The sequence below is a fragment of the Gymnogyps californianus genome, chromosome 3 (assembly GCF_018139145.2).
Source record: "Gymnogyps californianus isolate 813 chromosome 3, ASM1813914v2, whole genome shotgun sequence".
NCBI classification, from domain to species: Eukaryota; Metazoa; Chordata; class Aves; order Accipitriformes; family Cathartidae; genus Gymnogyps; species Gymnogyps californianus.
The window spans coordinates 27,522,692-27,594,780 of record NC_059473.1 but is presented as its reverse complement, the minus strand read 5'-3'; the positions used below and the strand labels follow the sequence as shown (position 1 = coordinate 27,594,780).

The window sequence follows — 72,089 nt, the reverse complement described above, 5'->3', positions numbered from 1 at the left end:
AACGCTAAAGCAGTTGAACCTCAACTGAACAACTAGGATGTAGGAAAATATCATAATGAAAGACAAACTAAAAATGAATGTGTTGGAAAAGGTGCAGAATCGGAGTTGAATGTTTAGTGCAACAATAAATACAATAGAGTCTCATTAAGGCAAACCAGAAACTGAAAAGGTAAAGAATAGTGGTTTAAAGCTTTGGCTAATGCAAAGAAAACAGTTGTGGAAAGCAAGGACTTTGAAGTGCTGACACTTCAAACATACAAGTACTGACGAGGAAAGAGGGAAAGAATCACTAATCCAACTTTGACTGACAAGTGAAAATTATGCTACCTGACAAGGAGGGTGAATGAAAAGATCTAGAGTCTGCATCTTTTTGATCCAGACATTTTCTGATGGCAAGATTACCAGAAGAAAAGTCGTTCAGCAATATTTGGAAACCATTGGGGCAGTTTGTGTTTAACACGCTAGCCTCTTAAGAATAAAATGAGCTCCTTTTCTGGGAAAAGGCATTTAAAAAAAGACGACAATGTTACAGATTCTGATCTTTAGGGAATTAAATTGTTGAAGTGTACTGTAACATAAGGGACTTACAGGAAAGGTAATTCTCATTCCAGTTAGCAGAGCAAAGACATGGAAGAAGGAGAATACCAAGGGTGGGAAGGACAAGCCAGGGCTTAGGTAAATGGTTAGAAACCAAATGCAGTGCCTTAGTATGTTAATGCTATGCCCATATGTTAATGACTTGAACCAGTAAAAGACCTAAAAGCTTCAAAGCTAAACTGTATTGAGTAGTGCCTCAAAGTGAAATCTAAGTCCCTACCTGGGCACCTAGCATTCCTGTATAAGACAACAGAAACCAGAACTCTCCAAAAGATAGGGATATAAGAAAGCCACTGAGCAGGAAACTCACTGAAGCTAGCCAACAGCCAATATAATGAAACACAGGACTCCATATGAGCTTCTCCCCTCTCCAGAGGTCTCATATCCAACCAAGCACTCCTTTCCCTAGTTGGGAGCAAGAACTTCCAGCAAGGCTTCTAATGAGGGAAAATCCTAGGAGAGCTCTTTAGGAAAAGTGATCATCATGCCTGTTCAAACACAGCTGAGACAGGAACATCATTCATTTTTTTATGGCCTTTAACAAAGCAGAGCCAAATGAGACTAAGCCAAACCCCAAAGGACTGCTTTAACCTCTGCCTACAGAAACAAATTCCATCTTGCTTATCTTTAAGTCTTGAATTTTATGTTCTTGCCCACATGGTGACAGTTTCAAGAATAAATGCTATGTCAAGAACGAAAATCAGCAAGAGCAAAACTTAGCCTGGCGTTAGGGTATTTCTGTAGGAAGATAAAGCTGAGAGACTGATGGAAGTGAACTCAATTCTCCCATATGCACAGGCAAGTGTTCTTAGTAGCCACTGGGCTACCATGAAAGATTAAAACTGTAGTCCACAACTGCTCCAGCTCAAACCTTGAGCAGAAAATGTGCAACTTCTCTTTGTGAGAATCCAAATATCTATTCCTATACAGCTAAACAGAGCAGCTCCAAAACCTTTTTCTTGCCCGAAGGTCAAGCGCACAACTTGTTTTGTATCCACTAAATTCTCACCAGTGCAAAACTAGGAGCCTCCAAGCTGCTTATTAGAGAAGTTTCTGACACATGCTATCCCCCATACCCTTTCTGTGTCTTCTGTGAGAAGCAGCAGACTATCAGAGGCCAAAACTGAGACAGGGAAAATGCTAACAGTTAAGCAGGATGGATGATCCTGGACCTGAAAATCCCTTTGGGAAGTCAGGGATGCCACTCCGTTTAGCTTACAGAGCCTAGCTTTTCAGGCGGAGGCCACTAGGGTTATTTGCACAGCCTACAGCATTTCTGGAATTGCAGACAGAACACGGAGGCCTCCAGTGAATTTAGGTGGTGTCAGGACCAGGCTGCTGCTGGGAGGGAACAGGCAAAAGATTTGGATCATGCCTCTGGACTTGAGTGCATTAATCCCTCTTTGAATCTGGCTGCTCAGTTCTCTGCTGGTTAAATGAGGCTATTATTTCTTGCCCACTTCCCAAGGCTGTTGCGAGACTAACTGCAGGACTGCAAGGCAATCAGATACTTTGGTAAGTTGCTATCGGCACCCCTGGGGACCTTCTGCCTCTCGTAAGCAGAAATCCTGCAGGAGCTGCCAACACGCAGAGCTCTTCCTCAGACTTCCTATAACAGGCTGTTGCTTAGCCACAATGCAGCCCTGGGAGGCTATATAACTCCAGATGTCAACGTGCGGTTAATCCTTGTGCGGGCAAGGGGCCAGAGGTACAAATGTCCGTATGTAATTACCGTTCTCTCATGACTAAACACCAGCCCGTGCTCAGTGCCCAGCTATATGAGAAATTCTTTACAGTTTGGAGTCCTCCCCACTTCCTGCTCGATCATGAACTAGTTGATCTTGTGACAGTATTTTAAAGATTATTTTTGTATGAAGTGAAGCATGCAGTTACTGTGCTAACGCCACATTTTAAATGATATTTACTTGCAAGCAGAGTATGCCCTGTGAACCAGGGCAGTATGCCCAATATTCTTGTTACGGGAATATAAATTTGTTTTTTCCCCTGCAGTTTTCACAGTTCCTACTAATATATTTCTTCAAGTGAAGAACAGGAGAGCCCTCCTGTGGCTAATGTAACACCTGTGATATCGCACAGATGCTATGTACGGCAGTAAAAAAATATGTTGTATGTAAGTTTTCTTTTGTCCTTACCTCTGGTCTCACCCTCTTTAAATATGGTTGATTTAATGAACCTCAGATTTGTTTTCCAGGCAGTTATATCTCAATTTTTTTTTCCTTCCACTTAAAATGAACAAGCCATTCCTCATACCATATCTGTGCTTCATTTCCCAGTTTTGACAATAGGAATGTAAATTATAAAGTAACCCTCTCTGAAATGTTTCTCTTGTGGGCTGTAGGGCAGAAGAGAAGCATATGGGGGATTTATTATGCACAATGACCTCATTCTTTCCAAGTTTCCTCACTCTCAGAAGACATATTAGCAATTCACACACACAGTTCAAAACTAGTAGGCTACACGTCTGCTGTATGTACTCACACAGCTTCTTACATCCCCAGAAGACAACAGGCGACAAACCGGTGGGAGTGTTCACATTATTTTTGCGTTAGGGCTCTCTCTGGAGCTAAATGAAGCCAAAAAGCATCTTAAGTAACCCCTAGTTTCTGTATGAGCTTCTCAAAGGCACTGCAAAGATAAGACAGTCAGCCCATCTGGGGTCCATGTTTAAGAAAAAAAATTACTCATGCCTTATATGCTTTTGGTGTCAAATGGATAAGTTCGAGGTCAAAAAAGGGAATCAACTGAGCTCTGATGTTCCTTTATTTCTACTTACTATCCAATTCAGGGATAAATTAATCTAAGTCTTGTACTGACATCAAAAGAACTTGAGTTTTTCTTATGTGTTTTCTTGACCCTGTGTTTAACCCTTATGAGGCACTCATTACTACGCATGTAATGACACAGATTAAATTGCACCTCAAAGGCAAAAATCCTCAAGGCTCTCAAAGGCACCTCTTTTCTGCTCTGTCTGTAATGCATACATCACACTCACCTCCTCTTCTTCCATGTCTATTCAGTGGGGTTTTTTGTTCCCTTCCTCATTACTCCTTGTTAAACTAGCATGAACAAATGCTGCAGGGCAGATGCTGCTGGCCCGGTAGGTGAAGGATACTGGATCTTGAGAAAAATTAAGGTGGAAAACAATTGCAGACAATTTTATGACTGAAGGCTGAATACTTTGGGAAATTCCCAATCAAGGTACAATCTAGTAGCAATCAATAACAATCTAGAAGCACAATCCACCGGTTATGTGTGTCTGACACAGTTAACACAAATTTACTTTAAACAGAACAAAAAAAAACCTTGAAACAACAGCTCTAGAGGCTCCATGTGCAGAAACTGTCCAAATCAGCTCATAAAGCATCACGAAAGCTTGACCAAACTGAGATGATAAAAACATATGAAGACATAACCTGTGTTTTCAGAAGACAGGACTTTTCCCAAAGCTAGGAGGACTGAGATTAAGGATACTAGATTGCCTTCTAAAGGGGGGACGTAGGCCAATTGTGTTTAACAATATTGGATTTTAGGATTTGCCTAGAAGTAAAATAACTGATTTAGGTACCTATCTTTCAGTCCTAACCTTGCGTTCTTTTCTTCACAATGACCTGAATTCAATAGCATAAGTGGAGACTGTTCTCAACCCAGACAAGATGATAATACGCAAATAGAAAGTTTAATAAGTGGTTTGAGCCTACTTAGGCTCAGAGGCATCTCTGGGCAACAAATAAGAGCCTCTCTAGAAAAACCAGCACCAGCCTGACAACCTTTAGCCCTGTCTTAATAATAAAGGAACACATGGACCAAACTGGTGCCTTCTAAAGAGGTGGCACCACTCCATATAGTGCAGCCTCCTAATGACCTGCCTGTTAAATCAATAGCTTGGGCTATTAAACCAGTTTTCTTTTTGAAAATAAGTGATATTTACTTCTTAGTTTCTCTAGACAAAGACACATTCTTTAGGTAGATGCCAATGGCATTTGAAGCCAGACTATCTTCCCATTTTTTTGTTCTATCTCTTCATCAGTTCACTTGGGCAGAGGTGACAGACAGGTATAAAATTTGCAAGACACAAGTCAAACCTATTTGAGAAAGATCAGCAGTTCATCTGAGTGCCTGGAGACCTAAGGGCTGGGCCATTTTAGTAAATCTGCTTTTAAAAAAAGAACATAGAGAAGTGCCTTCACCTTACACAACCAACCTGCTCGATAGGCAGAAAGTTGCCATTTAACTCAAATACTGCACTATGACATTCTTTTAAAGTGTTTTTTTCTATGACAGACTTTTTCCATAGTGAAGAGCCAGACTTATTTATAAATATTACATTCTTTTTCTAGTCTCCAGTTAGATGACATGTACAAGTTCTCATTGTGTTCTGGCTACAGAACTCAGGCACAGTCTCATATATATGTGTATAAACACATATTGTATATTTAGGAACATGTGAATAATTTGCCTTAGAAGAATAGCAACAATGATTTTAATAGGCCATCCCTAAGTGTAAAGTTGTATTCAAAATAAGACCGAAGGTTACGTCTCTATTTTGTTTGCTGAACAAACACTTGCAAGTCTAGAGCCATGAAGTCTAGAGCTGAAAAAATTAGACTGAAAGTGTTCTTTGACATAAAATACAATTCATCTCAGGGACATAGGATTTGAAGGAATTTCCCATTGGTTTACAGGGATCCCTGTTAGAAATGGAAAGTTATTTTGCTTCCTCAGGTTACAAGAGCAAGACCTGAAAATTCAGGAACCTTCTTCTGTTTCATGTATTTTATGCCACACAGCATAATCACAAAAGGTTTGACACTAAGGTATTTTGAAATACCAATAGTTCTTGCCAGTTGCTTAAAAAAATCCGTACCTCTTCACTTCAATTCATCCATTTAATCTTTAAAATCAATTTAACTTTGATGCTTTTATTATTTTGCTGTCATTTTAGTAATTCAGATCTTCAAATGTAAGAACACATTAGCCAGTCAAAGCCAAAAATCAAATAAAGCTACACTCCCTGCTCTCTAATCAGAGCTTTCATCTGCACATTTCTGATCCCAGGAAGAAGCCAAATTAGTCCTAATTGCCTCTAATTTAACTTGGCCACTCAAATAGGATATGAGATCACATTTTATCATACCGTAGATATTTTAATCGCTAGTGTACACAGACTGGAGAGTTTGCTGTACACTGAAAAAAGCTAATCTTATCACATAGAAGTTCAGATGTAGAAACAGACCTAGTTTCATTTTCTTTTAAAACCACAGACTTTAGACAAAATGTGTTCTCTGTTTGATGTGCATTTGAGGGTTTAAGTTGACTTACAATTGTGTGCTTGAAATAATTCTTTAACATTTAGGTTTTTTTAAGCCTCAAGTGGCCTAAAGTAATTTAAATTACTTCAATATTATGCAGCGTTATGTGAGGAGAAGACCTTTTGCTTAAAGACTTTAAGGAAAGGCAGGTGCTGGAAGAAGAGACACCTCAGAGCTGCTCAGACAGACCTGTGCTCCCAGCTGGAGAGAGGCTGCAGCCTACACAGCAGCAGTCATCCAGGTCTGGCTGCAAGGCAGGGCAGTTCTGCCTTTAGCTCCCACTTCAGTAGCTGCTGCAGTTTTGTAGGAGAACTTGGAAATACTTGAGGGCAGTCAGAGGGCTGAAGCAAGGGTGTTTGCATCAATGTGCTGGATCAGCATGAATCAGAAATTCTCTAATTTTGCTTAGCATATGTTAATTTTGATTTTCTACTCCAAGTGAAATACCTAATTATCACTCAGCATTCTTTTCCTCTTGCTTAATTATCTACCAGCTTGCATCTGCTAATAGTATCTTTCATTTGAAGTGAGATGATCAAATGCAGTTAAATACTTTTTAAGAATAATTTATCAGAATGTTTAAAGCTTTTTGCTTGGCAATGTTGATACTCCTTAGAGATCCCACTAAAGCTGTGGCAAATCGGGAATGTTCCTGACTACAAACTAGAGAGGGAGCAAATGTTACACATTTACTTTCAAGCAGAAGAGCTGGGCAAGACAAATTTTGTAATCGGAAACCCTTGAACTGGCAGCCTCTTTCTAAAAGTTGTGTAACTGGAGAATGTGAATGCCATGCAACCTCTGTATTTAATAAATGTTCAAAATTTGAGTGTTTTTATTACTAGATATTATTGGAAAATCTACAGACCAAGCATTATTCATAGCAGCTATCTGGCAAGTAAATTTGGATAATGGAAGCGCCGAGAAGCAAAGGAATCACAGTTGTTAGTTATTGGCTATAAGTTACTTTCCTCCCCTACATGAAGGAGCTCAAGCTATTTCACTGGCATTTGTTAAGGAGGACATTTTCAGCAATATAACATTGCAGTTTAGAGCTCTGTTCTGTGGAAACCTAATTCTCTCCTACGTTTGGAGGAGTGCCCCTAAATCAACCCACATCTCTACTGGGCAGTTAAACTGCTTTGGGACTGGGAAAGAGAGCAGTGCATGCAAGCATAAGCAGAAAACTCTCCTCCGTCAGTCACCCGGATTGATGACTGGCAATTCGCCTCCACAGTGAGATGGAAACCCGAGTACATGGGCATGCCGAGTGGTTTTCTTTAAATAAATCAAGGAAATTTCTTCCCTCCCCACAGAGGAGGGAAATCATCTAGAACAAGACAGCTTTTACTTCTTTTTTTTTTTGCAGGGAGTGGGGAGAGAAAGTGACAAGAACTGCAAAATAGTATCTACAGAAGTGCTTCTTAGATGAGATTGAACATGGCAACATTTTCCAACAGAGGCCTTTGTGCCCCTTGGCTCTCCAAGCATGAAAACAGCTCCCATCTCAGTTTTGCATTTCAAAGTTCACTAATGCATGTGGCACCAGCAGCAGATATCTTCAGGTATAAATATAGCATTCCAGCACTGCAGTCTCCCACCTTCATCTATGCTGTCTCAACTTTTATTTTGAACATGAGCGTTTTAGACAGAGCAAAAACCCCCTGAATTTGCACTAGAAGTAATAAGACAATCCAGCATTGTAAAAGCCATTCTTTCAGAAAACCGCCAGATAGGTCAGAGCCAAGGCTCGCTATCTCATCTGGCACGCGTTTCCAAGAGCCTCCCGGGGGAAGGACGCCACGCAGCCACCATTCTGTGGCAGCCAAGTTAATTTGATGGGAGAACATTAGACAGGTATTCATGAGAACTTTTGAGACACGAGGTGAAATATCACTGCAGCATTCAGTCACTGAGTTATAGACTATCTGGACTAATATTTTGCAAGTGTGCTCCATCACAGTATTTTTTAAAATATCTGTATATGCTATATACTATTTGGATCCCTTATTCATGTGCACTAGGAGTTAACTGGTTGTAGTTTTGCTAGCAGAAGAGATTTTTTTCAAAGTTACAGGCAGTAACACCAGCAAGGATAAGGGAAGGTATGTTCTTTAATGAAGACTAATAAAATTGCTAGGAAAATAGATAAAACTGTTCAGTATTACAGCCTTGGATGGGCCGAGTTGGAGCTTTAGCTGTGGATTGATAACTCTGAGATGAAGACAAGTCAGCTTAGTCAAATCAGCCTTTTTGATGGTCACATCTGTCAGCGAGAATATATCTCAAGAGGAAGACGTGTCCAGGATACAGAACAAGTGGGCGAACGGGTTCTCCCTCCCTCAGCATTCAAGTGAATAGCCAGGTGCAGGTTTCCACTGAGAGGATTCTTGGCTCGCAAAAAAGGAGATCTCAGGATGATTAACTAATAGTTTCCCTGGAGAACTGGATGCAGGGGAAATGGCTGAGAGAAATAGCAATCGCAGGGCTCGCAGCTCAACCTCTCCCATTTGGAGCCTACTGGATCACAAACGGGAAGCAAAGGCAGTTGTCAGATCTCTTTCCAACTACTGTTTCTCATCTTATAGAATAACTCAAAAATATTCAGTGACACTAAGGTCTGTTAGCACTAAGGACAAACTGAGCATCTTAGGTTTCCAGATTTTAAAGGAATTTGGATTCTTGTTTTAAAAAGGAATTTACTAAGAGTTTGGATGTTTCTTTATAGTTGAGGGAGAAATATGATCTTCTGATTCCAAATTATCCTGAGCACGTTGGGTATTTTGGAAGCGGAAAAATCTTCTTGCTAAACTCCTTCAGAAAAGTGACTTTAAATCAGATTTAACCCCAAGGTTCCCAGGTGCCTCATAACCAAGAAGAGTTAAGATTCAACATTTCTAATAATGAACCAAGGCAAAAGTTTCTGTTGTTGTATACTCTCCTTTGCATGTGTTGGCCATTTAAATATATTAAACATGGCTCTGTTGCAAAGGATGTGTTATTACTCAACAGGTTGTGGTGTTGTAAGTCTGAGAGAGCTTGTTTTCCCCTTATTATTTTGTTTACTGCCTTGTGTTGGAAGACAATCAAGGACTAAATACGGAGACATGACATGCATGGAGGAATAGCATAGAATAAGAACAACAAGACTACTATTGTCCTGATCACAAGCATCTCTCTTTCCTACTTGAGATTTCAGCATGCTTAAATGCTTCTCTCGGGTGGAGTTTGCTGAGAGTCTCCACCATATATTTGGTTTCCTAGTTGCTAGTTTCTGACTGAAGGCATTACAGCTAAGTCTGTAGTAATTTGGCAAATTTCACCTCCTTACTGCTCAGACCATCAGTGAACTGATCGTTGACACCGATTAGTTGCTTGCTTTTTGCTTCATGAGTCATGATATACAAGTTCCTCCTGACCTGCAGCTGACACTCTCCGCAGCATGCCTGCAAGGTGGCACTACTGATGTCCTTGCTTTGCCCACAGGGACCCAAGGCATAAAGACCTGAAGGGCACCAAGTGAAATCTTGCCAACTGAAAAATTGCAGACCTCTGCCTATGTTTTTTAAGCTGAGGTCCTAAACACTCACTCTACGGGTGACCGGTAAAAACTGACTGGAACATTATGAGTCATGCCATCTGAATGCTCATCAACAATTACACACATGAATGTTTGGTTTTCAAGTTATTCAGAAAGAGTATACAGAAGAGCAAAGAATAGTGGAACAGCACTGCCACACTGGAGCATTAACACCAGCATTTCTAAGGCTGTGCTCCTTTTTTCCAAAATAAGCTTGTTTTCCTAGTGAAAGAGCTGACTCCCCGTACCTCAGCCTACTCAACCCTCAAGTGCTAATCCCTGCTCTTCTTCATGCCAGGGTGGCTTTTGTACACTATCTACTAAGCTGGCTCAGGTAGCTGAACCAGCTGAAAAATTCATGGGTTTTGTTGCCTTAGTTTTTATTTGGGTTTGGGAAGAGAACCATTTGACTGTAACAGGATTTCTGCTGCACAAGAAAGTCAGTGGGAAAATGTCTTCTGGTGATCTGTAGAGGGATGGTAGCAGAGCCACCCCATGGGCTGCTGTATGAACTTCTGTCAGATTTATGCAATTTTGTAAACCCAGAACAACATAACCTAGCAGCTTTTGGAGTACAGGAATTCTGCATTTCTGTCTGCACTCACCTGCTGGCTTAATGGGCAATTTTCAGAAAGTTTTGACATCCTAGCAGTAGAAATGTTTAGGATGCTTTGCTTAGCTAAGCCTAGAGCATTAGCCCCATGTGGCTTTTACAAGGTCTGTTATGCAGCCATGCCTAAGTCTGACACAGCCAAGAGCTGAAACATTTCCTGGGGTCAAATCAACGTACACTAACTGTGCTAAGAAACAGTATGCCCGTGCACGTGGCCAGCGACCAGTGCAGGAGGTAGTGTGTTTATTACAAAGACAGCAGATCACTCTCCTCTTGAAAGGAGTACCTTTGTTAAGCTGTTGTAACTATACAGTCATGAGTTTTCCTACTTTACAAGACTATGGGGAAGTTGTGGCTGTTTGACGATGTAAAGCTACATATGTTAATGCCCCAGCTGAGCTATGTAACTAAAAATGACAGTATCTATATACCATTATGTCAATTGCATTAATCAAGATAATTTGTACCTTCCATGACTGTTTGGCAATAGAGTATAAAATACTAATCAAAGAATTGCATGCAATGTAAGGATGAATTTAACTGTGTTTCAGGTTTAAAGAAGAGTGATAGAAGTATAAATCATTCTTTCAAATAAGTCTGATGTATAATAAAGCAAATGAAATAGCAGATACCTTCTGTTCCAAGTGTGTTCTCTGTTACAGGTTGGGAGAAAAAAAATTCTTTTAAAAACCTCAGCTTAAGAGGCAGAAAGCTCCAGGTTAAGATTCTCAGGTCCAAGCTGTTATTTGCAGGGTTGTTTTCTGGTCAGAACACACCAAAACCATGCATGTGGTCACACACGTGCTGGTCTCATGTCTTTACCATATATTTTTTTTTTAATATTTCTTTACCATATATCAAACAATTTCTTAAATTTGATCCTAGGAGAAATTGCCCTGTATAACTGCTGATTTTAGTTCTCTGCCTTGCGAATGTATAGTAAACAGACTTTAGTGTCTTGCAATTACTTTCTCAAAACAAGAATTGTTCAGCTAAGGAAGAATGCATAATAGAAGTATTATTTGATTTTTTAAATATTTAAACCTCTCTTGACGATTAAATATCTCATTATGGGATCTGAATGCTTCTAAATTCCTCAGGGACTACCCACGGAACTTTTTGTACAGAGTTTTACTCATTTTCATTCTGGATTGCTTGAATTTTTTTCTCTGCAAAGTTTTGATCAATTCTTTATCCATCGCTTACAATCACACTTAGGGAAACCCGGCCAGCAAGCTCAGTAGAGAGGTCAAACTTGGGCTTCAAGCTGATGGCTTCTGAAATTCTCTGGTAAAAGCTATGAAATAAAAGCAAACTGAGCTGGAGCCAGTAATCTCTGAAGTTTAGTTCTAGTGGAGGTTTTGGCTCTATATAGTTTAAAATATGTTTAAAAGGGCCATTTAATTGTATTTAAAAAAAACAATATCTCCTTGTGCTTCTACAAAATGTTACTTTACAAATTGTGATAGGAGAGACAAGGGTCTAGGCAGGAGAGACAGAGAATCTTGTCAGAGATGTTGTAAGAGACAGGAAGCCAGGAGTTCACAGGAATGTAAATTTAACAGCAGCATTTTGGAAGAGACAGCATTTTTACAACAGGCTGGAGAGATAGCGAAGTCATGGGGGAGAAGATGTGGAGCTAAGGTATCTGTGTAACAGGGAAATGATCCCAGCCCTGATCTGAATGACTATAAAGAGAAAAAAGGCATGTAGAAACATGAACATGTTTCTGATAGAAAAGCTAAACCATTGGTACTGACATAGAGAAGATAGGTTCAGAGTGGTAGCCCTTCAAGTAGTTCCTGCTTAAGTGTGTAGAAATCCTTAACTGACTTAGATTTCTTTTTTTTTTTTAACCTCTAGTTCCTCTGTACCCCTTCTTTGGAAAGGCTTGGTGGTCCCATGTTTCTCCAGTTCTGCCTGTTCTCTGAGAAATAGCTGATACCTAGCATTAGTTGGTAGGGATTTGTAACAGAAATATCAAGACTGGCATGAAAAAAGCATGAATGGAAGTGTGTGAAAGACAGTGATATACATTAATTGCTACAGAGCACTATATGTGTGATTTCATTTCAATGACCAGATAGGAAGAATAAGTCAGCCTGGTGATTAGGGGTCAAGATGATGAAGAACAGGTAAGGCAAAAAAGAACCATGAAACACAAAAGTTTCACCCAAGAATTAGAAGGGCTGAAGAAAAATAATAAGATGAAAGAAATCCAAACACCAGCCACACCTAGGGGGCATAAAGCACATATTCAGAATTCAGTTGATTGTTGCCAATCACGAAAGAAACAAGAGAGATAAGGACTCCATAGCCAGCATCCCTTGTCCTGGACAAACCACACAAGTATATGTCTTGGCAATCTATGAGTGCAAGGGAGTGAGATCAGTTTTGTTTAAAGTAACTATCACATTCTCCTTCCATAGTGTCTCACACTAAATTTTGTTGTGCTGATTCCCTAGAATATTAGCCACAACACTGCTATACACCATGAGGTCTGCAGAGCAGAGGTACCACCCCACACTGTAAGCATCTGCAGCTCCTTGATGACTGATACAGCTTCTCCTCTGTGGATGGGGGAGTTGACACCACATATTTAGTGGAGAACAAGGTCCTGACAATATCTATGACAAGAACAAAAGAATAATTTTGCATCACCAGCTGCCCAAAGGCATTTTTTCATTGTTTTGTTCCTCTCACCACCAAACCAATGAAATTCTTTTTTAAAGTGTTAAAAACAACAAAACTCTGAGAGACTACCATACCTATGATACTACAAGGAACTGTGAGGAGCAGTGCCGTAAAACGAATGGCTTCACAGTGGTGGAAAACAGCACAATTAATGTAACTGTACAGCGTTTTATATGACAGTAAAGCTACCACCTTATACCACTGCTGCAATTCCAGAAAGTTTTATCTACGTTCAGTTGTGATCCATAAAAAGTCTGTGCTAGTTCTCAAACAATAAATGAAGGCAATTTGAAAAAAGTCACCTAACTTAATTATCACCCAAGTGCTATTGTAAGGGGATTTTAAAATCTATGTAAATCCCATCGCACCTAACAATACACTGAAGTGAATTTTATAGGCTAGCCTGAAGCTGCGATAGAGAAGGGAATTAAAAGTGCGAAATAAAACCCCTGTATGCAGCATAGCTATGGAATATTTCTATGCCAATTGGTGTTCACAGAGAAATAATTTGCTGGAATACTTGGCTGCAACAGACCAAGCTCTTAAACCCTGCTTGTAGAGAGGTATTGCCAGTTATTCTGATTCTTAAGTGAAGTGATGTCCCATCTGCACTAAGCATGTCTGAGTATGTGTTTCCAAGTTTTCAAAATACTTGAAATTAAAGTCTTGATGTTATTCTACATGTTCCTAAGTGGAGTCAAGTGTGAGTAGATGCTGTCAGTACAGGTGCCATTTCACATCAAGTGTTTTATCCAGAGAGAAAACAATTAATTTTACACAGATGAGCCAAACTTTGTTCCATGAAATAAACCCTACTTTATTTTTAAATATTCTTGCTAGATTTTGGAATTTAAAAAATGGATTTGTTCTCTATAATCAGAGCTGAACCTATTTGTGCTACTTTTTTTAATGTGCATGCTCTGCTTTAAAACTTTTCAGCATGCTGAGCAACAGTAGTCTTAACATAATTGATAATACTACTACACCATAACATTGGTTTATTTACATTTGCTCCTTGATACAATATTTTTATACTGCAAAATCAGCATTCCTTCACTTTATTGTCTTACAGTTGCAAGGTATGACATCTCTCTAAACATGGTACTAAGATCACTCAGCAGTTTTAATATTTTCCTTTTTGACCCAAATGCATAACCGACTTTTGAGGGTCTTGGGTCCATTAGGAGGAAAAACTGAAGAAAAGGGGACTTTTTGATGCAATTCTGCTCATTTACAAATTCTCTTTTTTTTACCCCACTGTGTTCAGGGCAACAACAAGCAACAGCAGCTTGTTCACATTTCCAGGCAGGAGCTGACAGAGAGGAAAAGAGTTTTTGGACTGCTTTGAGTCCTGTTGAGGCTCCATTACTGACCACCCCACAGCTCTCCCCTCAGATCCTGCCTGGATCTCTCATTAATACCACAATTTTCACCGACCGGCAGTGGCTTCACCTTTAACTTACTGCATCATTGCTTTGATCAGTAACATGTGTTTTAGATGAGGTTTCAGAAAGGAGAAGGTGACCTTTAAAAAGCTGACATCATGTTCGAAAGAGGAAAATAGAGGAGAATGAACTCTGGCAGGTTAAATGTAAAAGCACAACCAGGCAGGCCAAAGAGTTTAAGGAACAACTTACAAAAGGTATAAAAAAAAGTAATAATAAATCCTTTTTGCAAAACCATCAAAAGCCAAAAGCCTACTAAAAAAACCATACAACAATAAATGGTCAAGGCACAAAAGAAGCATTCATAGAAGATAAGGCCACAGCAGATAAATGAATTTTTATACATAGTGAATGTGGAAGAGTTTAGAAAATTCTCCCACCAGAAATGTGCTTCCCCCTTGCCACACAAACACACCCTTATTTTTGTTTTAATGGATGATATCCCAATGGTTCTGCATTGGATTGAAGTTCAGAAAAGGCTACAAAACACGTTCATCAGGACTGGAGGATATTTATCCAACAGGTCAGAAGGAACCAAAGCATGAAATAGCTGAAGTAGCAAGTGCAATGTATGATTTCTTATTTAAAAATGCCCAGGTACAAAAAGAGATGGTAAATGGGATGGAATTAAAAAGCAAAAAGCCAACCAAACAACAAAAAACCACTCCACACTGGTCCTTTGTACTGTGTTAAGTGGTTTGAACTATAAGAACAGAGTTTGTGAACATATGAAAAACATATATTGAAGAACAGTCAACACAGCTTTTTGAATGAAAAGTCATGACACATCTCTGAGGATTTCTGAAGATGTCAGTAGATATGTAGACAAAGGAGATGACGTTGATGCAATCTCATTTTATTTCTCAGAAGGCATTGATCCCTCATCAAAGGCTTAAAGAATGAAGCTGGGAGAAGCAGAAGATCATCACTTGACTAAATAATTGATTAAAAGTTAGGCAATCTGAGGTACTAATTATCTGTTAGCTTTATTGGTGGAGAAATGCTATCTGTGGGGTCCCACAAGAATCACAACTTTCCAGACACTCTTCTATTATTTTCTGTTCTGCAATATATCTTCATACCATGCATGTTCTCTAGTCTTTATTATGCTAAAAGGAATTTAAGCAGTGCAGTGTGGCCAGGTGGGCTGTGCTGGAGGAGGTTGCACCTTCCCCAGGACACAGCAGAGCACATTTGAGAGGCTGCAGAGTTGTGGCAGGCTAAAGGAGCACGAGGGAGAGGTCCAAAGAGGGGACGTTTGTCTAGGTGAAACTTTGCTCTGACCTGATCCTGATGTTCCCATTTGTCCCTTCAGACACCACTACTTCTGCAGTCCTCCCAGTTCCTACAGAAGGATAGCTTAGGAGAAACAGTTATGCTGAGATGTGAAAAACATTCCTTCAAACTTATACTGGGGTACATTCCTCCTCTCCTAACAGGAGGCATGTAGTAAAATCATTACATTAAACAACCAGTTCCCTGGAAGGGCAGGTAATACTGAGCTTGTTTAAAGTGAGCTCTGTTCTCTAATTTCATAGTGGGCAACACAGTTTGGGATTTTTTTTTAAGCATTCATCACCTTTGTGTTTTATAACATTTGCAATCTCACTACTACTTCTACTTACCAGCAAATAACCCAAAAGATGCATGCCTGTACTAAAAGCTATTTTTCCAGCCTGTTGTCACTATAAACAGATCATCATTTTTTGATCCATAGTGACCATAAAATCCTCTAGAAGTTAGTGCTTTTCCTGTGACTCTCACAAAAATTTTATTTGAATTGCATCTCGAAGCCCTAGCTATTTACCCCTCTATGGCCAAATCTCACTGCCTTTCAGATGAGGTGTCTGCAGTGCTTGCAGTTCAGCCTCGGATTCGCTTACCTTCTGGTCTTTATTTTTCCTTATTATTTGTGTAAGTCTAACAGCACATCAGGCGCTCCACAGACAAACATGAAAAAGTGTCAGATGTTTCTTTGGTGCCTGTGCAATCACTTCACATGCTCAAGGTAAAGACTAAATGGGACCATTATGTTTAAATAGTAATTTACACCCAGTTTACGCTACTACAATCAGATTAATACCCTGAATGAGAAACACAGGAGCACAATATTACTCATATCTTGCTAGTATTACGAGTAAGCGAGAGTAATTGGTGCGCCTTTCCCCCAGTCCTTTCAAATGAAGCATTTGTGGATATATTTACATATACTGAGCTACACCATCACCACAGCTGACATAGCTTGCCTGGCTCCAAAACAGTGATTTGTGACAGGTGAGCAACCAGCCAAAGTGACTGGTCAAGCTGATGTAGCAGACACTAATGTACTCTTACCACTCTGCAAATACATTACAGTTCATGGTGAGCATTTACCAAAATGAATCTTTGTCTTCATCAAAAAAATTAAGTGGTAATTCCACATCCCACTTGGTGTGTACAGCATCCAGAATAAAACCAAACCAACAATTCGTTGTTGCTGTTCCTCTTTACAAACTTTATAATGGTTGGGTGCTACTAAATAAGGATAGGATTGATAGAGTTATCTGCTGAATTCATGTGTTGTAAGTACATGTCATGAAGCTGAGATGCCGCTGTGAAGGGAATGCTCTCATCCTTCAAAAAAATTGTAGTGTCTTTCATGAAAGAATCAAGGTGAAGCATTTTCCTTACAAAACTGACTTTACTGTCAAGCATAAATCATTCTTTCCTTTTCCTCCATGAGAAAGCAAACAAATATGAATGGAATTGAACATAGACCACCCCTCTGTGAAGTGAGGCTACACAGTTGTAGTTAAGCATCACAAGAATCACTACCTCAGCTGGCAGAGCCCAAGGACCAATTCCCAGTTTGTAACTGAGGAACTCTGTGAGGGCAGCCCAGAAGGGCTTTCCTGCAGTTATGCACGTTGTTTGCTCACTGGCTAGAGAAAACGGTCGTTCTCCAGGGGAGGCAAAGCTTCCTGAAACTCCCTTTTTGTCAGTGCCCAGATCATGTTGCAGAACTGAGTATTCAGGAGGCTACTTAGTTGTATAACACATTTGGAGGAGCAGTGCTGATGGCATTGCAGCTACTAAAACATGCGGTGCTGCCCTTCTTTCCACAGTGCAGCTCTCCAATTCTGCTAGTTTCCAGTCCTCCCTGTCATCACCCACAAGCTGTGACTGCTTATATTGTCATGATCACCAAAGAGTAGTAGTCTAGATTTTGCAGTTAATAAAAAAAATTCAAAAGAGGTTTCAAAAGAGACTCCTCTCAACCTGGCTCTCTTGTGCTGAGCCATGAAGGGTTAAACAGTGTTCAGTACAGCCAGTGTTCACAGAGAACAGCAACCACCTACGAAGTAGGCACAAAACACAACAATATCCACCTTTAAAAAATGGTGCTAGAAGTTAGAAAACCTTCCCTGAGCAGAAGGAAATTTCCTTTCTAAAACCAAGGGGGCTGTTTCTGGGGCATTTCCTACAGACCAGGAGCAATCGAAGGGCAGTACGCATGCTGCACATCCATTAACAGCTTGCTCTCCAGTCGTCCGTTAGCTAACCTGCCTCTGTGGCATGGGCGCAGGGGAGGCACACAGCCAGTCTTGCGACAGAGTAGTGATGGTCTCCAGGGGACACCTGGACTCAATGATCCAAAAAGAGGCATGCATCAGAAATCATCAGTCTGTATCCTGCTCCCTTAGTGCATCTGTCAGGACAGTTCTTAATATTTTTATCCCATAACTCTTTAAAAAAAATAAAATGTGCCAATCCTTTGAGCAGTCAGGAGGACTTGCAAGTACAACCACTGTTTGTGCAAGACTACAAGTTTATGTTCCCTCATGCTCCGAGGAGCAACACATCTTGAAGCTGTGACACTGTGGTGTAAACAATTTAGAGCGATGCCAAAACCACGTGGGCTCTGGCCAAGAAGGGAACTGGATTTGACTGGCCGTCTCTGGATGACTGCTCAGACTGCGGCACTATCAACAGGAAAGTTTCACACCCCCCTCCAGCTGCTGTGCAGAGGTTGGGCTCTCTTCTCTGAAAGAGAGGGAAGAAAGGCCAGCGGCACAGGAGTCAAAATGGATTTTGAATGGTCTGAAGTATGGGATGCTTTCATAGTCATACACATATAATTTCATGTTATTAATAAGCTATATAAGATTAAGGTGTATATATGTATGCCATATAATATATATCACAAGCATATACAGTAAACATTTAAAATAATGAATTAATGGTATATAATGTAAATCTGTGATCCAACTTTGATGTTGGTCCTGCTTTGAGGAGTAGGCTGGACTAGATGACCTCCAGAAGTCCATTTCACCCAAAGCTATTCCACGAGTAGCTCTAGAAGTCACTCACTATCTCAAGGTCCTTGCTCTAATTACTTGTTGGTTATATGAAAGTGGCTAGCAGAGCCATTGACTATTTAAAAAACCCCACATCCTTATTTAGTGGAAGAAAGGATGTCATAGTAAAAGAAAACAAGTCCCAAACACTGACCCTAAGACTGTATAAAGCATCTTCACCTGTCACTTTGAATTCTCTCCTTTTGAGTCAACTCACATTTACTGAATATGAATTTGTTCACGTTTTGTGAATAAATCCACACATCATCCATCCACCCGAACTTTTGCCAGCCTGGCTACCACACCCATAAAAAGCAACTTGAATGATCAGGCAGCGTAAGTTTGACACAGCACACGCAAGGCATACAGATCTAATTTCAGTAACATTCATTACCCTTATCAGGTGACACTTCAGTGGTATAACAATTATTTTCATAGACACAAATAAGGCTAGAGTGCGCTGAAAAGGAAAGTCAATGTTTCAAGGTAGTGATTCAATGGTAAACCTAGGATCTCAGTTTGGGATCCTAGCCTGGAAGTCATCTTTTGGAGTTAGATATCTAAAACCCACCTATGAAAAAAAATGAGATCGCATGTTATCCAGGGCACCCAGTACTGTAACGCACACAGTCGCTTGGGTTTGGACGCTACTCAGCCATTCAGGACAGGATGTGACAGCTATGGCCCATAAGAAGCCCCATCTCCAGACTACTCAGCTCCCCTGTCGCAGCTGGCTGTCACAGCCACTGGCCACAGAGTTTCCGGCTGTGCTAGTAAAACAGTAACTGGGCTAAAGTGAAACAGTCCTAATAGGACTACCTAACAGGGGTTCCTGAAGAGAGACAGACAGACACAAGAGTAGTAGAGGCAGATGTACTCACAGCATAGCTAAGTGACTTGGCCCTGCTGGCAAGGAAAGTGGGACAATCTCTATTTTGAGTCCACTTCGGTGCTGCAGGGACTTCAGGGTGACTTTGAGCCCCTGCTTCAGGCAATGTCACTTTTTGCAGAAGTGCTGTGCTCAGGGAATTCAGGCATTTGTAGAGCTCAACAGCAGATGTTGGAGGATGCCAAAGTAATCTAAAGGGTAGAGTTTTCACTAGGAACACAAATAGTGTCGAAAATCTGGGACCTGCAGGTCTGGCTTCTTTTTGAGAAGAGGTTTTAGATGAGCATACCTTGATCTTCCTTCTGTAAAATGAGGGTATTAAGTCTTCCTCTGTCCAACGAGATTCTAACACTTAGGGCCCAAAGCAGCCCAGTTTGTACAGTGATTAGATCTCTAACATCCCACCCTGATTTGTGATGGGGTATGTATGCACTGTCAGAAACCAAGTAATATTGTGCATTCCAGAGAAAGAAGACATTGCAAATTCAACAGCAGACATTTATCTTGGAAGCTCAAAGAAAAAAAAAGTGCACAACCAGACCAAATTGCTTCACAAGTCCTCATCATGCATAAACCTATCACTTGAATATGGTGATATTATCACAGTAGTACTTTTCTCTATAGAGGAACCGAGAAGAATTATGATTTAAGCAGGAGACTACAAGATTTATATTGTATACACATGCAAGCAGGAGCTTCTAACAGCATGCCCTTATGCCTGCTGCAGCAACGGCCACACCGACTTGCACTCGGCATCTCCCCCCGGATGCTGAGCACTCGCAGTAAGGACAGGAGCACATCTGCCACAGAGGCTGGCAGGCACAGGATTACATATGATGATGGACGATACCTCACAAGGACTAAAACTTACAGGTGTCAGCTGGCTTAAAGAAAAATACCTGAAGTTCATGGATCATTTCACAATCACTTCAAGCTTTACTTTTGTTAGACCGTAAGAAGGACAGTTTTTGCACATTAGAGAGAGGAGCAATCTGTAAAATAATCCGTTTGTGTCCTTGTATTCCTGAGGCTAAGGCTATTTGTTTTACATTACATTAGACAGTTGAGTTGTTACCAGTCTGATAAACAGACTAGAGGATACAAGAAAGCTCTGATTTCTCCTTTGCGCCTGTACAAACCAAGTGCTTCTTCTGGTGAACGGAATTAAAAGTTTTATCAGGAAGAGTGCTGTAGATCAGATACTTGGTCACTGACATTATTAACTAAATTATTGAAGTAAAACAAATACTGACATGCAACACAGGACAAAGTAACACATACAATAGAAATGAGCAGCGGCCTTAGAACTGGCAGTTCTAATGTTAAATTTTAAATCACTATGGAAGGCAACATCCCTGGAATAGTACATAGAAATCCTGCATTAACACAATATTTTAACAATATTCAAATACATAAATACTTCCCAAGACTATAAAAATTACCAGTAGAAAGCAATTCAGAAACAGAATAAGCACCTCTATTGAAAGTTTTTTTAAATACCCAGTTATTTATTTAGAAAAAAACCTAAATACAGCAAGATAGATACTTTGACAGCTGTTACATTACCACAAAAGTTGTAAGGTGGTTTAAATTGATTAAGTATCTGGCCACCTCATACAAATGTGCAATTTTACTTCTCAGCAGACATTGATCTAGTGATGAAAGTTAGTGTTTTAAATAGCTAGTTAAAAAAATAGAGGAAAAAACTCAAAATGGGGTACACTATACAAACCTCCCATGAATAACAAATTATTTTCAACTTCTGATAAAAGAACTAGTGAAGATTATAGAAGTGAAAGTAGTATTCTCAAGATTGGCAAAAATTCAGAAGACTTTAAGGGAATGATACTTTCAGGTCCGTAGAATAGTGCTCAGGAGCTGGGAAGACCGTTGTGGTTGCCAGACTCTCCTGCCTTCGAGGTCCCAAATACCCACATGACATTTTGATGTGACATAACAAGATGTCTATGAGAATTACTGTACCATGTAATCAAAAGTCAATTAACCTGAGATATCTCTTCTAAATGACAGCTGCATCATAGGATCTAGAAAGAGTAAATTATGTGATAATTAATCACTGGATTGCCTGATGATTTCCATTATAAGTTATTCCAAGGAAGTAATTATTTAAAACATGTGTCTGTTTATTATCTATTTGTTTATGACTTTAATAAGTAGTGACTGAGGTAATTTTCGGTTCTTTGTAGGTAAGAATCAAATGGTGTTGAAGAATAATTGCTTATGGAGATACTGATCAACTGTCTGTAGGCCTGGTAACAAACTATATTTCTTTATTCAAAAGTCTATTCAAATTTTTGAATGGAGCTCACACTTTTAATTTTTTTGAACACTTTCAGCAGAACAGGGTCCTAAAATATTTGATTTTCTTAGAAGTTACACACATAGTAACTCGCTACCGTTGAGGTGCTGCATGCTTAGCATTTATTCACTTGAAAAGAGGTTGAATCCATGTAGCTGAAAGAGCTCTTTGAAAGTGAGATTTTTTCAACGGGCCAAGTTTAACACTGCTGTGAATGGATATATTTTTACTGATTGTCATCTGAAGTGGTCCAAAAGTTGCCATGACCAAAGGGCTTTTTTTTTTTAAAGACATTATTTATTTATTTTTAAGTTTCAAACTAATTCATAGCTAATTTGAAATTTTTTTTTGCCCCTTTTAGTAAAGACACAATTTGAAAACCCATGAGACTGATGTGGAGGGTCGTGTTCTGCCTATACCTAATGGAAACAAAACCAATTTGTACTTCTTAGCCAAATTACAAGCTCCAACAATATATTTGCCATGAATATCATCTTCATAGTCAAAAGCAGAGGCCCAAAATTGAATCAGTGAAGTGTATTATTCTAATAATAATGATCTAATCTAATCTAAATGTAAATAAAAATCAATCTATCAATGCATCCAAAGACAGTTTCTTTGAAAATGGTGTGGAAATTCAGACCCAAGTAGCTGCCCTGTGTTTGCTCCCAGCCAAACTCTGCATCCTTCCCTCCACCCCCACTCCACTGCAAACAGGGTGCAAACATGGTCTGCAAGTACAAATGGTAGGAAAGCAGTATTTTCCCCTTATCAGAGTCAGCATCAGAGACACATGAGAGCACAGACATTTCAGTCAACCTTTGAGCAGAACCCATTCTGCAACCCCCAGCATGCAAGCGTAAGAGGAGAACCCTCTCTGCTTTCCAATTTTTATGCCCAAAATCACCATTAATTTTTGTACTGTAACAGAGAAATGAACCATGGTCTTGAAAGTAAAATTCCAGAGTACTCACTGCTACACCTTATTCTCGGTCAAAATGGCTGCATAAAGTGCAGGTGTCCAGTATTAAGTGTCATCCTGTAGTAATTTTAGGACATATTTAAGGCTTTGACTATTTTTAAACCGTAACATTTAAAAAGGGGACAGTGACATTGCAGAGATATTAAACGCTGAGTGCTACTGTAGGTGTAGCCCCAGGCGTCAGAAACAACTATTCTTCAAGGTTGAAGTATCTTTCCAGAAAGCTGAAAGAGTATCCTAGGAGAACTTTTAAAAATAGTTGTTTGAAGAATTAATCTCTATGTTAATTGTGAGACAGAGAATGTTTATCTCAAAGTAACAGAGTGTATCAATATAACATTTAGTACTCTAATTTTTAAAACTTCTGTTTCCATTTTGTTTCTGTTTGCTCTAGAATTATGTCTAACATTTGTATGTTCAGAGAGTTAATTTATGGATGCAAGATAGGTCTGATATATTTGTATTGGAGTGCAACATTCATAAAGTCATACTATTGCTAATATTTGCAGTAAAATTCTTAAAACTTCTCAAAACTTCTCACAGAAACACCAATGTATGCCCACCTCAATGAATTCTCTGTCCTGCTCTCTTTCAAGACAAATTTTTTTTTTTTAGCCAGAAGTTTCTTCTTGGTTAAGCAGAGGTGAGAATATATTCACCCCCATGCGAGACAGACTCACTCCGTGATCAGGCAGAGCATACCAGTGTGCCAGCACAGGCAGAATGAGCCCATATCACCATTCTTTGTTAAACAATTCATGTAAAAAGGTAATAGTGTCAGGGAGCAAGCCAAAATAAGTAAACATCTCCTCCCACAGAGTATATAGAAAGAACAAGGGCATCTTATCAGTTCATGAAGCCCCTGGAAAAATGCATTAAAAAAATCAAAAAACCCTTTCAGTTTGGCAGACCAAAGCCTAGAAGTCCCAACTCACAGACTGTCAGATTTTTTTGAAGATTAGCTTGAACATCTCTTTTCCTCAGTAATTTCCACAACATCATTCATAATTCTGTTTGTCTTTCTGTACCCCACACTGCATTATTTGTAACAGCACATTATGAATTGTGAACAGTAACACAAAACTGCCTCTTACCTAATTTTCTACTTGCAGTCTACTTTGGATGCAGTGAAAATGGCCATTTCCAGACAGCAAAACACAGACTAAGAGTAACAGAAACTCTTTTTAGCCCTCATCCAGCAAGCAATCACTGGTCAAGAACAACCCCTGGAGCCCCATACTTGCCCTGCCTGGTTTTGTGCTGGTGTTGGATTGCTGTACAGGGTTACTCACTTTTTGCTGATGTCCAGTAGCTGATTTCAACAAGGTCTGGTCAGCAGGAGATAGTACACCATTTCCGGACACACAACTCACTTCCAAGACAACTACATTCCCACCTTGCTAGCCAGATCACTCCTATTTGTAATTTGGGGTTTTATTCAAGGGAGGAGCAAAACAGGTGAGAGCCTGGTGGTGAAGATGATGTCCTCCACCTGCTGTATTTGTGGTTTTTCTGAGTCTTTCTCTGAAAAAGAGAGGAAACTGAAGGGAAAAGGGGAAATTTACTCATATGTGTGTGGTACATAGTGCCAGTTTCACAGTAAGGGCTTGAAGGTCTTGCATACTTATTTTAGAGATTTTTTATGATGACCCTAAAGATGGTTGTGAGAGACAAAGCAGCATGGTAGGGATGCTCTTATAAATTTTGCATATTATAAACTACCTGAGGGGAAAGTCTGTTATGTTTCTCCCTGTGGTCAAACCTGGGGCCCCTGTAAGGGACAAGGAATAGAAGGAACTGACAGCAATCCCAGCCTATCGTCATAAAGACATCCATAGGCTACAACAGAAATGCTACTCCTCTTTGTGATTAAGGACTATCAATGGTCAAACTCTTTCTTGTTCCCTGGGCTTTTTGCCCTTCCCTTATCTCTCCACCAGCTGCTCTTCTGCATCCTACTGTAATCATTTATCTCGTACTCTGCAACACTGACTGGTAAAAATACCTCCCTGCACCTTTTCATCCTTCCAGAGGGTGAGTTACTGTGCTGGTTATATACTCACCCACGAGGGCCTCCCATAACATAAGAGCATGTGTTCATCATACCCCACCATTAACTGTGTGAAATTGTTAAAAGATATATTTTTCTGCCAGCACTGAGATGAATTCAATGCTTTACTGTGCCACAGTACCACAAGAAGTCACCGCCATTCACTTTCTTTACTCCAGTGGGGAAGGTATAGTGTTCATCTTATATTGTACAAACACTTCATATTTACAGGACATCTGAGAAGGCAAGATCTATGCTTCTGTGTATAAGTCTTAGAGTACAAACTACAACAATGCTGGGAAATATGCATATAACGTAGAGACATTGAAATATTCTTTTGATATCCTGAGCTGAAGCCAAAATTTATGAATTGCTACATGGCAGAATGGAGGCAGAACTGCAGTCAGCTGCAGCTCTCCACAGCCCACGCTGTTCATGTCATCTCACCCGTCCACGCTTCTCTAGCAGAATGGGCTTGCTTTATGCTCATGGATCTTTATTAAGATTTTTATTCTGAATATCTCTACAGCTGTATACACCTATAGCTGTGGAAGGACAATAGAGACAGTAGCCTTTGGGATAATTACACTCTACTCGAAATTATGGCTTATGGCTTAAACAAACATCTTTCCACAAGACCTGTCAAACAATTACAGATTATTTGCTTATAAACGAATGCTTCAACATTCAGAAACTCTTATACAAAACCAGTATTTGATCATTTTGTTCCATCAGATGCTTAAATTTATTTGTAGCAGTTTTGATTTTTATCTGTTCTTTGAATCATGTAGGCAGGATAATTACTTTCTAGGAAGTAACGATGTCCAAAATTAATGCAATGGCAATGGTAAAAGGCAGTAAAAAATGTTACTGAATAAAGTCAAGCTGATTTATATGGTGAAAGCAATCAACTGTTAATGCAGCTTGGTTTTAATTCTCTGCTTTCTTAATCTAATCCTTTTCTTGTCAATTGAAAACTGACGTAAGTGCTCAGGGTGCAGAACTGGAACTGTCAGCATCATTCAGATACAAAGCCAAACCTCCAGAGCTTGTGGGAGTTTCTCTGTGTGTGGGTTTTTTACTGTAGTATGACTATAACTTGCCTTTCAGTTTAGAAGAAAAAGTGTATGAGCTTTATGTTTCCCATTAGCAATGGGTACCTGACCTTCAAATAATGTGAAACTTTCTTTATTAAAATTGCATTCTTCAGTCCAGCTTTTCTGTATGTGCCGCTCTGTGGCAATAAAACTGTAAAACTAAACGTGTGACTTGTGTGCACCTCATACCTGCCAGACACACAACAAAATGCCACCAGGGTGGCAGTCTCCCAGACTTCTCTGACGGTGGTATGCTCCCCAGAGAAGCTTGCCGGAAAGGTCTCAGAGGACCAGAGGATCTCCTCCACCCACATCCTCGAGTAAAGCCCCATTTTAGGATGCCAGCAGGATGCTAGCACTTCCTTAGCCCTGTCATGGCTGGGTGAAACTGGGCCACTCTCATAGCCATCTGTGGATTTTAAAGTTTCTGCCAGTAACAGGCAAATGATAAGTGGGAAGAGTCATTTTATCCATTCTGGATCTGGGTGTCTAATTCTGCTTATATCATGATATGCAAAGCATATCTTACAATAAATTAAGGTTCCTAAATAATTTGTGTACCTCAGATAATGTAAACTAAAATCTCAGCAGAATTTGTGTTACACTAAATTACAGTAATTCAATCCCTTTAGTCTAAATAGGTTGATTCTACATAAACCAATGGAAATAACATCAGGGTATAAAATTACATGCTCAGGCAAATGATTGCAATATTAGACCTAAAAAAAAAAAAGTACGATTTGAACAATGACAAATCTAAGTTTATGCTATGTTTACATGAGTGTGCTACATGCTTCATTGTCTGTACAATCAAAATGATAAATTGGTAACATACTTTGGAGATCTGTTTGAATAAGGAACCCCATATTGCTAGAACTTTTTCTTCACGGTCAGTGAATAATTTTATACTTACTGTCACACTAAAATTAAATCCTCTATAATATTGTAACTCTCAAGTGCAGGGGTGTTGCTGTTCTTTATAATCCATGCTGACCAATTAACAGGATTGATTGCAGCTATAAATTAATTTAACTGAACTATATACTGATTTTATAGTTCAGATGACAGATTGCTGCATTCCTTACAGAGTGCTCTGTACAACACAGTAGCACACAGTGCTGACAGTAATCAACTACGATACATATTTCCAGGCCACTGTACAATTCTTATTTTCTTGTTTATGTATTTCTATCTGTTATTGACTGTATTTTAAGGCCTCTCAGTCACCTCTTAGCTCTGTTAGAAGCTATGATGCTGTTTACGTGTTATGGTTTTCTCTCAAAGCACATAAAATAGATGAAAGACTCCCTCACAGGACTTCAATTGACCTTAAATTTAATGAGTAGTGGCAAGAAGGGATTACTCTGATAAGAAAGCTTTATTGAAAGGGTATAAATAGACTTCTTTGGCCCAGTACCTTGTAACACAACATTGAATTTGTAGTGTACCAACAGTGTATTAGCTGTTGTTTGTATCATCTCCTCTGTCTTGATGGAAGGATATATGGAGTCCGACACTTTTTTTTTGTTTAAGCGTTTTTTCAACAGTGTAACTCTACTTATCACAGGAGAAGCTAAGCCCTGTATCAGATTGTCAATCATAACACTCCACCATTTTAAACTCTAGTGGAGTCTGGAGGATTGAGAAATCACTAAATATGTTACATTGCTGCTTTACATATATTATGATAACAGTGTCAGCTCCATTCCAGACTTAGACAAGTAGCAGAAACCTTTGTTTGAACTGAACACTAAATACTCTTCCTTGTGAACAAGTTCATTTTCTTCTGTTGTGCAGTTTTCTTTTCATGAAATTATTTGCACTGCTAAGCTGCAGGGTTTCTGTCAAAGAATACTGTCAGACCAAATAATTATCTTTTCTGCATTTCTTGGTAGCTGACACATGCTCTTAGAATTCATTCCTTGCTCTGAAGGCCCAATGCAAAACCATCTGAACTGGCACAAGCTCTTAAGCATTTGTTAACCTTGAGACACTTTTAAGCATATGTTATTGCTGTTTATATTCAAGATATTAAAAGTAATTTAGTAGAGTGCCATAAACCATGGGAACTTCCATCTGTCTAATGGTATCTCTACTCAAAACAGAACTAAACCCCAAAAAGCCAGATTCTTTAAAGAAATAACCCATAAGACAATTTCCTTAAGCCTGCTCTCTTTACTGCAACTGTGTAAAAACAGCCTCTATTAGCTTTTCATTTTCACAGTAAAAATGTCTTCTAAAAGCTTACTGTCAGAAAGAAGTAGTTTCAGCAGGATACATACTGATTCATACTCCTAAGAATCCCTATTTAGCCGACTACTGATCCTATTTCTGAGCCCAGTACTCACCAATAGTGGTAGTAAAGTATGTTCAGGCATGATTTATCTTCACATCTGATTAGCCATTGTGGTACTCAGAGCCTGATAGTCTTTAATCCTTACCTAGCTGAACAAGAAACAGCATGTATTAGACATGGTACAAATGGTGGTATAAATGCCACAGGTGGTATGAACGTCTCCATTGATGAGGTGCTGAACTTAGGATTTGGGGATGAAAGATTTGATTAAGAGTTATTTGCTTATTTAAAATTGTATTAAGTGGAAAAAAGTAATTTTCTAGGGACTTTATTTGTCATGTTGTCATATTATTCTTTCATTTAATAAATTAGATGTTTAGTAAAATAATAGCCTGTGTCAAAAGTTTAAGTCTGACTACAATAGATGATAACCTCAAGTCTGCCTTATTAATGAATCAGAATGGCTTCTACGCATATAAATAAGACTTGATGGCGGCATGTGTTGCAAATGCTGATTAAAACCATAATTAAAGCTAGCTGGAAAAGCTGAGGTGGACTAATTTTAATCTTGAGATAGTCTGAACACACATCATAATGATAAAACAAGAAAAAAAAGGGTGAGGAATAGAAGAGTGCAAGCCAAGGAAAGCCACCTTCTCCTTCCTCCTTTTGCTAATACACAAAGAAAGAGAAGGTCTCCTAGTTTTTAAAAGCTATTTCCAAACTTTATACAGATGTGTTCAGGAAAAATCCTTATTGTGACAGTAAAGAAAGAACAGATGGAAAATACGGGTGACTGTTACTTAGGTGAGCACTGCTAGGCTTCAGACCCTTCCCCAAGGTCTGTCCTCCTGCGGGGCTTCATAGCCACTGCAACGTAGACACCAAGGACAAGCTGAGGAGCTGATCTCTGCAGGTCCTCTCAGGCAACAGAGACGTGCAGTTTCAGTCTCCCCTCTGCCGACAGAAGGCATTTTGGCGGTCTGACTCCTAACCCATCCCAAGTGTTAGCCCGCACCAGTGCGTCTCAGTGCTCTGCGCTGTCTGCAGATACCAGCAGGCATCACTGCCTGTCATGTTGGTAAGGGACTTACTTATCTTACCCTCTACTTTTTTGTCTCTGCTTTCCTAAGATCAGGTGACTCATTTTTCATATGTGAAAAGCTGAAAACCTGCAGTGCAATGTACAGCAAATAGAGGAAAAAATACTGGTGCAAAGAGTTGCAAGTTGGTCCAGTCAGAACACCCTCCGAATGTGAGCCAAGATCTGTCTTTGTACCTAAAAGTCTGTGCATTTGAACCGCAACCACACAGGATTTGAAGGTTGAGCAGAGGTCAGTACTCGCTCATAGTATTTCTTAGAAATTCAGTGACCTTCAAGTGAGAGGATTGAAAGAAACAACCACACGCTCAGCAATTACTTCAAGGAGCTTTATATATGTGCTGAAAAAAAGAGAGAAAACCTGCAATCTTCGTCATGACTGTAGTGAGAGAAAAGCCTCCAAGGAGGAGGCAACGTTCAGCATTGCTTACAGAGCACAGCAGCAAAGTCTCCAGTTTCAGTAAGGATTTGAGGAGAAGAGCATCTTATCTGAGCCCAGCAGTGACTTTCAGGGAGAGAGGAAGTGAGGCTGCTGGCTCTTGCTTAGATTAAATTTCTGTTGTCACAAGGAGGAAATTTGGTGCTAATTATTTGAAAGCAATCTCTGCTGTAATTGAGTCTTTGTGAAAGCAAGAAGCTAATGATGTGCGTAGCTCAGGCAAAAACCAGGCAGCCCTCCTCACATCTGTCTGCCAGCCTGCGTAGGGTGAGGAGCAGCTGCATGCCAGGGCAGCCACTTCATCACCGCCATCCAGACCCCTACGCCCGGCCGAACACTCCCATCTTGTGGCAGAGCAGTTCCCACCAAAACTCACCTTACTGCATCAACCTGCACAGGGGAAAGCCAATAGCGCTGCCTGACGCTGTGCCAGTAATGATTCTCCTCTGTCAGAGGCTGGTTCTCATGCTTAGTTTAGATAGTCATCGGTAAAATATTTACTGCAGATGACTAACATCAAGAATAATGGGAAGCAGGAAGCAGCTTCACATCCTTGGGAACACATTTAATGACTTGCAAAATATTCCATCATATTATCTCATTCTATGAGGCCATGAATTCCAGTAAACACTGTGACACTTGAGTGATACCTTTGCTCTCTAAGCTTCTTGGCATGCAACAGTAATATTTTCTTCTTCCTAGAGATGAAGATATTGCATCGTTTGCCTTTGCACAAAACAAGATGAAGCCTGAAGTGATTTTCCACACTGCAGGATGCAGACATCTGTTATCTCATTCTTACCTCTTCAGGGACATGTCCACTTTGATAAGAAGAATAGTGCAGTCTGAAATGTGTGGGTACTATAATAAGTATAGTGGTAGTAGTTGTTTGCTGATCACAGCTCTTGGAGAAAAAGGATGACTGATTAAGCCTCTGAAGCACAACGCATGGTTTAAGCCAAGATGCTTTTTAACCCTTTATAAAGCTTCACATAATGAATCATTCACAATATTTTCACTATAACATTAAACACATTAAACCAATTTTTGGTTAATAATGCTCAATTGTAAAAGCACAAAAAAATTTGGTCTAACGCCCAGTTTCTGTTGTTGTGTTCTTCTGCATTTGAACCTAGAGCTTGGAGTACATACCAAAGCTTTATACACTTAAGGGAAAAATCACAGAACATTCCTACAGCTTTTTAAATCGTCAATATTTTGTTAATCCCACATTCTTGTATTTTGGAGACCTAGGTCATATTTTATGTTATTAATCTAACTGTATCTCAGCTATTTTATTCATGTTTCAGACTATTGAATACCATTAGCTGAGACTTGTAACCTACCAAGTAGTTAGGTTACAAGGTTGGTAGTGGAAATCACTATAGTTGACTGATCTCAAAAAAGAGCTATATTCAGTTGTGTAAGTTCAGAGCATTTCAGCTTAAAACGTCACTTATTTAAGAACTCCCATTTCCTGCCTTCATTAGTAACTGAATATAAGATAAATATGGTAATCCTATAAAATGTGAGCTATGACCTGGGGGGGATCCTGGCCAGTTAAACTGTCACATAGTGATGCTGAAGTTAGAGCTATGCTGGCTGAAAGAACCAGTCTTTCCTATGCTACAAAGACCTGTTTCTACTACCCATGATTTAAATAAGAGCTGATTTTCTAATCATTCACCACTGAAAACCAAGGGACAATGAAGTAATTTATACAATAGACTGGATACATATGAAGTATGAAAAAGTGTCCTAAAGAAAGAATCTAATTACTTAGAAAGACGTTCCTCCTAGAATGAATGGAGGGAGCACTGGCCAATTTCCATCTGAGATCAAAATCAAAGCCAACATTAATGTGCTAAGCATGCTTTACAAAGCTATTGTAGGAAAAAATACTGTGCATGCAGAACAATTAGTTGTATCTTGGCAGGATTTGGGGGGGGGGGGGGGGGGTGTTGGTTTTTTTTTTAAATAGTAGAAACTATCACACTTACAGATTAATTCCTTTTGCCATGATTCAGGTTTTTTTAAAAAGTTTGTTTTAAAGAAGACAAGCTAATAAAAGCATAGTTATAGCTTCAGTATGAAGTCATCCTGCTTTTTCCTGGGTCAGAAATGTCTGTCTGATGTCTTTAGAATGTGAGTGTCCAGACATGTACAGAGATACATGATGGTTTAACTGTTTGACCTCAAGTACATAAAAGGTTTTCCAAACACATTTTAAACTCTCTTAGTAAAGAAACCCCAGGATTAAATAATGCAAGAATACACTGTTTAGATAGAGAAGAGCAATTATATGTCGCATTACTGGTAGAACTAAAACTCCCTGAGGTTGTACAAATGTCTCTGAAATACGGTGTAGCAAAATTCATGAGGACATGTCATTTTATCAACACTTATTTAAAATTCTTTGCCAAACACAGCTATGCCCTTGCTACCTATGAATAATGTGAATATTCCTAACCCACAACAATAAAATCTTTGTATAATAATGTATAATGAGCTGTCATCAGATAGTTAATATTATAAAGTTGTTATGTGAAGCCCAGACATAAGGACACTAAGGTGATAGCAAAAAAAGTCAAATGGCTTTTTTAGGGGGCCAAACTCCAGGGAAGCAGAACTTCAAAAAGCCTAGTATATCAATAATATCTCTGGGACACATCTGCCAGCTTCAGCGAAACCCAAGATTTGCAAATCTCAGAGAAGTCTGATGAAGACCTTCAATTCACTTATGAGGAGGCAGACTAGTGTAAACGCGCACATGTTGTCTCGGCAAAGCTACCCATCTGCCACCTGTCCCTTTCCAGCTCTCTGCCCACCCAGCTCCCATATGCTCTATCCTCTTTCTTATTTCCAGGCTGTTTTCCTTGCTAGTTTATTCTCTACAGATTTTGTTTAAGTTGCTATCTAGCCCCTTTCTTTTCATTTTCCATGTGTATCCTCTCCTCGCTTCCCTGAATTTCTTCTCATTTTTCCTCCTGAATTCTACTGCTCAAGACTCAGTGAAACTAGCTGTCTTTTGAGGTGCTTCTCGGGGCCTCCTGGATTTCAGCCCTCTTCTTCAAACTGTTCTTCCGTTTGCAATTTCTGCTCTGTCCTTTCTCTTTGCTTTTCTCCCCTTTCCTCTGTCATCCTTTGGGCTTGGTTATCTTCAAACATTTCCTAATGGGAAAGAGTTTTGGCACGTTATCATTTAGTTCGTTGTCCAGGAGACATGTTTAACTCCTATGCAGCAAGGACCAGACAGAGGAAACGTTTCTGTTTCAGAAAGGCTGTTCCCCAGGATTGCCCTGCAAACTTGGACACTTGTGAGAGGACCACAGACTCATAAGAAAGGTAGCAGAGGAACCGGTCAGCTTGGCGGATGGGTATACAATTTCTAATACCACCTCACCTGAAAGACCGCAAATCATCTTTCTTAAGTTCCTTTTTTGTCAACTTGTCTCAGTTCGGTTGAGCAGCCAGCACCTTTTTCAAGAAATAATGACCAAACAGCCGTGGAAAGAGGATTGTTCTCACCCAAACATTCTTCCTTTCCCTTTTTCTGGCAGACGGACCTGCCAGGTTGGCAGGTAACCTCATGCACACAGTCACACTTCCTTTCCATCTCTGAACAGGATTAAGATTTTATAATCTCACTCTACGTGATAACTCTGTCTTGCAGCTCAGCAAGATTGAATCCAATTATTCACTGCTGGATTTCCAACAACCAGGAGGAAGGTAAAAGTTAAACTACAGGAGCATTATATATGTTCCCGACAAAACTAGGGAAAATTAAACAGCCTCTACAGTCCCTTTACGGAGGTGGACGTTTTCAGAAATTGCACAGTGACATCTAGTATAGATTTAGAGACACTGTACTAATGCAAACAGGAGAAAAACAACACATTATCTAGACTAGATATTACAATGACTATGACTTATTAGCATACTCTGTAGTTTTTTTGGTATTCAATAAAATGTTCATTGTGAGGCTTGCTCTTCCCACCCAGTAGTGAACTGGCACCGGACAAATAACTTCTCTGATTTCTATGAGAAGAGGACTTTCAAAGATATCCATCACAGACAATTGACACTTGTAGGAGGCCACCAATTTCTTCCAAGTTTTTTTCTTGCAACCTCCAATGTCTCTTCTTATTTAACCAAGCTTGGTCTATTCCATTAGAACTTTTAGGTTGTCCTGTCCTTTTCCACAGGATAACCGTGAAGGGGAGCAGCTCTTCCATGGAGGCTTTGTGAGAAGCACTTGACATCAGTCAGTGCTCTTGAGAACCAGATCTTTCTCCTAAGGAGACCTTCCAGGTAGACTCCATTACACAAATATCTGTTTTTAAAGTGTCTCTGTAGTTTATATTTTAGAGAAGTTTTCTCCCTTCTACCAATCAGAAACTATTAGAAATTAATTATAATTGTTTATGGGCCTAAGAAGCAGCTCTTCACAAACACAAGTTCCCATAGTCCCAGGTAGCCAGAAGCATGGTTTCGATTAACAGTAAGTTACTAATTAAAATCAGCCAATTTTAAAAACTCTTCACCATGGGTGAAATTCAGTCTGCAGAAGAGAAATCCCACATAAAAGAGTTTCAAGAAATATGCAATTTCCAGACTAAATTGTCCAGGCAACATGACTAGAGACAACTTTAACCCCTCCCTGTAACCCTTTACATGCCCTTCTGCTGCCTACTCTGCCTATTCTGTTACTCAGTTACTGTTCCTGATGTCAAAATCCAAGGAATTATGTGCAGAAACTCTATTTTCAGCCACTATCAGAATATTAAAGGCAGCTGTTGATGCTAAAATAAATAATTTGCTGTTTTGTTTGAGTGATTCTTGTGACTCAGATAATTCCGAAACAGAAATTAGGCTGATGACCTAGTGCTCGTCACTGAATTCAAAGCAACTGTGCTAATCAGGTTTCACAAAAAGGTATTTTATTAGGTCGTAATATGAAATTTAATTTCCCCCTCTGCCTTGTTTAATGCTTCAATTTTTACATGATTGGAGGAACTTGTTCAATTTATGCCTGCCCAGCAGTAGCTAGTATGGACATTTATTAAAGAAGCTTTGAAATATATCAGAGGAATCTTAGATCAAGAAGTGTGTCAAAGGCAGAAGTTTCTGTTCAGTGCACCACATACATTTAAAACAACATGTGATCCCTTCAGCATTTTTCCTCCTTTTAGCTAAATAAAGTCCTTATCACTATAGATTAAAGAATAAACCTCTATTTTACAAAATTGCCACTGTTCAGATTTACTATTGTGGAAGGTAACAATTCCTGCAGATAACAGAAATTTTTAAAAATCTATAAATTTTCACCAGTTAATGTATTTTTTACAGCTGTGTTGGTTTTGGCTGGGGTAGAGTTAATTTTCTTCTTAGTAGCTAGTATGGGGCTATGTTTTGGATTTGTGCTGGAAACAGGGTTCATAATACAGGGATGTTTTCGCTATTGCTGAGCAGAGTCGAGGCCTTTTCTGCTTCTCACACCACCCCACCAGCGAGGAGGCTGGGGGTGCACAAGAAGTTGGGAGGGGACACAGCTGGGACAGCTGACCCCAACTGACCAAAGGGATATTCCATACCATGTGACATCATGCTCAGCATATAAAGCTGGGGGAAGGGGAGGACATTCGGAGTGATGCGTTTGTCTTCCCAAGTAACCGGTTAGGCGTAACGGAGCCCTGCTTTCCTGGAGATGGCTGAACACCTGCCTGCCGATGGGAAGTGGTAAATGAATTCCTTGTTCTGCTTTGCTTGCATGCGCGGCTTTTGCTTTGCCTATTAAACTGTCTTTATCTCAATCCACGAGTTTTCTCACTTTTACTCTTCCGATTCTCTCCCCCATCCCATCGGGAAGGAGTGAGCGAGTGGCTGTGTGATGCTTAGTTGGCAGTTGGGGTTAAACCACGACAACAATGTAAACAAGCTTTAGGAAAGATTTGTGCTTTCATTCTAGGCAAATAATAATAATTATTTAAAAACTCTACCCATTTCATCCTTTTATTCTCATAACTTATGTGGAATAGAATGAAAAATGATTAGCGATATGGTTTTAGAAGCGAGCTATAGAATTCAATTGAAAATTCAAACCCTGTCGGAGGTGTTCATGGGTAATTAAATATTAAAAATAATGTAATTCCATACTCTGCAGAAATAGGTCTGTTTCAGCTTCAGGTTCTTATTGGAGCTATTTACATTTTGCTCTTCACCCAAAAAATGCATGCACTGAATAGTCATCGGTTCTGGTTTCAATCACCGACTTTCCCTTGCAGCAAAATGTTGCTGAAGCACTGTACCTGTCATGCATTGCATAGCATCAAATCAAATGATTTATGAGTATCTGACAGTGATCTGATGCTTCTAATTTGTCATTCACATGTGCAAGCTGTGACAAAAACGAGACATCTTTTGGAAAGTGGAAATGCACCTGAGGAAGCTCAGTCTTATTTAGTTGTCTCACATACCTGTTGATGCACCCAAAAAAACTGTAAGGGAAGTAGAAAGACGCCTTCCTGACAGCCTATATGTTTATCTGAAGTCCTTCTAACATGACCTCTGCGGGTCCCCGCTCCGGGGGCTGCAGCATGACGTGAAACCCCACAGGACTGGGGCCCCTCACCCCCAACCTCAGGCTGGGAAGTTTAACACTGGTACCCCTTTACAAAGCAAAAACAATGTTTCTCACCTTCTGCAGTCAGTCAATCCATATGCTGCTTTTCTCTTACATACCTAGAAAATTTTTTTCTTCTCCATCCTTTTTTCAGAAAAAGCAAGGAAAATGATAAAACTGATCTTTTGCCTTTGTCCTGTTTTTCCAGCACTTTTCCTGTCCTCCTTGCGGTGCCTTTACAGTATAGTAGCAATATGATACATTGCTTAAGCCGGAGTCTTAATTACTGAACTATTTCTTTCTCTTAATGAGAGAAATTGGGCATTTGTTTACCATAAGTCCTGCCTTATTCATTTCAGACTGTGGTAAATGTTTGTTCGGTGTCCCCTAACAGCTACTAACAGTAATAACACGTATTCTTGGGGGATCACGTCTTGCTTATTAAGGCAAATGTTCTTTTTCTGAAATGCTGTTATTTACAAAGTAATTTCCTCTCAGCATGTTATGGATACAGCTGCAAAAGACTAAGTAAGGGTCACAATCCATTCAATTTCCCTTCCATCCACAATTCCAAAAATCAAGAGAAGAAAAAGAAAAGAAAATCCATATGGAAAGCAATGTCTCTGAAGATCCGCACTGGAGCAATCATAGCTTCACCTAGAAAATAAGTTCTTCTGAAGCAGCACCTGAAACAGGAAAAGGATGACTAGCCTGAATGGACTTTCCTGCTCCCCAAAGAGCGTGGCTCCTTGATGAGCCTGACAGAGCATTTTGCAGAGCCGTGGAGTATGACCTGGTCCTATCCTTACAGCCAGCTCTGCACTGAGCATAGAAATCTTTCAGTGCTGGTGCAAACTGTTGATGGCTTCATGTATTCAGAATGCCTGTGTCTGAAGCTTGCATCTCTATATCTTCGTAAGAGTTTGTTTCCTAGAGTTGTTTCAATGACAGAGGGTACTTTGTCTAAAAGTTAGAAGTGATTTCATAAGTGAATTCGATTTTCTACTTGCAACTAAGTCTAGATTTAAAACCTCTGCACTTGATGCCCAGTGAACCAGTAGGAAACCATGAGGCTTACACTCATTAGTTCACATTAGAAAACTGACTTTCTGAGATGCAATCCTAATGACCATTCACATTTTTCGTAGGATTTTTATCTCACTTACACAGGACTGCTGGGAGGTCATTTTACAAATTAGTTAGTGATATTTAGTCATACTGCTGAGGCAAACTGTTGCATTTGATACTAAAAATTGTAATGCTATAGTTTACAGTGGAAAAAGAGAACAGATACTAAAGCTGCTGTAGAGTCTCTGGAGACACAATTATGGCTTATTTCTGGTATTCTGAGTAGCTGGACTCAGCATAATCACCGTCTCACTTTAACCCCAAAACTAAGTGGATTTCTCCTTGGCACTTCCCAGCTCGTGGACTCACTAATATGTAGCAATGCACATAAAACAGTACTCAATCCAATTTCCTTTCAGACCAGCATGTTGTAGAGACATAAATATATGCAAAGAATTTGCACCACTGGAGAATCAAGTTGACTTTCAGTCAGGTTGACTAAGGCTCTGCCAGAAAAAAATTTTAGGTTCTTAATCCTTTTAAATTGTGGACTTTAACTTTTGTACCTTAAAATTCCATGATTATCATGAGTCTTATGATAGCGCATTCTTTAAAGATCCAATACATGCAAAAATCTCAAATTTTATTTCAGAGAAATAGAAATTCTAGTGCTCATAGCTTCAGAAAAACGTGTTCATAAAGGCTGAGAAAACAGCCTTTTAAGAAAAACTGTATCACTTTTTTTTTTTTTTTTTAATCCTACGATTTGGAACGTGGCAAGTCAGTCATGGTATCAGAAGATCAGCAACTCAAACCTTGCAATCTGTTATCATGAAGACCATTAAAACTTCCAGATAAGTAAAGACTTCGTACTGTATCTGGAATTTGGGATTCCAAATCTAATAACAGTAATTCCATATTTCTTATGTTTCTTTAAAAAAAAGCAGAAATATGCCAACTTCCTAGCACCGGCTTAGGTAGTGATTTAAGTTTTCTGATGAATAACTAGCTCAGGAAAAGACAGAGTCCCAAGGACACATTGATCCAAACACTAATCAGAACGCAGGCTCCTTCTTGAAAGGTAAATATCAGAAGTTTCCTTGACACCTGCTGTGGGCACATGCACACGCTTCTGACAATATCTCTGTAAATCTGTCATCAGATCTTGCGTCTTCTACTCCTACAGGATCTTGCCTTTAGTTCTTACGTGTTCAGCAGGATGCCACCTCCTCCACTAGTCCTTCCCACCACTTGGGCCAGATTCTCTATACTTGGGCGATCATCCTCCACTTGCTTCTTCCCCAACTCAAGGAACCTCACACTTGGCCCTTTCCTGCTATCTGGACCTTTTCCGCCTTGGGCCAAGAGCCTTTAGGCATGCTTCTTTTTAGCAGCATATCCACAATGTCCTTCCACTTACTGCTTTTTCCCATTGCTGAGCCTCTTTCCTTCAGCGCAGCTTCTTATAGCTTCTCTTGCTGCTTGCCACTTTCTCCCCAAAAAAGTTACTAGGGCATGTATATACTGTTTTAGGACATACAGGCCTGATTTCAACTTAAAATAGCTAACTGTGGTATCACTAGCAGTCTACTTGCAGCAATATAGAGTGCTGTCCATAGGATAATTGCCTAAATTAACTAACTTTCAAGGCATCTAATTATCCTATGCGATGTTCCATGTGGCTGGACTACAACATATACTGGAGCTAGCTAATTGTAAAAAATACAGCCAAATCTACATGAGCTGTGTTAAGTAAAGATGGCATAGCAGTAACCACAGTGTAGGCAGACCCTCAGGATCAGGACTTATTTATAGCATTATCTACCTGATACCCAGATAATTGTAAAATGCTGCAGTCATCACATCCTACATTTGTCCTGATGACCAATGAGCCAAAGAGTGCATCTGAGGTCAGACTGCAAGCATGAGCCAAATCCAGCCATTGCTCGATCCTTGCCACATAGGAATCAAAAACTGGAGTCTTTCACTGGTGGAAATTGCAGATGCTCTTTCACTTTCTGCAAATTTCCCCTCTCTCCACACATTATTCCAGACAGCACTGCATGGATACTGCAGTACTTCTCCTATTTTTAACAGTGTGAGGCACTTGGCTGGGAATTCTCCATGCTCTAATGTGTGTTTGATCAAAAATTTAACTACCTCCTATAATTTAATTGTAAAATGAACACTTCCTGCTCCTGCAAATGATGTTTCCATGGAAACTGCTCATGGTATTGTTGCTACAAAATGAAGGGGGGTTATTAATGGGTCTTTCTGATTTTTTCTGAGTTTAAAAAACAGCTTTAGCTCAGAGTCTTGAGGCTTCAGTATTTCTCATTTGTTGCAGAAAAATATATTCAGAGAAGGAGGTATATAAAACAAGCCATAGTACTATAATATAGTAGCCTAAATTCTTGGCTCCATAGAGCTTAAGCTGAGAAGGGGTAGTTGAGGTGGAGGTGGAATTACATTTTCTATTTAAAATTGTTCATGCAGAATGATGAAAGATACCTATTATGGGATGATACATTTGTAATTTCAGAAGATGATTGTAGGCTGTACTGATCAGGGACATTTCGAGTACAGTTGGAGACTCCTGAAAACCAAGTAATTTATTTCAATATCATCAATATAATCCTCATTGTAGGAAACGCTACTCTGGAGTCTCCTCAGAAGCACTGTTAGCATGAGGGAAGCATCCAAGATAACTTCCTAGCCTTCTGGTTCAGCTGGTAAGCAACTGGTATGCTTAGTAACACCTTCCTACAAATACCCATGCGCACACTCAAACCTTAGGGCAGATCCTATTTTATCATGCCAAACTAAACCACATTGTGTCCACAGACATTGGAAGTAAGTGGACTCTGAATCTCTCATACCACGAATTTCTTAGTCCTAGGCAATGGAGAGAGAGGTACTGAATGGAAGATCCTGTTGTAGGAGAGCGTGCAGAGAGGTTGAGCTCCAGCTGTGCTTAGGAATTTCGAAAAGGGAATTTCCATTCAAAGAGGTACTGCTGGGGGCCTCACCACTGCCAGGAATGGGTGGAGATCAGGCAGCAGGTAGCCCCCTTTTCAGCTTTCCCTGACGCAAGACTTTTGGCATTTGGCTTCCAACTAGGAAAAGTCTAAAGCAAAGTCTATCTCTCTTCTCTCTAGTAACATGGAAAGATAGGGTGGTTGTGGTGGTGCTCAGGGTCATTCACAGCCAAGAAATCTGGCAAGACTCCTCTATTCACTGACTTCTACTGTATAAAGGAGACTTTTATACTCACTTAAAAACCCTGTCTGAGGTCCACACAAGGTGATCTCAGCTATGGGTACTGGTCCCCACCCGAAGGCTGCCTGCAGTGGCAGGTGGCAAGGCTACATATGCTTTTGCTTAAACTGTGTCTCCAAGGTTTCATCTACAACTGCTAGAATTAAAGACATGTTTTCTAAAAGGAAGACCATGAAAGGGCAGGAGTTATACAATGCCCGTGATCTCCTTGAATTCTATGTAGACTTCTAGTTGGTATGTCCTGGACGACAAGCAAAGAAAACCAGGTGTAAAACCTGTTTTGCCAATATAATTTCACATCCAAAAGAGAAACAGCAAGACTCTGTCCAGAAGTTAAACTAGTATTTAAAACAGAACTATATCTATGTTGCTGAATGCATACATGACAATTTTACTTACTTTTCTGCTACTGAATGCAAAACAGTCTTCGTCCTCCACTTCCTTTGCATTTTTGCTGTTAATTAGCAAGTCTAGAGAAGAGAAAGCATATTAAAAGGAGTCAAAAGGAGGCAACTTTCTGATGATATAAGATGATGCTATGGCAGTTGTTAAAGAAATCCCAACACAACTTAGCTAATTATATCTAGAGGTCTCAATTTGTTACTTTTGATCTAGGATTATATAGCTTGCTTTCCTCTTGTTAATTGACTAGTTCAGAATTTCCTGAACATTATATCATCTTTGATCCAGCTGCCTTTGTTCCCTTTCATCTGTTTGCAGAACTCCATTTAACAATACTAGCAAGAGTTAATGACGACTGAAGTCTTGATATTTTTGAATGAGAGTGCCAAAGTCATCTTTGACATCAACTATCAGTCACAGCAGCTTCTGCTGAAAGATAAGGCTTCCTCAGTTGGTCTTTATGTTTTTTGGAAAATGTTGGGGATAAGGTATCACATGTTCTTTCTTGACCCTGATGTCTGAATTCCACCAGGTAGCAAATGGCTCACAATGAAAGAACTTCGGTAGTGTCCTGTTAGGATCGGTCTGAGGTTGCTAATACTAGATGATCAGTACAAATGACTAGTGTCACCTGAACTAGATGACATGGGAAGAGCATCTTTAGATATTGCTGCCCTTGTTCTTATCTTCCAGTATGTTATCATCATGTTTTCCAAGGCCCTTCCTCTTAGATTCTCTCATGGATGATGACACTAGTATGAAGTGTTTGCCATGCAAACCAGTTTTGGGTTAATTTGTTATCTGAGGATCTTGAGAGATAAAGGTCTATAGCACCTGTATCATTTGCTGTATATGAGAAAGTGTTGCTTGACTACTGGCAAACTATGTCAAAAAGTATTGCCAAATTTCAGGAAAGAATTCTTTTTTTTTTTTTTTTTCTTATATTCATTTTATTTTACAGAGCAGTTTTTTCAGCTTACCCTGCTGATTTGGAAATGAGGAGAGTTAGCAGCACTTTGCCAATGTCACAGACTTTAGTAATACACTTGTTAGATGAGGAGTTCAAATAGCTTTCCTTTGGCCTCCTGAATTTTACAGCTTTCACGCCTGAAGAAAAACCCACACCTGTCTGAAAAAGCTATTTCTGTAACACGGTTCAACCCAGATAGGAGGAGAGCTAGGATTTATAGCCCAGCAAAGAGAGATTTAAAGGTGGCCTTCCCTGCTGCTGACTTCAGACATTCACCTTGACTTCAATAAAGCTCTGCTCTTCTTGCCGTACAATCCCTCCCCTGGCAGGATATAAAGACAGAACTTTCTTTCACCGTCACTAGGTATTGCCAGTCATTTGTTAAAATAAAAATTGTCAGAGACTATGTCCCATGTGCTCCCTGTCCTTTGCATTGGCCATTCCCATGCTTGCCCCTCCATGGTGGTGGTGATGATAGGATTGAATACTCAGGTAGGTCTGGTGTTGACAATTAACTGTTATCTCCTCCAGACGTGCTTTGATAGGCCGCTTGCCAGCTATGGCACCAAAGTGGTTCTTTTCTGTGACCATTTACAGCAAAACCAAAACCAAGTCCATTACTATCACTGCATAGAAAATAATATTCAGAGCCAGGTACCGGGATTTGATGGATGTCCAATTAATTTAGACTGTCCAATTATTCTAGGAGTCTTTTGGGGGACCAGTCTGCAAGACCTATGCTTTCATGTGTTGCTTCTGTCATTATCTTGAAGTACAATGTCATAACTTAGAGACTGACTAAAACCTTCTGAAAAGCCATTTTACAATGAACAAAGGAAACAAAGCTTTGTAACTCTATTTTACCTTAGCTGGACAACAGAACTCAATTCTTATTTTCAGATTTTTTTCTATACTTTCATGGACCAAGACATCTTGGTTTGGTTCTTTTCAGTCTTACCGGCCAGTAAAAACTGCCCTCCTCACACCTCCCCACACCAATTCCACTATAGACAACAAATATATTGTTAACGTAAGCAACCAGTTAATGCCTTCAGAGCTCACGAGAGCCTGGATCCTCTCTGGCTCATTACACAGGCTACGGTGGCAATCTGTCTCCAAGACCTCGGCAATGCAAAACAGTTAGTACAGCACGCGGGATCCTTGCGAGAGGCCAGGTAACAAAGGGACAACTCTTCTCCTGAGCCAGCAGAAGCTGCCCCTGTGCTATTCCTTTAGGGTCAGGACACACAAAAAAAAAAAATCTGAAGCTCTGACTCTGGCAATCCTTACTCCTCCTGATGAATGGCTGTTTCATTCAGTCCTTTCTTGCCCTTCTCTTTAGTGGTTATCCTGTTGCTTGCCTTGCTCTTTCCACCTTAACATCCTCATTTTTTCTTTATTGGACTTGGATAAAGCATTAGGCAGATGTTATCCAAAAGTGAAGAAAAAAATATGTTTCGGGATAGTGCAGTGTCCCTTAAACTCTTTGTTCAGTTAGGAATTTCCTTTTTCTTTTAACACTGTAATCACAATTAGCAATTCTGTAAAAATTATTTACAGCATCTGACTTCTCAAAAGAAGGCAAGATTACTGAGAACAGTTTTAACAGCTTTGACAGAGATTTTATGCCAATAAGGACTATAATACATGTACAAGTATAGTTTTCACATGTAGAACAGAGGCTGAAAATGAGGATAGAGGCTCTGCACATACAAGCAGAGCATCATGGCTTTGGAGTCCATTAGGAGGAGTGCTTCTGGCAGCAGCAATTGCTATTAGCTGTCTTTCTCCTAAATATTTTGTGCTATACAGCCCATGTTGTTCTCTTAAAATTATGGCATGGGTCTACTTTAAAAAGCAAATCATCTATGACATTTCAGTGAGATCCTTTTTAGTTAAAGCCTTGCTACAAAGAAGGATTTTTAAAACAACTAAATAAAGTAGCCACCCCATTTTGTCTAATGCATGGATGATGTGACTCAGCTCTGCTGGCAACAACTACCTTCTGAAGGCTGAGTCAATTTATAGCTTCATAAAGAGCAACTGATAATGACCAGTGCGTATACATTCTGTTTCTGATATTTTATTGATCAGTGTAGGTGTCTGAATGGTGATTTCCCACTGCCAGTTCCACTGAGTAATAGCTTGAAAGTGCTTTAAATATTAAATATAGCTGGAAGATTTGTTTTCCACAAACAGGGGGAATCCTATTGTTTTAGCCCTTGCAGGGTTATTGTGCTATGAATAATTGAAGAAGCTGAATTGAAAGGTTAAGGCTCCAAGCAACTCTCCCACAGATCTGAGAAGAGCTGGCTAAAAATGAATGGAAAAAAAAAATAATCACCCAAAGTTTGGCTGTTTCATTAACATTTAAAAATTGGTATTATTCTCATATCCAAATTATAGTGTGCAATAAACAAATCAGAAAGCTGATCTGGAGACATTCCACATACTGATTAGTTTTCTCGGCACAAATCCTAGGAACAGAAATCGTTCTGATCATAAAGGGCAGGGGCATGGGCATGAGGAGATTGGTGAAGCAAGATTTCGTAAGGACACAAAAAGCACCTCAGAGCAAGTCAGCTCTTCTAACACAGACACTGAAATCAACCAGATTGGAAATAGAGACTTCCAAACATCTCCTGATTAATTTGTAGCTGTTGGCTGTATGCTTGGGTGTGTTTTCCCCAGTCTCAAATACAAGCCTGTGCTCAGAACTGTTCCACTGTAAACAAGGATGTGTTTACAATACCTTTAAAGAAATGGATTCCATGTTTATCTGAAGAAACATATTTTTCATTCAAGGAAACATCAAACTACTGAAATACAAAAACGCAAAGGTAAGGTGTCATCTCTGTTGTGCCACGCGTGAAATGGTTATGAAGTGGACACCACTGGTGGTTTGACCTTGGCAATAGTTTATTTCCCGACACTAAAGTGGCAGAAAGTCCTCTCCTTCTTATGCCAGAGACCAAGGAGTTTTAAACTTTGAATCAGTGCTAAGAAAGCAAACACTTTTTGTTTAACTGTCATGAAGCAATGCAGAGCAGGCCTAATTTCACTGTAAACAGATTTTATTCACTAGAATTGTATTTCCTTTCTTCCAGCCAGGCTTCATTACTTACTAGAGCAAGAAAACAACATTGGCATACCAGCCATTTCTTTAAAATAGAGTCACATTAAGAACACATACAAGAAACCTAACATCTATAGGCACTCATCTTCAAGGAACAAACAGACAGGTATTTTAAAATATCTTGTTTGTCCTGTTGGTGCCGAATTTTAAGAACAAGATGAGCTATGAACTAGACAATACCATATATACCAAACCAGTTTCCAGTTAGAAACTTCTTATAAGGCATCATAGCCATCACTAAGAAATTTTGAGCACTGTTAATAGGCCAGAGCTCAAAAGATAAGGAAAGCACCATCCTGGAAGAAACCACGGGGTCTCGGTTTGCATAGGTTTGCTTTCTTCTTTTGAAAAAAGTTTGCTTTTGGCTTTTTGTGCATAAATGAAGTATTCACATTGCCGTTGTCACTTAATGCTAGATCTTAAATTCTCAACTTGCTTTTATTTTCAGCATTTGATAAGGTTCTCCCAATCCTCTGAGGAGTATTGAGGCCAAGTAAAGCTTCATACATAAAAATTAAATTACGTTGCTTTGGTCATCTACAAAACAACTTCACGTCTTGCTACCAACATAATCTTTTCTTTAAAAATGCAAAAACTGTCCCCATAATGTTCTCCATGTTGAAAAATTCTTGTGGTACTCACAGGAGGATATGGCGATCTCAACTGCATACAACTCTCGGTAAAATTCAGCAAACTGTAGAGGAATTAGAATAAACTATCACACACAATTTAAACTGTAAGGAAAATTAAACCAGGCAAATAACCCCTTTTTCTTTTTTTTTAAATGAAAAGAACAAAGCATAATGCTTTTGTACAAGACCTTTCCTGTCCACAGTGGGTTTAAGAGCAGCACTGTGATTGTTGATTACTAATCTAGGTTGTCCTTTCTGGTTTTGTGGAATAATCAGAAACAATACAGTGAGAAATTAATAGCATCTCAGACAGAATCATTCATCCACCATTTCTGCCTTTGCGGGCCACTTTGTGCAGTCATTTTTCTTTTTCTATTTTAGAGCAAGGCTAGGTGGCTCTGCAGAATGAATCTGCATTTTATGGACCATCCCTGCACTGCCCGGCTCTTCCACAGCCACTCCCATGAATTTGATTCCCCCTATTCATTTGGCTATGGAGAGAAGCAGATGGGCTGCATTTACAGAGCACCTCTGTTTTTCTCTGGGTAGACCCTAGAGTACTTCAGAGATTTAACACACATCAGCAGACGAACAACCCCAGGCCATGAGAGCAAGCGAGCATTACTGAATGAAATTCTATCAATTTCAGTTAATATACTGAACTCATACAAATAATTTGCTGCGATGCTGTGAGAGCTAGTGAGTAGCTCAGGCAGGGAACAATTCTGTTTGAATAACAACTGTCATCTTTTCCTCTTAATTTCCGAAAAAAATGATGAAATAGACCCTGCAGGCAAACCATGGATGATAGGGTGCCCATAAGCCTGATAAGATGCCATTAAGCTAACTCTTTGCATTAATGTTTAAAGAGCCAATGAATCTGTTGTTATGTTTAGCTGTATGAACTGTTTTTCACGACAGCTGTTGAATACTGAGATTAATTAATAGATTATTATGTGTCCTCACAGCTTCAAACTATTAACCTTGAGTAGCCTTTTACAGTTAATCTCAGCTCAAAAGGAATATTGCACTAAAAATACTGAGAAAAATCAATTTTTTCTTTCTTCCCTAGCACCATTTATCAGACACTAAATTAGAAAAGAATTATATTTAAAGGACGTTTTCCTGGAGTTGCAACCTTTTTTCCTTTCAATTCCTCTTACAGGTAAAGATGGCCAAGTTGTGGCTAGCTTCATTTTTACCAAGAGAGATATTTTAGGGAATACAGCAACTGTAAAAACATAGACTAAGTATCCACACATACTGCCTAAATACCGGCTCTGCTGTTAGACCACTGATTACTGGCACATCCTGTGTTTTCTTCCACATGTTGGTCTCCAGCATGGCAATATAACAAGGTCATGAAGGGCCCCACACAGGAACAGCCACAGAAATACAGCTTCTTTTGCTGCGCAGATCACTGCACAGTCACCAACAGCAGAGAAGTAAACCAAGTAGTTTCACCATCCATACAGGAAAGGGAAGACCAAAGAAAATCATTTACCACTCTGTGGGCTTCATGGTTTCCTCTTGTCCACTGTTTTTACCCAAATATGTAACATGGAAAGGAAAGACCTCAGGAATACCACCTTGGTGCTTTTTCTGTTTGTTTTGATATAGGGACTGAGCTATTGTAATGTTTCTAATCACAATTTGTGTATGACTTTTCCTAATGGAGTCTTAGAGTCTGTAAAAATACACTGTGTGTGCTTGATGTAGGTCTCAGGTGTTCCCCACCAGGGAGTCGGAGACAGAGTGCTGCAAGGTCACCAAGGAGCAAATCTCATCATGTACCCCAGCACTGTGCTGCAGGGTGCTCCCCCTGTTAAATTCTGCTGCCAGGCTGGAGTTTGCTTTTGTGCCTTCTTTCTGTGCCCTGCTTTGGAGTCATCCTCTTTTCAGGCACTGTAAAATCATGCTTGTCAGGAAAAGTCTTGATGCTTCCCTTTCTGTCTAGCACGATCGTAACTATACCAGTTATACGTAACATGATTTGTACGGGAGAGCAGAAAAATGTGCTTTTAAAAAGCACGTTTTTAACTTTTAGAAATAAAGACAGGAACAAGCTTTGAGCAGACTATCTGCCTCAAGTGTTCTGGGTGACAATTTTCCACCAGCCCCTTCTTCCAGCCACCACCTAGTCAGACAGTGCTGAACAAGGTCTGAACATTTCTTGCTAGACAATACACTTCATTGTTTTCTCAGTTATGCTGTTCCTTACCATAGTGAGACAGAAATTTTGCTTATATAGGAAAAAGGATTGTCCAAGATACCCTTCCTTCCCTTTACAGCTTCCTTCGAGCTGTGCATGGGATTCATCACAACCCCTCCTTCTTTCTCATGTCTTCCCTGCGAGCATAGTCTTTTTCTTCAGTCAGGCATTTCTTTTCTGTATGTGATTGCTTCCTCTGAACTCCTTACTGAGCTGTTTGAAGACACCACAAAATTCAGATATTTATAAAGTCACCTTAGACCTTACATTATCTTTCTCAAGCCAGTGGAATTACAGGCTCTAAAAACAAGCCAAAAAATATTCTTCTTTTGATGTTATGAAATGCCAGCAGATAATTTCTGAATGTGTGACTCTTACAATAAACGTAGTTACTTTTTTTTTTTGGCACAAAATACAAAATTTGCTTAACTTTTAGTGCCAGGAAAGGGCAGTAGACTGCAAGACATAACTATCAGATGTGAGCTGGCAGGGATCCAGTTGTGGCTTTCTTGCTATTCTTTAAGACTGTAGCTGCAGTCCTGCCCTTTTTGACACTTGATATTCTTATCATCAAAAACAAATTCTCAGGAAGCTGATTTCAACTGAACATACATCCTGCAGAACAAATAATAGTTTAGGCAAACGTTCGTATTGCCCAATAACCTTCTCTAGCATACCTCAAGAACAAAAAGAGAAGCTCCTCATAAAACTTGTATGTAAGTTATGTGACAAGCATGGGTGAGAGGACATAAAGAGGTGATTTATCCACAGCCTCTTCTCCCTAGGAACTCTAAGCACTTCATAAAGAGGGACAAGTACTATTTCAGAGTTGCAAAGCAAGAGAAGATGAAGTGTTTTGTCCACAATCTCATAAGTCAATGGTGGAAACATAAACAGACCTTAGGTTTTCTAGGAGTGCCTTCCTTGAGAAAGAGCCAGAGGACTGAAGGCTATGGTCTCTAGGTGCTCTCCTATGATTGCCTCCATACCTTGGAATTACATCTTTACCCTCTGCTTACACTTCAGTGTTTCCTGTAAGTTTATTTCATTTAAAAATACCTTCTGTTGTTCAGTACTTTATAGATGAGTGTGAGTGATTTTTAGCGTCTGCCCTTCTGTACCTATGAATTATATGCAAGTCTTGTAGGCATAGGTGAAAATGCACTGACAAGGAAATGCTGTCTATGAGGCTGTCTAGAAATTTAACCAGATACAATACACCCATTTCCAGCTTCAACCAGATACCTACTAACAAAGAACACCCTGCTTATCAGTACATTCATAAAAGTTACCTGACTGTTTATTTGAAAGTAAAAAATTCAGAGAATGCCAACTCAAAACCAGCAATGAGAGGAGAAAAGAGCAGGAATCACCTGGGAATAGTATTCCAAGAAAGGACCACAAAGATGGGATACAGTATTGTGGGTGCTAGGCAATGTTTAAGGACCCATTGAATAATTTGCAAAATTATTTTAGCATATCCATTCATGAGCATGGAGCCTCAGATGTAGTCAAAATATTCTGAAGCTGAAAAACAAGTCCACAAAAATACAGCAGTATCATTTTAGACCAAAGCTCGAAGTTATTTTTGGAAAATGTGGCTTCCCAAAAGGACCCCAAATTCCACAGGAATAGGCCAAATGAGTAAAAGTAAATTAGCTTTGTCAGGCTGGTTTCCTTGTGGGAAGACTTTAGTTTTAAGATGCGTAACTCAGCAGAGGTGTTTCTTTGTAAAACCAGTGGTGGCAAACTTCTTGCATATGGACCACTGGGACAGTTTTGAAAAGCAGAAAAATTTTCTCTCTTTATTAGGAGCCACATTTTCTTTGAACTAACAGCAAAGAGAAAAATGAATCTCTGAACTGGTTGCGATAAAATCAGAGCCAGCTCCCATACTGTATCCAAACTGGCTTAGAACCTCATTTATAAAGTGCTGTTGACACTTTCACCTGAAGACTGAATACCCTGTGTACTAACAACCCCACTAGATAATATAAGAGAAATGCATACAGTGTCAGCACAATTCTGAGCACTCTCTTAAATCTTTAAGAGTTTGTCTCCTGCAGGAGCTGAGAGGGCACAAAAATAACTGACCAAGAAATGACATCAGAATACATTGAAAAAGAAAAAGGAAAAAGACAGATTGGTCCACAGTTCCTTTTTTACTGATTTGAGAAAGCTGATGGGGTCTTTAGCTGTTATAGTATGGATAATGTAAATGCATTAGAGAAATATATTTATATTGTTTAGCAAGATTCAGAGATAATGGCTTAGCATCATTTTTCACATAGACAGTTACTGACTCCAAGTTGCCATAATGCTCTTTAAATGCAATTCACTTGCATGAATGGGGTGACACAGCAAGATGGACTAAATTCAAGGATCTGGTTAACTGGGCACAGCTTCCCTGCTGTAATCACCTGGGCTGCGTGGTTTGCGCCCAGCCAGTCCAGAGAGGGGGTAGCTGTCTTTGCTCACACAGGCTCGGGTACTTCCATCTGCCACTCAATCTCTGGAATAGTTCAGCTTTCACAGCATCATCTGCACTGAAACATTTCTAGGAACTGGTTGCATTTTGAGACTACTTGGCACCCCTTTGTCCTCCCCCCATTCAAAAAGCGGATGCTATTTTAGGAGGAGAAGCACAGTTAATGAAGGCTTTTCCAACCTACTACACTAAAAACATCTCTCTCTTCATGCTTCTGAGCTGCAAATAAGTTAAATGTTCCTGAGTGCTGATCAACTACATGGCTTGAGCCCACAGGGTGGGTGCTTTCAGAGACAATGACAGCTTTTTCAGGTCTTCCTGAAATGTGAGAGGTTGCTGAATTCAGCAGATAAGAAGGTTAGATGCAGAGGGTGTTATTCGGTTGTTTTTACAGATGTGTTCTGTTTCAGTTAAAGAAATTCTGTTTCTGTTAAAGAAATATGGGAAATGTGTCCTAAGGACATTATTATCAATGGTACATCAGTACTTCTTTTTCTTTGCTGCCATCAAAATGTACCCAAAATGGGTAAGGCAGGCCTGAGAAATACCTTTTTCACAGTTACCATAGTGTCGGATGCACCCTGGAGAGGTAAAATGGCGCTCTGCCATCCGGGTGCCAACACGTCCCCATGCCGTTCATCAGCTGGGAGCCCACTGGGCACTGTCAGTGAGGCAGTGGGCAGCGGGCAGCTCTTCTCACTGGATGGAAATACCATGATGGTTTCCTAAACTTGATCTGACAGCCTGAAAGTGAGCCCATCAGCCCAGGCACAGACCCAGGGCAGACAAGGGGCATAAGGGATGCCCTGAGTAGCTGCTTCCTGGGTGCTGCTGACCACCAGCTGACCAGAATGACACGTGAAACTTAGTTACTTAAATTTGACCAGGTGGTTTGCTGTATCCATTTTTGGTGTACCTGTTTATGTTGCATTTTTTAAGTGTAAAATACCCATGTGTAAGCTTTTCACATCAAGGTACCTGCATGCTGTTTGTTTATAAGCAATTTAATACTGTGCAAGGAAGTCTTTCTGCCTGGCTGCAGATAGTTATCCCTTTAAATTATCCTTCAAATCAGGAAAACGTACACTGAAGAAGTATGTATTAATTACATGAGAAATCTACATACCACTACAAACAAACCATGCAGCTTGTCTGACAACTGGAAAGCATAGTTTCTAAATGTGCATAAATAAGGCTAATGTGAGTGTGCGTTAGCGTATGACAGCATTCGGTTCTACACATTCAAAATTAAACCCCTAGTAAATCGAAGCAAAAATCGAAAGGTGGCAAAACTTATTAAGAACTGACAAATATCTTTTTTTAAGGCACGCTTACTATCATGATGTAGGAATGGTACACAGGGCTCTTGCACATGGGTAAATTGCAACAGGGCTGATAAACATTTCAAATCCTGCTCTCTAGTCCATTAAACCCATTTTATGCCCATGCAACACCATTATTGTTAATAATGAATAGTAAATAGGCAAATTCCTTTGAAAACAACCTGTTGATGAAAACGAGTGCAAGTCATGCAGTTAATAACCTCATTACAAATAAAACTACTTCGAAGGAAAAGCAGGATTCTATTAAAGAGTTTTGTTCAATATGATCTCTATCACGGTTGTACCCTGAGATCCCTGCTAGATGCCGTGGGTATAAAATAAGAACCCTCGCCTCAGGAAGCATGCAACCTAAGAAAGAGGATGAAACAAAGATCCATGGCAGTGAGGTGACTTGACTGAAAATGCACTGACCACAGAGCTAGCAGAGAAGAGGTGGCAAAAGAAGCAAGCATGTGCAGCAAGCTTTCAAGTGGGGAGGTTTTAACTGTTGCTCTTCATTTGCAGCCTTTCAGTTTAATAATAAGGCGATTAGCTGTTCATCCACAGACAGGATGCCCACAAGTGTAAAGTGCTAGATTCACTTAAAAAATGGAGACAAACTAACAGGGTCATAAAGGACATACAGTTTGCTTTGGCTTAATCAGCATATCTGGAATTTCCTCGGTAAATATTATAGTGCTGACATTTCTATCTGCATTAATGTACAAAATAATAGCTCGATCAACAAAGGAGAATGTGAAATATTCCAACACAGAAACTAATAAGATTTCCAGATGGGAGCATGAAGTCTATTGAACAGGCTGCTAATGTATTTGGATTTATTTCAGAGATATTAATTATCTCCGGGCAGACAATCGTGAACTACATTTAAACTGATTTTTATTTCATGAGCAGTAAAATGTTATGGAAAGATAATAAAACACGATCATTTAGACTAATATTTCAGAGACGTCCCACAAAGGTAATGAGCATTTATAGAACATTTTCTTTTGGCAAGATATTAGTTTTAAGTTAAATTAATTTACTTGAATGCTTGAAAGACAGCTGCATGAGGTAATCAGGAGGAGATCCAATATGTGCAAGTGTCTCAGAAATGAGGAAAGAGCCTACGAATCACAACTGCTCAGGTACAGGTTTAGATTAAGTGCAAGAGGGGAGGGAATCCACCACACAGGGACACCTGTGAAGTGCACAGGGGTTCACCAGCCTCTCAAATGACAGGAGAAGATGAATGGCAGGTTTTTTCCTATCTTCTCTTCCATTCTGTTACTATGTTCCCTTCTGCCCCACAGTGACACTTCAGCAGTAAAAAATTTAAAAATCCATTAATTTGCCATGCACCTTCACCCAGGCTTATGGTTTGAACTTTTGTTTATTTTTTAAATTCTGCCCTCTCTCCACTGTTCTAAATATGTGATTTATGTTCTGGTTTGGTATCATCTCCAGAGCACATCTACTCTTTTCTTCAGTTGATCTCTCTACCACACACCAGTCAAAAAAAGACCTGACAAAAATCTAACCGAGAGTGAACAAGAATCTACTGTGTCTTAGAGAGTTTATGCATTTGACCTGAAGCTAAACCAGTAGTATAGCATTTGGGCTTGGGTTGTTTCTGACAGGAAAGAAGAAAACCTGCCTGCAAAGGCACAAGAAAATTTCTTTGGGCTTCAGCAACTAGTGACTCAAATGTATTCTGAGCAACACTAGAAGATCTTCTTAAACACAGGATTTGCTCTGATTGCATATCCCCTCCATGAAGAGGTTACTTTCAGAATATCAGCTTAAGAATTTAAAGACTCATTTTATCTCTTCTCCACAGAAGTAAAAAAACCATTTTCTTACAATGCATGAAAATTTATTATGACCACTATGCAAGCAAGGTAGTTCTTTTGCTTTATTTGCCTGAAATCAGGGAATTTACTTGTATTTTCTTAGCAGGATGTTGGTTTCTGTAATGACTAAATCATCCAGGTTTTGCAATATCTTTCTGGAAGCTCTACTTCTTGACAACCTGTTTAACACTTTCATTTGTGTTCTAGGAGAATAATCCTGTATTAGCCTTTATATTAGCTTCAAGATAGTCTATTCAAAATGTTGGATCTGAGAGGACATAGATCTAGTTTTATATTTTCAAAAGTCTTTATGTTGTCATTTTTCTAACAAACAACAAAAGCACTCAAGGGTAGGTTCCCTTAACAACCTTAATAAAGAAAGGCTTTAACTAACTTGAGAGCTGCAGGAAAGGTAATATAGCAGGACACAGCTGTCCCAGGTCCCCAGATTTACTTATTTATTTATGTATTCTAAGTTAGAAGAAACAACTAAGCGGGCAGCTATTTTTTATTCAAGCTTGACAAATAGGGAGGAAACGCCTGAGATCCTAAAGGCAGAATGCACTTTGGATGAAATAAGTCTTGAGCAATAACACTCAATGCCAAGGAAGGAAATAATGGTGGGGTGAGGAGGTGAGGCGAGGAGGTGAGGCGGTGGCACTCCTGCAGAGGTGGAGGAAAGGAGAGCAGAAGCCATGGGCTGCTGCAAAGGGAGCAAGACCATTTAGGCAGTCCGACTAGCTCCTTTGCTGAAGGAGCAGGCGGCGAACACATAACAGATGACAAGGAGAAGGCTGAGTTGCCCTTTTGCGTTAGCATTCACAAAATTTGTGACAAGCCGCTTAACGCCATTAATATTAGCAGGTAGGTAGAACAGAACAGTTAAAGGGCATGATAAAGAATGGATAAATTAACTGTATTAAAGTCAGTGGGGCATGCTGAAATGTACCCTAAAGCCAAAGGAATCTCTTCTGAATCGTTATCCTTGAGAAGTCACGGAAAGCTGGTGAAAGGCAAGCACTGTACTTCCCTTAACATAGAAAGGGTCCAGGGAACCATATATCAGCTTACTTCATGCCCTGAAAGACGCCAGAGCAAATGTTAAATGATCAATTTGTAAGTACATAAAGGATAGTAAGGTGATATAGCATAGCAGTTTTCACGTATATCGAAAATGGTTAAAAAGGGTACAGTGGTTAACTATTCTCCAAGGCTGTTGAGGGTGAAACAAAGAATAATTGGTTTGTTTCATGGCACGGAAAGGTTAGAGGCTAGACTGGAGTTTAGAGTGACTTTCTGCTCTAATAACAAGGACAGCAAAATTCTACAAGAGTGCCTACAAAGCTTATGAAAATTAAGCTGGAGGTTTTCAGTAGCATGTCAGATAAGTATCTGCTAAAGAGCATTTCAGTGTGACCTCTCCTACCTCAGAGCAAGAAGATGAAATAGCAAAACATGAGATATCTTCCAGCTCTTTATTGCTCAGATTCTGTGTTTCATATATTTTAGGACGGTATTTTTCTTACAGATTTTCACATATTGTTTTCAAAGGCAGTCCCAGACATCTATTGTAACTCTTGCCAGCTCGGAACTTCATGGGAACCTTGAAGGTTTTCAATGACTTTAAGATCTCAGCTCATCATTCATAAGATTTTATAAGAATACTAGTTTTCACTTTAAAAAAAAATGGGGGAGGGTGTTACATATCCCCTTAAACTTTACAGTCCTTGCAGCTGTAGAGAAAAACTTGACAACGTGACTGAAGTGTAATCTAAGACTCAGAAATCAAAGAGAATGAGATTCATTTTTTGTAACACTGATTTTCCAAAGCTTGATGAATTATTTTGAAATGTTCAGGACTGGTCATGAGACAAAGAGCAATAGATATTTTCTTCTAGTATCAAAAAGAATTTCAATTAAAAAATGCCAGGTTTAAATTTACTTCTCTTCATTGGGTTTTAAAGCATCCTATTCTTATCTCACATTGTTTAAGGAATTTAGTATGGTTTTCATCAGCAAGAACAGATGCAAGAAAGTAACAGGGATTTATTAAGCATGTGACTCAAGTCTTAGGCTCCTAATCAGCTACTTTTGCAATACTGAAAGAAAAGAAATAATACAAAAACTTTTAATTAGGCCTCCTCTTCCAGGTCTCCCCGGACTACCCTTTGTCACTTTGAACAGACATACATGAGAGCATGTAGCATAATGCAAATATATTCCTAACACAAGCAATCACTTTTTTTAAACCATTATCCATGTATAAACCCAGAATAGCTGTAAATTATGCCAGAATGTATTCTGTTGATTTACAACAGCATGACTGTAAAAAGAGTGTGATCCATGATTATGATGCTCTTAACATAGCACTTGGTTAAGTTTTACATGTTCCTCCCACCCTGACAGGCATCATTTCGTATCTCATAACGTGACAGGAGAATAATGCTGTCACTATGCTGTTATCATAGTTATATTACTACATGCTGGCTACTACTCAACATATATGTTTTTTCTGCATTCATTAAAGTGACAAAACTGTAAAAATCTGAAGCAATTCCACCCTTTCTGTATTTCTCTTACACCGATTTTTACTTATTACATCACAGTGATGTATTTTCATGGGGTTTTTTTTCCCCTTTGTTTTTTTTGCCATTTAAATCGTGATTTGAGTTTCAATCTTTCAATACCTAAGCCCAGATTGACAAAAAAACAGCCTCTCACTCCACTGACCAAGTTTTGCATCTGCACCTATATGTGCAATTTCATTCATTTGATCCAAATCAGGATATTCTCCTAAACATCACTTGGTTAATCCCTTATCTAGGTATGCATCCTGAACATGAATACAAATGATGCAGAATCTGACTTTATAAATAATTGATGTAGCAAAACATTTGCGTGCATGATCATCTTCAGCATGAGAACACCACCGCATGCCTAATGTCCAGCATTTTGCAGGACTGTGACCCAAAGAGTAATATAAATGATGAGATTTTTATCTGTAATTAACTGTTGCCACCAAGGGGAAAAAAAAAAAAAAGGCAGGTATGCATTTAATAAGCCCAAAGTGAGCTGAAGGAAGATGGGCAGAAACATCTTGAAAGAACGAGGCTCAGTTCTTCTCATGTTTATAAAGTGTTCCCTGTCAGACGCCATATGATATGTCAGACATAAAACTGTTTTACTCCTAAGTCAGCTCTTATTTTGGAGAACTTGAAGAACTGTCAAGTGGGAACCAATGTGACATCCATCTAAAAGAGAACGTTAGGGTCGTGCAAGCACAGTAATGTAATTTTTTATATATATAAAATCTGTAACTTGTGCAGTGCTTTTTAGGCAGCTTGATTATCGTTTGCTGTGATACTCCTAGAAAAATGTTAGTCTGAAAAATAGAGTTAATTGTGCACATCAGACTGGGAAGTGACCATGGACTGCATTATTTTCCTTTTTAATTTCAGACTATGTGATAGTGTTGTTTTAAACATTGTTTCATAGGAGAGAATATTTTCATACCACGTATGGGTGAATTAATGAAGTGTTCTCTGACAACTAGATAACATGGGAGAAGATTAATTAAGACCATTTTTTCTTTGCACCATACCAGTCCCTCAGAAACAATAACATTATATTAATTCTGTGAGTGCAGTTAAACTCTGTCATCATCACTTTATTTCAAACATGACATTTTCCCTTCAGACAAGGAATAAAGACAAGGTATCTTGGTTGCTTGTTCTCCACTGAACTTCCTCCATGCTTTTCACCTCCTGGTCCTCTTTTTAAGACTATTATCTTCATCAGTTCTTCATCAAATGACTATTTGACTTCAGGAAAGGAAGCGATGAAGACAGATGCTTTTTCTTCTTAACTTTAAAAATCAATATTTTTAAGTGTTCTAGCCATTTTGGAAAAGTAGGGCTCCTACAGCAAAATATTGGTACCTGAGAAGTATCATGCAAACTGAGAGGAAGAGGTTGTATGCTGCTGAAACATAGCTTATTAATTCACCAGCTTTCAGAACACTGCAATGATGTTGAAGGACTGCTGAACTAATCAATTACTGCATGTAACGGTCTCAGAGGAACAGCTGCACAAATAGATTGAACATTATAGAGATCACAGGTGCTGGGATTTTAAGTCAATCATCTGTGCAAGCATAGACATTTAAGGCCAGTGTCTCACATAACACCCTCTCAGACAGCATGGAAACAGGCTTATCACACTCATTTTAGCCATTTCTTACACTAACAACCTATACTTTCTAAAAGTCTTATCTGCAGAGCCAGAGTGTAATGCTAACAAATCTCTATAAAAATCAATTAGGTTAGACCCCAATACAGGAAGAATTATTTGTGTAGAAAAACAACAAATGTAAGAACAGAAAGTATTCTCACATTGAATACCTTCTCCTTGCTTTCTATTTTTTTTCAAACCATGAAAATGACCTATATAAGAAGGGTTGCATTTCTGTCATGAAACTAAAAAAACCAACATGGCAGGTGAATACTCAATGGCAGTATATTTCTGGTATGTGTCACAGAAATGCAAATGACCTCTTTTACATTTATAATCAGTGAACATCTCATGTTAAATGATGAAACTAATTAAGAAATTATGATTTCTTTTTACTCAAAGCAGAAAAAAACCCAGCTCTTAGAAGAAGGAAGCACTGAAAAGCCATCATAAGCTATAGTATCTTGCTCCTCAAACTATCAGTTCAGAGGAAGAAGTCAGCCAGGATATCAAACCCTGCATCTTTTATAGTATATTCTGCAAAAGAATTTGTACTATTTTGCAATTAAAAGCAGCATAATATGTATAAAATGAGACAGAATAACATTTGGAACAAGCCGGTGCTAATCACGACAAGACACATCAATACTTGCAAAGCGATTGGTACCGACCGAGCATCGGATCATGGCCTTGTTGTCTGCCGTAGCAGAGAGGAGAAGGGAAACGTTGCAAAAAAGGAACGGCAAATGCCTGCACGTTTACCTGACCTCCCTGCGGACATCCAGACAAAGTGAAGGAACACAGACTAAGGCCCTAAGCAACTCTAAAATCTAGCAGAATTGGTGTAATTTTCCCTGGGCCTACAGAAGCAGACAGTGAAATCTTGAGTGGCACTACCTTTGAACACATCCCGATGTATCTTCTGTGAACTTAACAAGTAAATAGAGTATTATTGATGTTCCCAGAATTTGATGAACTCTTCACAAAGGCCTGAACTGCATTTACGTGTAATTTACAAAACACAGTTAAGATACATGGGATATGTCATATTATTTCACAAGACTACCAGTAACTGGGACTAATCTGGAGCCAAGTTCTGACACCACTGAAGTCAAAGACTGAAATCCTATTCACTTCAGTATAGGCATGATTTTATCCAGCTGTACACAACAGGAGGCTGCTAGAAAAGCTGCAGCACATCCCAAGAAGAGGGAACTAGACTGTGATCATTCATAGTTCTGCTTGAAGGCCAGAGTGCAACCAACCACTCCGGAGGCACGAAGGGTATCTGTGAACAGAGAGGAAAATGTGCTGCAAGCCCGTCATCAGAGTTTTCCTGATTGAACCTAAGTCTCACATGAGACTGAGCTTAGATTTAGGTTTCTTATGACTAATTAGCTAATAGATACCATAAATGAAGGAAAGGGTACAAAGGTTGTAAAAGACAAATAAGCCATAAAAGTGCTGCGTTGACAAAAAATGCAGAGTTTGAGAAGAAAGCCAAATATTGCTCTCTCATGCAGTTTCTTTTGGTTAAAGCTTTTGTAACTTGTCAGCACCATAAAAATGAAGTTTAAATTCAGGATTATTAGGAATGAGGATGAATTCCCTCCCCCAAGTGTTTGTAGATTGCTAGAGGGGAAAACAAGACAATTTTCTCTCCTTAGTCCTGAGGATGTACACAAGTGTTCAGCAGCTGTCCCCCTTGTCCCTCTTTTTTGCTGCGCTGGAGCAAGTGCTTCGGCAGCTACACTGCGAGACAGATTCATGTGGAAAAAATGATTCTCCAAGTGTGGGGGTTTTTTGGGGGGTTTGGTTTTGTTTTGTTTTTAAATAATCAATCTCATGCCAGCACAAGGTAAGATATGTGACTGGACTGGAAAGCCTAACAGGAGATAGGAACGAAGTGGCAACTGCTTAACCGACATTGCAGTAAAAGTTACTTGTAATACTCACATGACTCGTTAAAAGAGAACGAGGTAGAGACTGAGCTAGATTAGGTAAGTGGAATGCAATTATTAGAGGCAGTTTTACCTGGTCCATCTAATAGCATTCAGCTTACCACATATAATCTAAAGCAACCTGAGGGCTGCCCTATATTTTATTGTTAATACTCTCAGATACCTTTTCAAATACCCATGAAGAGGAGCTCTGAGAAGCTCCTTCTCCCAAAGTTCGCCCCCACTCTAACCCCAAAACAGGGAAGATAGGGTGCTGGAGAAGGGGTTCTTCATATCCCGTAGGAATCACTAGATGATTAGAACAGGACAGTAAAACCAGATCTCCAGATATTTTGCAAGTTTACTGCAAGAACAAAACTGCCAAACCGCATGGGAGGATCAGGGCTTGTATACTTTCAGAAACACTGTATGAAGTAAAACCACAGTAAATGATTCTCTGACAGTAAATTGTTGAAAATATTGAGTCATCATACCAGATGAGGAGCTGTACTTTTCCTATAGTGCTGCTTGAGTTTGCAGTCTCACTGGATTGCTGTGGCAGGTCCATTTGTAGTGCAAAATGAAAATTCATCCAGTATCTGCAGGATTAGAAGCAACAAGATTAAAAAAAAAGTAAATGTCTGGGAGGAATCTTTGTGTACCTAAAAGCAAAGAATGCTAGGAAATCCAGCAGATGCTGTTTGACTGATTTCTCTATATGACCTGCCTGTTTACTTAGAGAGTTTAAGAAACCAGAACAATCCCATCTAAAGTCGGACAATATCTAGATTAAGATTTTTATTACTGATACTCAGTAAAATCTTCATTTCTTTTTGCTATGATCCATGAAAGATTATACCAAACCAACTACTATATCCTCATGCTCAGATTCATGATCAAGTCATCAGCTGAGATATGGTAGCTCTCCAAAGATTAATCTCACTTAACCTTAGACAATTATATCTAAGCTAATCGCGTAGATGCCTTTTAGACTCAGTGGAGCAGGATTCACCTGCTCTGTTTTGAACAGCTATCCCAAGATAAGATGAAGTGCACTCCAGAAGCACCTGTTTCTTTCCATTGCCTTTAGCATGAACTTAAAAAACTAGCTCAGACATAGACCTCTCTAATACAGAGATCTAAATTTAAAGCAGTGAATCCCTCCCAATGTGCACTCCTAACCCATGGCACACTGGGAGTAATCTGATGTGATGAAAGAGAGTTAAATAACATTGCTTGGCATTTTATGCGTCAACCGCGCACATGAACAATTGCCACAGCTCGGCTGACACACATTGACAACTTAACTTGCTGAGTTGTGGTAACTTGATTGTGAGAGTGAGCTGTTAATCGTACAATATCCTCCAGCTCCTTGGTTATTTAGGAGGACTGAGACAAAACCCTTTGGGGTTTTGTTTTTGGTTTTGGTTTGTTTTTTTTTTTAGCATCCTGACATTGTCATGGATTTGGCAGGAGGAAATGTGGTACACTGGTCATAAAATAATCAACATTTCACAGCACCATATTATCTCTTCTTTTTTTCACCAATCACATCTGAGCAGCTCCAGCTATCCGAACTCTCAGCACTTCTTAATTTCTCTCTCATGGGTATGTGAGGAATCAAGAAGATCGGGTAGCAGACTGATGTTGATTATGGCTGAGCAACCGAGGTTTGGATTCCCAGCCCTGAACAGGGTATCATATGTCCAGTCTGTTTTCATCTCTCTGCTTCTCTGTGGATTTTTTCTTACGGGATTTTGCAGCTGTCTTATTGTATCAGCTTTTCAAGTATTCTGTTCTTCACGTTGCACTCTTGTACGTACTGGCAAAGGGAATGGCGTTCAAACCGAACTTTTTTCCCCCTCAGAAGACGCACCAGCCACTGTGAGTTCAAAAATGCCAAAGTATTTCCTTAATATCAATTTGTTCTGTGATATATGATGAGAAATGCTTCCCAGAGTCTTGCTTTACCTGGCACTCTAAGGACTTGCTTAGTGCTGTCTATGGCCATCCTTCATGGCACAGTAAAGAGTGTTGAACTTAGAGTAAAACTAACACGCAAAAAGCATGCACTGCCCAGTCTTAAAATCCGTTCCAAAACAGTTATTTTCCTTATGAATCGTCAACTCTCCTTTCAATTAGTTTTTACTCTTCCATACTCATCTTTCTACTGAATTCAATCCAAAACCTATGTAACTGAATAGATAAGGCTATAATATCTTGTTATATACACACACACATATATATATTAGTCCTCTATGTACCCAAGGTGATTTTTAATATGTCCTCAAATAAAAGTGCATAAATGGCCAGTCTGCTTCTGAACATCAGTTGATATAAGTGAACAAGGCTTCTCATAGCATTTTTTTAATAGCTTTTGCTGGACCAGAACTTCAGATGGCAGAGACTGAAGTAGGACGGGTATAAAATGATAAAATTGCACTTAGGTCATAGGAGCTATGTGAATTTAAATCTGAAGGATGCATAGCATTTTTTCAGGTGTATCTGAATAGCCCTCAAGGGTTCTTCATGCTGAGGGAGGGGGTCGTAACTTATCAGGAAATATAAACCCAGCCAAAGTGGGCTTGCTCATTCAAGATGTTCACAGCAAAGCACTATCCTGTCGTGGTTTAACCCCAGCCGACAGCTAAGCACCACGCAGCCGCTTGCTCACTGCCCCCCCACCCCTGGGATGGGGGAGAGAATCAGGAAAAAAAACCCTCGTGAGTTGAGATAAAGACAGTTTAATAGGACAGAAAGAAATGAAAAACAATGATAATGATAATAAAAATATGACAATAGTAATACTAAAAGAATTAAACTATACAAAGCAAGTGGTGCACAATGCAATTGCTCACCACTTGTTGACCGATGCCCAGTTAGTTCCCGAGCCGCGATCCCCCCTCCCAGCCAGCTCCCCCAGTTTATATACTGGGCATGATGTCATATGGTATGGAATAGCTCTTTGGCCAGTTTGGGTCAGCTGTCCTGGCTGTGTCCCCTCCCAGCTTCTTGTGCCCCTCCAGCCTTCTTGCTGGCTGGGCACGAGAAGCTGAAAAATCCTTGACTTAGTATAAACACTACTTAGCAACAACTAAAAACATCAGTGTGTTATCAACATTTTCCTACTAAATCCAAAACACAGCACTATACCAGCTACTAGGAAGAAAATTAACTCTGTCCTAGCCAAAACCAGGACATATCCCTAGAAAAAACACTTCTGCAGCTTACCTGCTTCCAGGACATGCAGCTGGAGAAGATGTGTTCACAGTTTGGTTAAATGGGCAAAGCCCTGCTGAAATCACTGGAGCTGTACCCAGTGCAGGTCTGGAATCACTGATACAGGTTTACTCATACCAGCATTAAAGGTAGCCTAGCTAGCTAGTGGGAAATTTTTACAGTGAACAATGTCCTTAATGTGAGGTCTTTACAGGAGTTTATTTTGTCTGTTCAGCCTGGTAGGAACAGCCTAGGGCAGTGAGGAGAAGAAGGAATGAGAATGTCCCAGGTATTAATGTGGATTGGGATAATGAACCAACACACTTCAGCTGTGGCACTATGCTATTTAGCAGCTCCGAGGCAGGCTGGTGTTCCCTACTGCTTCAAGGAGACTGCAACAAGCAGGGATAGGAGAGAGACCATGATCCACAAAGCTCTGTGCCTCCTTGGTAAATCCACCCAAGAGGGGAATAAAGTGTGATGGGCATCTTCAGAAAAGCTTGATTTAGTGAAAACTCAAATTCATTTAGCCTTGCCTCGCGTGGTAAGGAAAAAAAACCCTCTCCATTTGTTGTACTCAGCATCTGTTTAAAGAGCTGCAGGGTAAATTTCCCAGAGTAGCCATTAGGCAAAGTGCTCACTTCTGAGCATCAGATGGAAAGTTCAGCAACTTTCAGCTGAAACCTGCTTCCCTTGGGCACATCCGATCTCTTCTGACACGCAAGCAAAATGAGTTTCTTCTACCAACCCTCTGTGCGTGTTCATCACTTTTTGTGCACTTCTGCTGTCCTCCCACCACCCCTCCCACTCTCTCTTTGGGAAAGCTATCCATCACAGTAAAAGCACGAAAGGGCTGTGGCAAAGCCAAAATTTCCCAGGTTTCTGAATGTGGTCTTCTGCTGCAGGTCATACCAAAAGGAACAAAGGGATATAACTGCCAAATCCTCGGCTGCTGTAAATGAACAAGATGATTATGGGTATGTTTGCTTCATCATTTTCACATAGATGCTACAAGCTGAATCTTCAGCTGATTCAGATTGAAGTAGAGGATTTTAAGGACTGAAAGTCAAAGAACAAAAAAACCCAAACATTTTGAGATATCATATATCAAGTCAACAAGTTTATCTCAAAGCACATTTCTATTTTATAACATCCTGGCTGTGAAACATTAAAGGAAATGTATTTTAAACTGGATTCAAGAGCTCTACAAGCTCATCCTTCTCTTGCTGAAACAGCCAGAAATAGATTTTCAAATGTCATGTGTCAGAAAAATCATGGTTAACAGGGCAAAAGACATAACTCCTTTTGAAAACGCTGCCACTGAATTCCAAAATCCTCTGACCTGTGCTCAGAACTGTGCATGCCACTTTAGCTTAATACTGTGAGGTCCAATCCAACAGATATTTTTTGGAAAATAGGAAGTTTTGAAAATGCTAGTTCTGCTCCTCCAGGGGCTTCATAGAGATGAGCTTTTTTGTCTCGTAGTTAACTGTCAAGTTCAATTACAATGAAACAATTTCATTACTAATGGTACTCCCACTCCATGAATCTTGGTTAAGATGTTAGTGACTTGCAATTTGGGGCTACCAGGATCTGCATAAAAATTATATCTTTTATAAAACAATTTTAAAATATTGTAAGTATTTCAAAGTTTTTCATAATCATGCATCACATAATTTGAAGCAGAGGCCAGCTAATGATTCCTGAATTAGAAACACTGCACTTCAGTTTTCCTGAAGTTGGATGGTTAAATATCTTAGTGTTACACCTGAGTAATGCCAGGTAGGGCTTCTATATCTGAGTAACAAGCAGAGATATGAAGGCATATAGCCTTTGTATGTATATAATATCCTGATAGATTCGGTACTAGTGCTCACATTTATGAGGTTCTCAGTCCACATGTGAACAACGTTGTGGTGAATCCTTAGGAGAAATTGCTTGTGTCTCAGCCTTGATGCAGTTGCAGCAGAGTGGTGGCAACAAAAAAAGTGCATTTGAGCACGATTACAGTCATCATCATCGGTGACACTTAGTGGAAAATGGGAGATCTTTGCAAGCATAGTGGAAGCATTTAAATTGAAATATTAGTTAAATAGTCACTGAGAACAAAACATAGCAGCTGGCATAGATACTGACCAGTTTTAATGGTTCCCAAGAGACCATCTTGGACTACAAAATTGCTTTCTGTATTGAAGACCCACTACCTTCATGTCTGGAGCCAAAGAAGAGCATCTGAGGCTGAGTACCTCATTATTGAGCAGGGCTTCATCTGAGACGAGAGAGATCAATAAACAATGCAATTATGTTAAAAATAAACTAAACTCAATATCCAGAAACAATGATAAGGAGTGAAATTCTTAATATGCTGCTTGCAGAAAAGGTAATAAGTAAAACCATGATAAATAAGGCAACTTAACATCTCTTCAACATCAAGACACCTGGGGAATACCCCACATTTGGAGGTTACAAATAAGGGCAGTGGTAAATGCAGCCAGTGCAAACTTTTTTGAACTCCCATTCACCTGACAAATAGTTTTAACTCCACAGAGCTGTACTAAAGCACTTTGGTACTTTCAAGTTTTATGCTAAGACAGATTGCCTTTAAAAAAATCAGTAGTTTTACTGAGTTTTCAGCTTAGTAAAAGGCTTATGTAGATTTCCAATCAGTTTCTATAATTTACTAAACACTCCACAATAAACAGAGTCTTTCTATCCAGATTGTGCTGCAACTATGGAACAGCAATTCTTCACACACATTTTCTGTTTGATAGTTAAGCATTTAGTGACACTTCACCTTGCAATAATGGTGGATAAGTTTCTAAAAATTTGGCATATCGTTAAAAGAATTTTTCTTGCATAAGTTTTTCATAGACAATAATTTTCTTGTTCAGCACGTTTGCACAAGTTACACAGGTAAAGAAGCTAACAATATACATTTCTACAACATGAAAGTTTACCATCTATTGAGTGACCTCTAGTGGAAATAAGGTAAATTTTGGAATAATTTTTTAATTGGTATTGGATATCATGAGGACTGTGGGATTTTGGGGTGCTACAAATGTATTTAATTTGCATTATGTGCTTGACAGTGTGAATACAAAACAAATCTGAGTACATGTGACTTTTCTTCTCAAAGTATATCCAAATACGTTATTGGAATGGCAGGATGAAACCAGACCCCAGAACAACAACAGTGATTAATCACAATGACTACTGTGCTGCACATTCAGAAACCAGCTCTTAAGTTTTATTCAAACTAAGTAACTCTGAAATGGCAGTGTATGAAATATGCCAATAACACAGACCCAGGCTAATGATGTTCTGTAACAGAGTACAGACCCTGCTACTTTCTCTGTGTTGGTCAAAAACACTTAGTCATTATAAATAACCACAAAGTCTACCTCAACAACCTCATACATTTTCATCTTTATGCATCACTTTCGTCCCTCCATAGATGCCACCTTCCCACTGGCTCCATTTCGACTCCATTCTTGGACAGATGTTTGTTCCTCACAAGATCAGTGCCAAGGTATCACCAAAATGTAGCCTTATGTGTTTTCTTCACATTTTATTTTCTTCACTGTGTGTTCCCTAATTTCACTTCTCCTGTAACAATTACTGGTTGGTACTTAAAGAAATAAGGGGTGAATGTATATGTGTGTATGAGACACCAATTTAATTTCCTTTTTTGCAGGACCACGAAGTAATTGAAAACTTGCTCAATAGCGAGAATGCTGAGCATATTTCTTCGCTACTTATTCATCTTGCCCGTGTCTGCTTGCCTGATTACTAACGAAATTCCACCTCCTCTCCCTTGACTCTGTTGGATTCCAGATGCATCCTTGCAATTAAGCCTTTGGTTCTGTAGCATATGGCTGTTGGTGGTTTTGAGATGATGGTTTTGATGAGGAGAACACAGTAGCATCTGGAGGGCTTTGATTAAAAAATATATTGAATATAAAATAAGCCAAAACAGTTTCTTGTAAAGATGCCTCTTTCAGTCAAAACTCTCTGTACTAGAGAACATATTAATGGGTAATTTCTAAGGCTGCTGCATCTGAAAATTTTGGGCTTGCTGTCTATTCAGCTCAGCCAGACCTTTCTTGTTTTGTTATTTGCTACCTTTTTGAAGCTCGGAGAAGCAATCTTGCTTCTGCTGTATGATGGGATTAGAGGAAAGCCAGGGAGTCTGTGTACTGGAAATGGTTAGGAATAATAGGACAAGTCTGTAGTATGTAAAAATTTGGCTTAAAAAAGAGGTATTTTGGGTTCATATATGTGGAGCCCTCCAGTAGCATTACCCAACACCCTAGAATACATAACACCTTCCAGTTCAGCTGTATTTCCTTCTCTGAGCTTACCTTTCTAGGTAGTACACTGGACTATTCCCCATCCTTACTCCCCATATTCCCCACCCTAAACTGAGGCAGTGTCTCTTCTCCTCCTACCCCTTCTGCTTACCAGGGAGACCCTCTCTGATTCCCATTTGTCCGAGTCAGCTTCACCATCTTGACATCATTACTCGCATCCTCATTTCTGTTCCCCCACTTCCACTAATATATTTACACAGTTATGCATTTCCTTGTTTAATGCAGAAGACATAACAAGATCACTGTGGGAAGGAACACTGAGCAAAAATATTGATTGGTATTTTATTAGGCTTTACAAATACATTCATTAAGGGTATAAAATGAAGATAGCTCCTACTTTGAAGTTGGATGAGACACACTATAATTTTTGGTAAATTTACTTCACATATTTTTCTTCACTCTTTTTGATTACATTTATTTTATAAGTGGAGCCTAAAAAGTTGTTTTGGTTGATTCATAAAGGAACTTTTTGTAGCTGATGGATTGTTGCACTGACAGTAATAGAGAAATATATAGCAGCTCATTCACTGAGGATCTTGTGATTATACACTGTACCACAGACATTGACAAATGCTGTTGTTTGATAAAAGGAGAATAAACTGTCTTTGTTTTGTTGAGTTTACTAAAGAGATTTTATACCGCTCCTGGAATTGCAATCACATTTCTGATAGTTCCTCCACTTTTTTTATATTGGCCATCCTTTCCATTAACAATAGGGTGAAACTGTAAAGACTAGAACATTCCCATTTTTAATAAAGATTTTAACAATGCAGTGAGAGGAAGGAGAATACTGCTTTAATCCTGATTGGAGGACTGTGTTATATACAACACAATTTCATACCATTTGTTGTTCACAGATTATATAAAGATTATGGCATGAACATTCACTTAATTAGACTTTTCTGTACTTTCTTAATTCTGGTTCAGACCTTTCCCAAAATTAGACTTTCAACAGGCATTTATCTCCATTCTTTTTGTCCTTGTAGTTATTGTTGCGCACTCTGCCTACTGTCCCGATCTCTTAATAGTTTTTCCATTCTTTATAGTGGAATAGAGGTCGGATTTCTAGCTGCTGAGTACCTTGGACTCCTAATGACTTAAGTGAATATTAAACATTCGCCTTTCAGGTCTGGAAAAAAAGGGGTTTTTTAATGTTATTTCACCACCATCTATAGGGCCAGTTTAGGGCTAAATAGTATAAAAATGCTGAATATCTCATAGATGAGGCTACAGACCTTCAGCTGAGGCTATCACATCATCACTTAGGAAAAATGCATCACTTCACAAAATTCACCGTAATGAGTGCTGTGAAAAAAACCCCAACACTGAACATCAAGATGCAAGCTAATTCAGAGCTGTCATCTTCACTTGGATGAGCTTTTCCTTCTTCATTCACCAATGATGTCATGTGCAGTTTGGGAGGTGGGCAAAAACCCTTTGAGAACAGAGATGGGATGGTCTCCAGCATGGGAGTAGTAACACCCTCTATTGCCAAGGTCTTGCATTTGGCCCTCATAGTCAGGGTGCCTCCTTTAGTCTTGAAATCATTATGACAGCAACAAAACACTACTGAAACACAAGAAAAGAATGTCCTGGTACTGTTTATAACAATTAAATGCTGGGAGGGAGGGGTGCAAATCACTGTAACAGATGAAAACAAGGTTTTGTTTGGAAATGATCATTTTCAAAAGAACCCATTGCATCAGAAATAGAGGAAATATAAACGAATGGGCTCAGGTGCATTTGCTTGAATCAAACTGGTCAGATCAGAAGTTCTTTGCCTGCCGATGCGAAAGCTGCAGTATGGTCATTTAAATGATCTGTAAGAAAAACTCTGCCACTTTTAGAATAAAATTTTACATATAAATGCCTATTTAGGCAAGTACACCTTTGGAGTTGTTAATGTAACATTGCGAGTTCATCAAACTCACAGCTTTAACAGCAGAATGGCAGTTCGGGATATGGAGTCATGTAGGGATTTTAAGTTTCCAAAAAGTAATAGAAGCCCTGAAAACCTTCCGGGCAAAGTGATTTCTCACAGTACTTGTAGAAATTAAATGACAAACCTAGGCAAGAACAATACACAGAATGGAAAATTTATACACAGTGATTTATTATAGCCTTTTTAGAGACACTTGTTATTTTTCCTGTAAGTTTTCTCAGACACTTAGCAATGAAATTAAAACATTTCTATAATTTAGGGCAATTCTCTCCTCCTCTGATTTGCTTCCAGGCAATTCTTCATAGCTTTCTAAAAATACTTCACAAGAATTTACACAACTCTGATTTCCCTGGTAGAATGTACATCATATGATCAGAAAGACTATGCCAAAATCATAGTCGTTTAAGGACTTGGCAGCTAATAGTTATATTTTTTTCCTCTCTTCTTAGACTATCAAAGGCTGGCTGTCTTTAGGAAGGTCTGACCTCATTAACACTTTGCAATCTCACGTCCACTTTGTTTCTTGTTGAAAATGCTTATATTTTATACATCTACAGTATGCGCTACTCTTTCATACAAAAATGAACAACTTCAGCATGTAGTTTAATACTGCTGTCAGCTTTGCCTTTCTCAAGCCTTTGCTCTGCTTCCCACTCTAACTTCTCCAGCCTATGCGTGAAATCAATGTATAGTTACTCTTGGGAAATTTCTTTTCCTCTTGGACCAGAATATTCTCATAATTTTCCACTGAGTCATCAGTGTCCTAATCTGGGCTCACTGGAGATTTAAAAATCAGTTTTTCTTCTGTTTGACTCGTATAAATTTTTTGACACTTCCATGGTATTGCTAAAGAATATATGGACATTTTTTCTTCACTTCAGTGTTTGGGACTGAACATGGAAAAAAGGAGATGCAGCCCAATGCACGCTCCAGAAGGCTGTGCTGGTATACTGGTTTGGGTATAATGAACACAACATCAGATGCATAATCTTTCCTGTATGAACCCAGTTTCCTGCAATTTGAAGTACAACCATGGAAATTGCATGCAGTGAAAACAAAACAAAATTTTAAAAAATTCTCCCATTGAAATGAGGAGTACTGATTTTAATGAAACAGGAGATTTGTGAGATTTTAGTTTTCCACTAAAACCTTTTCTCGTCCTCTTTTTTTAAATTTTTTTAATTCCTAATCTGAACTTTATATAGCCAGCTTAATCATTCTTCATAGAAAATCTGGTTTCCAATCCTATTTGGCTGAAAACCTGAAGGATTACTAGCTGCAAGATTAGCTCTCTAGAGACTATCCTTTCTTCTACTTATATATCAGTCTTGAAAGCTGTTCAACAGATTGTAGGCAATTTTAAGTTTGAGATTAACTACTTTTTCAAAAAAATGAAAATGTGTAATGGTCTTTTTAGAACCATTTGGGTTTGCTAATGTGAACTCTGTTATTTTCTACATCCAGAAAGTTTCAGACTATGCTGGAGCTAAGTATAAAGAAGCTTTTGGGAGAAAACATGGGGATTTTTTTAACCTTTCAAATATAGTTTGCAACATGTCTTCGATAAATAAACATTTACCTCAGGAATGTTTTAATTGGTCATATCATAAATATTGCGAGCAAATACACTGTGTTGCTTCGTTTGTTTGCTCTGGTTTTGCTATTTGTATTTATAAGCATTAGACCAAAATTAAAGCAGGGAGAGCATCAGGCACAGCTTTAGATCTAACAAAAAATTTAAATTCCATGAAAACGAGAATTTGCAAATTTCAAAACCAATGAAAGAGGTGCCTCACATCCTTCCCCACACAAACATGCACACTTTGCACATGATTAAATTATACACTTCATTGCCTCAGAATTTCTAAGTAAGTTCAAAGAGAACTGGACATTAAACTGATATGAAAAATATCAGGGGCTATAACGATTAATGGAACTAAACACAGCGGCTGTACGGGGTCCATTACAACCACTGAGGATTGCTGGCTAGATTGCCCTCCTTCAATTTTCTGCTGTGTTTGTTGCACCTTCCTCACATGCTCAAAGCTGGCTCCAATGACAAGCAAGATGTTAAACCAGCCAAATCCCTGGCCTGAGCCAGTCTGGCCATCCCCTGGAGGCTTCTCCTCCAACAGCTGAACTATTTTATTACCTTGGCATGGTGCTCTCAGGAGACAAGAAGATAAAAGACAGAAAGAGGGCCCTGTCTGTCTCTCATATGCATATAGCCTGTTGGATGGGATATAGCCCCGTTCAGCTGAACCGGCTCTTGAAATTGTGGTCGGCTCCTGAATTGCTTATTGCACAACCTCTTTTGAACATCACCTGCTTTTTCATGCTGCTGTCCTCTCTGCCCAGAGCCATCACCTCTCAGTCTCTGCTTGGTAGGCGGTACCTTAGCCTCCCTCTCGTCTCTTCCACAAGCTCATGGTGAACATGGGAGCCGCCAACGATGGTGCAGACAAGCTGGCTAGGTCTTTTCTGCTGGTCACCATCTGCTGAGCTGGACGCTATTAAAGGTCTAGTACAACACTGGATTTACATACATGCTCATATATTCATATGCATAAAAACTCTATGGTTTTTTTCAAATAACCTCTTGAACAGAGGAGGAGAACTCAAGTCCTTTTATT

At 39.4% G+C, this 72,089-nt stretch overlaps 2 long non-coding RNA genes across 2 annotated transcripts in view; both read right to left on the bottom strand.

The window, feature by feature from the left end:
* The window catches only part of LOC127014832 (uncharacterized), a 78,130-nt gene extending 53,917 nt beyond the window's left edge, over positions 1-24,213 (bottom strand). The window contains exon 1 of the long non-coding RNA XR_007766224.1: positions 24,080-24,213. This is a non-coding gene — a long non-coding RNA (uncharacterized LOC127014832). The remainder of the gene's footprint in view (positions 1-24,079) is intronic.
* An 8,368-nt stretch (positions 24,214-32,581) lies between these two features.
* On the bottom strand, positions 32,582-63,343 carry LOC127014927 (uncharacterized). Its single transcript, XR_007766248.1, has 5 exons — positions 63,157-63,343; positions 60,420-60,524; positions 45,891-45,942; positions 41,140-41,210; positions 32,582-32,942 (listed from the first exon to the last, which is right to left on the bottom strand). It is a non-coding gene; the product is annotated as an uncharacterized LOC127014927 (long non-coding RNA).
* Between the last annotated feature and the right edge of the window lie 8,746 nt (positions 63,344-72,089).